Source organism: Phallusia mammillata, chromosome 1 (assembly GCF_965637545.1).
Source record: "Phallusia mammillata chromosome 1, kaPhaMamm4.hap1.1, whole genome shotgun sequence".
NCBI classification, from domain to species: Eukaryota; Metazoa; Chordata; class Ascidiacea; order Phlebobranchia; family Ascidiidae; genus Phallusia; species Phallusia mammillata.
In genome coordinates this window covers 4,965,599-5,037,687 of record NC_137252.1, presented here as the reverse complement: position 1 = coordinate 5,037,687, position 72,089 = coordinate 4,965,599, and the positions used below count along the sequence as shown (strand labels likewise).

The following is a 72,089-nucleotide window of genomic DNA, read 5'->3' as shown; positions in this document are numbered from 1 at the left end:
GCTCCTTTTGCAAACCCTGGTGTAAACAATTTAAAGTAAATGGTTGACAGGCTGAAAACTAAATAATCGCAATTTGCAGGATATTTGAAGGCCGCTACCAACATGTTTTTGAAAAACATTGTCCTGTCTCTGTTGCTTAAGAAACGCATTTGGTACAATTTAATTGGTATTTTTCACAAATTACAACTTATTTATCAGGATAAATTTTTAATGAGCATTTCCCAAAACTTACCCCAATTCTGGATTTTTCTCTTTTATTACTACGCAGGTAAAATTTCTCTGAATAAACATGCGTCTTGTATTGTATTGTAAACTTTAGCGATTGTCTTTTCCAAGTCGTTTCTTTTGCAGCATTTAAATTGTAAATCAAAGAGCGGGTCTGGATGTGGCAGTCAACATGGAACATCACCTCGGTAAACATTTTAAAGAATCTCTGGATGTGTGTATTGATTAATGTTAAGCTAAATGCTTTTTAATTAAACAAGTGAGAGAATTGCACATAATACTTTTTGAATTTACACTTGACTAAGATGTTATTGCACTGAGATATATTTGACTAAAATATATTTTAAAGCAAGTAAAAGAATTACACGTAACACGTATTGAAATCGAACTTGACTAAGGTTTTATTGTTTGTTGTAGTAACGACCTTAATCTAAGGCAGTGGTTCCCAACCAGGGCATTCGATGCTTTGCGAAGTGCTGCTTTGTATCAGGCCGCATTGGAAAGGTCTAAAGAATGGCCTAATGTATATGATGCAATCCAACAAAAACTTATTTCATTGTATGATTCAGTATTTTGTGCAATCGACAAACGGGACAATTCAAAGTTGCTAGCATCTATAGTAGAAAAAAGTCGGAACAACTTACAAATCATGAGGAAAGAATTGCTTGAAGAATTTTATCAAATTGAATATCCGTTCAAAGACCAAATCGAAATCAACACGAAAAATGAAATCGGATTCCAAACTAAAATGGAAGCTTATCAAAATATAATAGCTGACCGTTTTACTCAAATATTGAGAAAGATTTTTAAAGACTCTTTAAACATTATTGGCAATCCTCCATGCTCATTTGCAGTGCTCGGATTAGGATCTCTTGCAAAACGAGAAGTAACTCCATACTCCGATTTTGAAAGTATTCTGGTGTTGCAAAATAACGTTCAAGTTGACGATACTGTGATGAACTACTTTCGAAATTACGCAATGCTGACTCAACTCGTGGTCATCGGTTTGGGTGAAACGATTCTACCAGCAATGAGTGTGAAATCTCTGAATGATTTTGAGACGGAGGGTGGTGACTGGTTTGTTGATGTTGTAACGAGACGCGGACTTTCTTTTGATGGCCTTTTACCTCATGCTTGTAAAAATCCATTGCGAAGATTGCCTTCTGAAAACAAACCTTGGCACGCAGAATTGATACAAACTGTGGATAATATGTTGAGGTTTGTTGATGAGGAAATAGAGCTGAAGGAAGGTTATCACCTGGCAGATATTATTTCACATTCAGTATTTGTTGCTGGAGGCAGCAAGGAAGGTCAACCATCTGGTGAAGAAGTGGCCGCAACTTTCCATAATTGCATACAATCGAAAATTGACAAAAAGATGAAAAGTCAGGCAAGCAAGAGAAAACTTGTTGCAACCATTCAGGAAGACATTTCAACGTACGGTTTTCATAAGTTGAAACATGGACAATCAGTTCATGTAAAGAAAGATCTGTACAGAGGAATCACAATATTAATGCCACAATTGGCAATGTTGCTGGGTATCAGAGGGGAATCTTCATACGAACTGATCCAGGGGTTATTTGAAAAACAAATCATCGACGATGATTTTTGTGTAGATCTTAAACTGGCGGTTGCCATTGCCAACTATGCTCGTGCAAAAACCTACTTTGATAAAGGGCTCAATGGGATGCACTAGCAGTTGGACAAACACATCCGGATCAGAAAGAATCGGGCGTTCTGGAAACCGTTTCAATGTCAGCCTTGCACCATTTGATTTGCATCGGAACTCAGCTTCAACAATCGTTAGTAACATGCTTTGACAGCAACTTCGAAGTCACAAAATTAAAAACAAAGAAACGATATTTTTCGTATGGCAGTGTTTTATTTCGTTTTGAGCAATATGATGCAGCGATTGACTGGTTCACGAAACGCTTGGAAAGCATTGTTTACGATGAGCACGACAGTACCCCCAACGAAATTTCTCGTATTTACTTGATGTTAGGGAGATGTTACTTCAGCAAGAATCAACACGATGTTGCCAGGCGATATTTTGTAGAAGCCGAAAAAAATTGTGGAGAAGAAAATCACCTGGCGCGAGGTCATGTGTTGCTTTTCCAGGCGCTTAGCGAACGAAACCTGAAAGGAATAGACACAACTCAAGGCTTGATGAAAAGGGCTCATTATTGCTTTTCCAAGTCGCAATCGTCAGATTTGGACGAATATACCATTGAGTCCTTTGTCAACATTCTGAAAGATTTGTGCAGAGAGAATTCCGATTTAGTTCCAGAACTTATTGAAGTCATGGTGATTTCAGGTGGCCGCTTGTTGAATGAAAGCAACGCACCGTTTCTGGCAATCTCGCATTATCAGAATGCTTTGTACGAAATGGAGAAAATTTTCAAGGATGAAAGACACATATTACTTAGGCTGTATGTAAAAGAAGCGATAGCGGTTTGTGAAGGAAAGTTGGGTCGTTATGATTCCGCAATTGATGGATGGATGGAGATAAGCGAGGATATAAAAAATATGCCGAAGCAAGATATTTTTAAAATCTCAGTTAAGCCAGGGTACAACCCAATAGATTCATTTTTGAAACGAAGAAACTACATTAAACATGCATTTCTCATTGAACCTCGTCCCTACGCTATTGCAGTCGGTAAAAAACTTGTCGAGAACGTCGACATTTGTTTGATACACGATTCTTCCAATAAACTCATTCGTTTCTACGCTATTATGAACGACATTCTTGGTGAACTTTATGTGCTGAACAAGTCGTACAAAGTTGCGATCCAACATTATAAGGTTGCAAAATCCGCTTTTAGGACTTTATACCCGAAATCAAGTTATAACAAGCACGTAGAATTGGCGTACTTGATATTAGTGCAAAATGCAGAAAACGAAAACTGCCGTCGATCATTAACAGAACTGCGACATTTAAATCCTGAAATAACCCGATGTCAGTTTTACTTAAATGTTCTGCACTGGTTCATCAAAAACAATGACATTTTTGAAGATGCTGATTTGTTTGCAACGATTCTTTTTGTTGTCGGCTTAGCTTTGGATTCAATCAAAACTGGGGACGAGTCCAGATCCTTCATTGTTTTCCTGAAACAAATGGTCTGTCCGAAATCTCTCACGTTTGCTTGTGAAAAAATGCTCGAAATACTTGAAAAGTCAGTTTCTCTTTTTTGCAAATACTCTATTAAGGATTTTGCGAAATTATTTGAAGAATTAATGACCGTATATTGCAAATTAAATTTGGACAAGCACAAATTCTCAAGGTTTTTTATTCTTTCAGTGGAAGCTATACTACAACAATTTCCGAAGTTTGCATTCAATGTAGAAGCGTCTGCAGAAATACGAAACATTTTAAATGACAATGAAATATTTAAAACCGAAAAACAGAAAAGTTTTCTTCAAGTTGCTGTATTTAACTGTTTTCCACAAGATTTAAATTTGACAGATGCTTTAAAAATTTTGAGACCGCTTTGCATTAATACAACAGCGACAGTATTTATGAAGATGTCAGCAGCAGATTTTTTGAGAGACAATGGAAAATATTCTGAAGCAATTATGGCATATAACCTAACCCTGGCAATGGTGGCAGATATATCAAGTATGTCAACCACTGAAAAGCAATTGACGCTTGCCCAAGTATTGCTCGGAATAGCATGGGTTTGGATCCTCCAAAATCAATTGGAACTTGCCGTTATATCGCTAGAGAATGCTCTCCATCATGTTGATAAGTGCATAAAATTTCGTGGCAAAAGTTTGTCAACAAATGATGTTATCACAAAGTTTTTTGAAATAGCTAAAAAATTTGAAAAATGCAGTTCTCCCGATCTTCTGCTGAGATGCAGAAACTTGCTGTTACACGTTTGTGAGGTTTTGGAACCAAACAGCATCGAGGAACTGAGTCTGCTTATTCAGTATACAAACACGCCACATGATGGAATCACTCAAGTTGACAGATTGCCTAAAATCCTGTACAAAGTCGCTTCGTCGCCAATCTTAGTTTCTTGTAAAGACAAATGTCGAAAAAGGAAAGTCGTTGATTTACTGGTTGAAAGAATATTTACCTTACCAACCGAAGTTCCCGTGAAATCTGATCGCCGACCCCTGTCCTACGCTTTGCGTGCAATTTGTAAACAACGACTCGATTGTTCCGTTGAACACCTGCAAGAAGTGAACTTTATGGTAAGTGGATCAGGTTTTCAACTTTTTCATACGCTTTCGTTGTATGCCTAATAATTACTTCCAAATCGGTAAATTTTATTGATTTATCTCTTACCAAACCTTGTGCAATGATTTTCTGCCATGTTTTTTTGTTCTAGAGGTTACTGTGCGTTTTGATAATTTAAAATTAGGCAAAAGTCGTTGGTTCTAGGTGCAAATCAGAACCCGTGTATATTTTTCAGGAATTTGTTTCTGTCGTCAAAGAAGATCTTCCTTTTCACGATTTCCTTGTGACCATCCTGAGTCTTTCAACAATCTACATGGTACACCACCTTCCGTCCAAATCCCAGAAATGCCTTTGTGAGGGTTTACTAAAGTTTGGAGGAAAATAAAATCCTGAAGACGACATGTCACTCAGCCGGAAAAAGTGCGATTAACTCAGGCAAAATTTACACAAAAACACAAACAAATCCTAAATTTTATCCACATAGTACAAATGTAAAAGCACCAAGCCAATAAATGATTATCGGCGGACAGTTTATACTGTTTCGACGTATAATATCGTATCAGTGCAACCATCGAACGGCACTCCAACATGCTTGGAAGCCAAGCCACAAATATTCTGTGCGATGCCTCAATTAAATGATCGTAGATCACAACACTGGGGAAACTGGTTCACAATGGCTGAGCAACTGCTTAGAACCACTTTGGCTATATCGGTCGAAACACTGTGCACTGTCTGCAGTGTATCCACACAACTATGCCTATCTTTTGTACCAACTAATTTTGCAGGATCACATTTGAGCAAATTATCATGCTAACATTATCATGCTTTTTGGTAGGTTCCGTGTGGCTTTTCTTACTGAACTCAGTTGGTGCTGCATGGAACGAAACGCACCGGTACAGGCTTGGAAACACCTTACTTCGGCGTTACGACTTTCTGCGTCATTTGCCAATCGCCCAGAAACTTGTCAAAAACTGTTGATGGCTTGCGAGTCGATTTCACGCAACATGGCAACATGGACAAAAGCTATGAAATATTTGTTGATTTATTTTGAACGCGATTTTTTCAACCCAATTGCAAAAAGTGATTTAGGCATTCACAATGCGAAAGTGATTTAGGCATTCACAATCTCAAAATAGAGTCATTGGAAGCCAATTTTTTGTCGAGTAAAATCGTTTCTAAGATATGATTTGAAACCACCACAATATGTTCAATGCAGTCTTATTTCTACGTTTTTTATTTGGTTTTTTAACCTGTAAAACTTAATATGGTAACTTACAAAATTATTGTGGAAAATAAAATAGTGTAACCACATGATAACCGAATTCCATTGTTGTCTACAAAATGACTTGCCTACACAGCAACATTAGAGGTGCACACGCATTAATTGTTATAATGCCTCTGTGGATCACATCTCTTTATACGTCATGAGTGCTTAACCGAATTAAGAACGCGGGCATACATCTTGCATACAATCCGGTTTCGTGTCACACTTTATACTTAGTTCGTGGTTCAAATTGACAAGTTCTAGTGTTTTTCCATGAATGATGGTATATAGTGCTCGACAGCCTTGCCACTGTTCGTTTACATACTATTCCATCAGTTTGTTTGTTTTTTTGCTTTGTAATTTACTCCGTATTTACATGTTTGTCATTGGTCTCCAACAATGTTTGTCACAAAACATTTGTGTATCGTTAAATTCAACCTTCTTCTTCCTCCAATAACACACTTCTAACCAAGATGTTGATGAGGCGCATGTAAGTCTCGTAATGTACGTAATGATTTGTTGTTGTGTGTATACCGGAGTTGCAAAGTCGCATTATCGTTTTACACATCCTGTAATTGTATGACTTCTTTTATCTGTTCTCTGTGACAATGTCATTTTGACGTCAGTGCAGGGCAACCTGGTATTTGTTCAATTGCTGGTTTCGCACTCTCTGTCGCTGTAAATAGAAAAGTACAAACTTTTTACAATTATTGAGATTGTTGTGTCGATGTCGATTTTGCAAAATACTAGACAAAATTTCGTATTACTAAAATAACTTTACATACTAGTCGCTGTAAAATCTGTCATATCTCCCTCAATGTTGCTTCGAGTAGTGTTAGATTACGTTTGTAAAACATATGTTTCGGATCTATTTAGCTGAATGGGTAAAATACCAATTATTCCAAACCAAGCTCATCCGGCCCTTGCACACCTCTCGTGTTATATAGTAGACTTTATACATGGGTACGGCAGACATAGGAAAAATGGCTGTGATCGAAAAAATCGTTTCGTAAACCGTTTCGCCGAAACAAATTTTGTTTCGAACGAACAAAATCGTTTCCAATTAAATGTTGAATTTTTTCTCTTAACAATTTTTATTAAAAATTTGTTACATTTTGAGAATTTTTATTACAAATTTGTTACAAAACGTTCGTAACGATTTGGTCAAGTATCGCAATATATTTAACGTCAAGTCATATTCAAACATCCGGTCGCCTTTCCTTAGAACGATGACTGCTGACAACCTATCATTCACATCACACGTGTCAGTTTAGAAAAGGGACATTACATGGTGCAATCTATACCCAGGGGGTTTCAATTGGAGTGATGTTGGTTGTAGAATGTTATATATTTACTTGTACTTTATTACCATTTCATGAATTTAGATAATGGCCGAATAAATTTTGTTATTTATATTTTGACTGCGTCTCATTTTTAGAAGATCCAAGAGGATTCTAATAATTGCTCTCGTATAAGATTACAGTCACTAACAGACGAAAACCATGAGAATTATCACGAATCTTCGACGCGATGTTCTGTAAGTGGTTGTTAAATGTTAAATAATGTAAAACAACAACATAGCAATCAATCCTTATTGCGTTGCGGAAACAAATCTATAAGCATCTCCAATAAGTATTTTTCTTCATACCCACAGTATTTGCAGTTACGCCGGCTTAATGTAATATCCGTCTTCTGTAAATAACTTGGAGTAAAGCTTATAGACCTGCGCTCTTTGTTTTTAAACTATCAGTTCAAAGTACTGTTGCGAAATAACCACCTTACAAATATGATTTTGTGTATTTAGTTTCTCGTTAGTGTTTACGATAGTCATCATTTTTTGCAAAATTTATTAAACGTTTTTACAACTGAGAAACAAAATTCCACAAAAATACGCGGAAATTATTTCCATTGGGAAACTAAAAATTGCAAGCAACTCTACACAACACAACTCTGCGCCACTTTACAGAAACGTATGGGGGCAAGAGGCGGCACATGCTTTTATTATATATCAAAATGTTCGCAGGTTGTTCTACAAACAATGTTCTAAATCTCTCAAATAAAATAAAATGTCAATTCTATAAAATCTTATTTTCAATTTCGATCTCGCTTATAACATCAGACAAATAAATATTCCAAGCAGGTAAAAACACAAGCATAAGTGACAAATGACAAGAAGCACGCAGCACAGTTTTTGTCACCTTTAATAAATATGATTAAAGCTTGCAAATTTCGTGTCAGAAAAGTTTTGTGCATTGTAAGATGGCAGATTGACTTTAGTTATCAAACAGCTAATCCAGAGTCATTGTGCGTCAGATTCACTACCTGCGCTTAATTCAGGGATGTATTTAGTAGACGTGATTTTAAAGGCCCATTGCAAGTCGGTACACCAGGTGACAATACGTTGGCAAACAAAGTTGCAATTTAAAACAAAGCGTATCCTGCTGCAAATGGTAAAGACAAGTGAACTAAATAGTGACCATATTTTGTTTAACCAAACACAACCAGAACAAAGGACGTGTCACAGTTGCATTAAAATGCTGTGAGAAACCGATACAAGAATATTTTCTCTTGTAAGTATGGAAACGTAAAGTTTAAACGGAGGTTAAATCTTCGTAAACGTAGCTTGAAATATTTGGATCAAAGATTTGGTCACAAGCTAAAGTCGGAAATGGTATTTTTGAAACAAGAACTTCGATGTTTGTGTTTTTCTTTCTTGTTATGCTACGACCTTGTCCACAGTACGCGCTTTTGCTTACAACCAAAGCTGACACAAAGTTGTCTAAAAGTTCAATTCACCAAGTAGCAATGCTCACTGCGCAAATATCAACCGACGCTTGGTTGAAAGGAAGCAAAATTCTTTTAAAAAAGGCATTTACTTCAACATTGAATAAATCAACATTTAACATTTAATGAATAAATTAACATTTACTTCATTTAGCAAAAAGAAGTTGCTTTAAGCTGCAGACAGTGCACAATTTTTTGACCAATAAGTTTTGTTTGTGCAGCTGCTGACAAGATTTAGGCCCTTTGGGCTAGTGTATCCAGCGACACTTGTGGGAGTAACAGAGTATATGCCCAAGCTTCACCTTTTGTCCAAAGTCTTGCCACTCGATCAGAATGGGAAAGCATGGTTATATAGCCTTGATGGTGTGACGGTGTTGTTTTAATTGTGTTACATACCGATATTACAGTTGTTAATGGGAAACCTCTTCCTGCAGTAAAGTGTGAAAATATTGGACTGATTTTAAATACAAAATCGAAAATAGTCTTCAGGCTATCGTCTCACACAAGCACAATAAAAAAACACAAGCAGGATAATCGTACAACATACACCACTAGGAAAGACAGAAGAAAAAGTACAGTTACATTTTCTTTTAACGAACATGGTCAAAGCAAAGCTTACTAATTTAGTGTTGAAAAAAAGTTAGGTGCAATTGGATTTCGTCAGGTTGACTTCAATCATCGAGTATTACATGCTTTCGGACTACAAATTTCCGCATAGCGTTTACGTGAACTCACAATAACGACACTCCAAGATAAATCACATTAATTATGTTAACCTCCTATTGTTACCTTAACCGCCTCTTGCATGCTCGGTGTGTTTTTAACGTTGGCTTCGGCAGGTTATAGGAATCAATACAAAAACAAATAAACGTTAAGATATACAGGCAGCGTTGTGTCATGCTTTCCCACGCAGCGCTTTTTCTTTCAGACAAAGTTGTTCATTTGTACAGCATACAGAAGTATATTGAAGCAAATCGACTGTGTGTTATGAGTCAGTACCTTGCCGATGTACATTGAGTATTCATTCTTGATGTAAGTTATACATCTTGAAGCATGGGAAACAGAAGTAGATTTGTGTAAATGTGTTTTATATTAAATGAAGGAAAGTAACGGACCGAATAAACGCAAAAGCGGCATGCTTTATAGTTAAAATGCTTCGGAAAATACTCATGTAATCATCAGTGATATGAAGGGCCACATCAGTTACACGCGTTTATATCAACTTGAGTCACGTAAAATAGGTGCGAAGTAATGTCGCGTAAAGACGGTGTGTTGTATATTGCTTAGCACAACACATTGTCTGGTACATTAGGGCAGGGTCCGCAAATAGTGGGTCGCGAGACCTTCCAGTCTGGGTCGCAAAATATTTCAAATTTTCCATGAATATATAAGCATCGCATCTATAGTATTAATGAACTTTCAGCTTTTTCAACCTAATTATTATTGCATTGTTACATATGACTACGTAACTGTTACATACAGTCTATGTAACAATGCAATAAGTTAAACGTACCTGCGCAAGCAGTCATCCTTTTCTGTTACCATTTTGCTGAATAAATACGTTCGTTTACATACTGTTTTATGTGCTGACTTGCGCTTTATTTTGTGCAAGAAAATAGCAACTGACAACAGCATAATAGCAGTCTTAGTGTTGATATCTAGTTGATTAATATTTTCCACAAACTTACATGCTAACAAAATGCTTGGGTCGCGATAATTTACAAAATGCTTGGGTCGCGATAATAAAGAGCAATTTTTTTAGGGTCGCTCAAAAAAGTATTTGCGGACCCCTGCATTAGGATGTTGTACATTTCAGCTAAAAATTTAACAAACTTACATTAGTTACAAAGTTTAAGCACAAATGACGTCTCCTTCACTTGTGATAATTAAACAAACTTACATTTTTATGTTCACTTGGTTCAGAAGCAAAGCAGTATCGCGAGAACTAGAAATTATACGTAACGTTTGCAAAATAGCTGCAGATCAATAAGGTTTCATCGGTTCGGCTAGTGACAATAGTGACCGTATTGACCATAGCCAGATTACAGCACAAGAGTTGTGGTTATTTCCATGATGGTTCATATTATAACTGCACAAACTAAACGTAAGTGTCACGTTTGCAAATAAAACTGTTGATATCCGGTCGTTGGGCTATTTAACTTTGCCAATTTTGCAATTTTTTTCGGCCAAATGCATTGCAATTGCCCGAACTTAAGCGTAGTAACGCGTTGAACAACTTTTTAGATATAAACAACTTTATAACGAGTTGTTTTCCAGGTTTCAACAAAACTTTTCAAGGAGTGAAGGACAGTGTATTGATGTTATCTGACGATCTTGTAAATGCAAACACTGCACAAGAGAAGTGTTCTTTGCTGGGTGGAAATCTTGCAATGACTAATAACCCGCTGATCAACACAACTCTCACTCAACTCATGACAGACAAATATACAAAAGGTTGGTACAAGCAGTGATATTTTTAAAATAACCCCTAAACAATAATAAAATCATGATAGAAAAAAAACACTAGTTTAAATCAACGGGATGGAACAAAACTTTGTTTTAGATTTGCAGCGGGTTTATATTTTTTACGACCCCGTCACATATGAACGATGCAAATACTCAAAGAATTCGGCTGAAGTGGATTTCTGGAAAAGTACAAAATCTCTGGGACATCTGTGGTATTTCGACTTGTACAAAAGGTGAAAATCAGATAATTGCAAAGTTATCACTATTAATTAGGTCGGATTATATCTAACAGGAATCCTGAAAACACGTTGGAATCTATTTATTTATGCAAGGCTTGGAAAGACAAAAATAGGGAAAAGTGGAATGTGACAATTGGAAGAAATTGTGAAGGCCTAGACCGTTATGGAAATTGGAACGGTTGGTGTTCTACTTACCTCACGTTTGTTGGATCACAATAATGTATTGGAGCCAAAAGCTTTTTTCTGCGTTTTATGGTTTAGGTTTTTCAGGTTTTTCGCTTCTAAACGATGACAACAGAAACTTGTTTATTTAAAGTCTCTAATCCAGGGGTTCTTAACCTGGGGTGCACGCACCCCCAAGGGGTGCAAAACTGTTCCTAGGGGGTGCGGGGATGCTGAATCATTAAGGTTGGTTAGGTCTATTCTATTTAAGCAATTACAGAAGGGGGAGCGAAAATTGGTTGGTGATTTGTAAGGGGGTGCGAAAATTGGTTGGTGATTTGAAAGGGGTGCAGCAAGGAAAAAAGGTTAAGAACCACTGCTCTAATCTGATTTACCAACATGTGCAGGATGGACACTACGATATTTCTTATTTTCCGACACCAAAACAAGGAAACGCCAAAAGGAAATATTTAGTTATCAAAGCAGCGGTAATATGCGTGGAAGCAAATTGCGAAGTGTCAATGAATCTTTTAAAAGCTTTACCACATATGATGGATCGTTCGTGGCACCAAGTGAGCGTTTGATCTTAAAAAGTAAAACATCTACCCCCATATAAAAAGCACTTACTGTATTTCTAGAAGTCAATGTGTTTGTTGGAGCTCGTTACAACACGTCGTTGAATGGTTGGTATTGGAGCGACGGATCTCCTGCAAACTTTCCTGTTTCCGACGTTACAACTTGTCAACAGGGAGCGTTGCATTATGGGATCGGATGGGAACAGGCAAGCCTGAAATGCACCGACGAACCGGCTCACTACGTTTGTCAAGTGAAACGTGAGTATTATTGTATGCATGTACCTTGAAAAACATCTTAACTACATTCTCATATGCAGTTTTCACAACCGCAGCAACATTTCCGTGCAACGCTTCAACTGTGGTGGTCAGTTGGACTGGACTTAAACAATTAATCAACAATAATGGACAACTTGCTGACGTAATATTGTCTGTTTAAATAAATATTTAATGCATTTGTAGCTCTTTACTTAACAATTATGTTTGTCCTTTGATTCAGGTTGAAATAAATATTTTGAAAAGAAACTGGAGAATTTATTCTATGTACAGCGATTTATCAAAAACTATCAGTAATCTTAACTACTCAACTCAATACAACATCAAGGTACAATATGCATTCCAATGTCATGATATTAAAAACTTTCAAATCACGATGTTTGTTAACCACATGAGTGAATTCTCACTAATAGTGCACAACCAACTTAAAGATGTTTACTGATCTGTCCGGTTTTATATATCTCGCGATGTTTTAGGTAACTGTGATGATTGGTGATGGTGTGCTGAGGGCCAACGTCACTTCCAATCTATCGGTAACCACTTTCGGAAATCCCCCAGTGAGTTGCTTTTCTCCAGGTGAGAAGAGCATGATATTTTTCACCATTTCCTATAAAACTAAAGTAAACATATTAACAATTTTCATTTAATCCAGGAAGTTTTTTTTGCAGCAGTTGGATATTAAACATATACATTGCCAGTTCTAGTCAGTAAACTACAAAATGCGATGAGTAGTTTGTAATTGATGCTCAGGAATGCCTCACATAAGACCAAGGACAAACGTTAGGTATTTTATTTTTTAGCATTAACCACATCCTCACAAACAAATCAACCAGTGGACAATGATGGTATTTATCTGGCAATCATTGGGATTTTGGCTGGTGGAGTGGTGTTTTTGGTGGTTGTGATTGTTGTGTTGGTGATTTTGCTATTAGGCCTACGTGAAAAAGTCACTAACCAAGCCACAAACGCAAAGTCACAAAATCAAACAACAAAAGGTAAGGGACGTAAAGTGCACAAAAACAAAAACTAGTTAATCAAGTACCATTTGACGTTTTTGCAGGATCCACTCTCGGACAAAATGCAAACGAGCGCGTGTACGAAAACATGTGACATAATCAACTGGCAACCCAGACTAAAGATTCCACTCGAATGTGGTTATGTGTTTGTGTTTCTGCTCCCGACTTTTTTTCAACAAATTCAGCTTTTCACAATCTTCCGTAGAAGTACAACTGGCTTTTTCTTTATTAAAACTACTTGCGGGTCATCAAAAATGCATTTTTGGAATGCTGATGTCTCCACCCTTTCTGACCGGAAAACGTCCGTCTATAGCAGGGGTGGCCAGACCTGCTTCACGCTCGAGCCAAATCACATAACTTAGTTTTAAAAGAGCCGCAACACAAAAAATCAAAAAACGAATTCATTTAATCACCACGAAGCGTAAGCTATCAAATATAATGATTATTGTTGTATGGTGATACTGTGAGATTCCACCTGGGCAAGGTGTTTGAAATTAGGTTGATATGGCGGGAAAGTTTTGTGTTTAGCTTCGTAATGACGTTTCAAGTTACTAGTTTTGTAATGATTGAACAAAGCTTGACAGATAAGACACACAGGTTTAAACTTTGCAGTTATTGCTAGTAGTAGCTGCAATAGAAATGTAAAGTGCTTTTAATGTCAGCCCTGACTTACAGCTTAAATCTAAAAATATATTTGACTATAATGCACAAGTTATAGCACGCTTCTGTACAAAAATGTTCTTTTCGGTTGGTTTCGGAATGTACATTGGTTATGACAAACAGTCAGTCTATTGTTAATACGTGATAAAATGCATTGTTTTATCATCTGGTCAAACAACTGCAAGATGGGAATGTATGTGCAGCATCAAAGAGCCGCAATCAAAGGCTCAATGAGCCGCATGCGGCTCGAGAGCCGCAGTTTGGCCACCCCTGGTCTATAGCATTGTTATGACATAATCGTTGCTCAATGAATATGTTTCATCGCAATTATAGTGAAAAAAATAAGAATTTTTTTTGTTATGAATGTGATGATGTGCGTTGCAAATCATTGCTAGATATTTACTAAATTATCAAATAAACATTACTAGCAACACTTTGTTATTACTAGAAACTGTTGTGCATTATCTCCCACGCAGTGATTCCGCAACGTAACTTAATGTTTCCAACACAGAGACATGTGTTTTGAATACAATTACTCAGAGGGATAACAACAAATTACTGCAGATGCAGATTGCCCATGTATAGTGAACAACATGAGTTACGCAAGACGTTTTTGATGTGGCGGAAAATTGTTTTGACCAACAAGACCTAACCACTGGACTTAAACCAACAAGAGTTTCAAATAGCACGACAGCTTCAAATGCCGGCAAATTTGTGCCTTTGTTTCAAACTTTGTAGAAAGACAAGTCGATTTTCTAAAATGTTACGACTTGAAAATCAATCTACATCAGCCGCCAGCAGTTGTGATTTGCTCTGTAGTTACAAGTAGTTTTTTTCAAACCGATTGCTTGTTTGATTTATAGTTTTACGTTATAAATACATGATTTGTTCACAAGTTTTATGACGACTATATCGATTTGTTTGGTTTCTTCTAATTCCAACCCCACCTCATTTTCTTAACACAATAGCCACCAAAGTTTTGCACAGTGGTGTTTACTCGCCCGTCACATATACTACGATGTAGTTTAAGCAAATTCTGAGGAGATCCACTAAAATGCATACAATCTTTTTGCGTCCATAACTTTTTAACGTTGTGCAACTACTTCAGGCTTGGTGATTATGCTGATGCAACGTTTTCTTTTACAACGCAAATTGAACTCAACTCGACTCATTTTCGGCGTACTTAGGATTATGCGAACTTGTTGTGTTTTATAATGTCCCTGAGTCACTGAGTTTTATAATGTCCCTACTTTCATAGGATTATGCGAACTTGTTGTGTTTTATAATGTCCCTGAGTCCCTGAGTTTTATGTCCCTGAGTCCCTGAGATTATGCGAACTTGTTGTGTTTTATAATGTCCCTGAGTCCCTGAGTTTTATAATGTCCCTACTTTCATAGGATTATACGAACTTGTTGTGTTTTAAAAAGGCCCTAGGTGTGACAAACACCCAAACGTTTCCACAACTCTGTATATTACAAACATTAAACTACTTACGCAACTGGCGTCAAGGAACGTAAAGTCGCCAACGTGACGTAAATGTTAGCAAATCCGGTTGCACTTACTAAATAGAAGTAAAAAAGGAAATTATTACAAGACTAAAACTGTACGTTTAAGAAGCACATATCAGTTATTGAAATAGGTATTGCATGATGTACACCACATATACTATGTTTGGTGAAGAAATAGTGCATTTATGGGCAGATTTGCACTTTCACCTAGACAAAGACTTGTTGAATAAGGTTGAAATAAAGTGATTTACTGACCAAGCTTGTAAAGTCCGATGAAACTTTTCAGTTACATCAGAGAAAGCTTAGTGAATAGTGGATACAAGCGACATGTTTTTTTTGCAAACGTTTAGCAATAGATTATGCTATTGTCAGATCTAACACATATAATAAAAGATTGTCGAATGTTACACACTGCTTAGTGTCAGCAAGTCCAGGTTATGGCTGTAAAAGCCTCAACAATTTTGTGTTGCGTGTTTATTGCTGTTATTGGTATTGTGATCGGGGTTGTCATTGGTTATCTCGTCCACCCTGCGATAAGATCGCCATCTGTCGGTTGTGAGCATCCGAAGGAAGATGCTTCGATCCAGAAGAAACTCATGAATGAGATGAAGAGCGAAAACATTAGAGAAAACTTGAGGTACTCTTTACTGCAAATCATATATAACATCATTTAACTGCCCGAAACGAACAGGTGTACTATATATTCCAATGCAATTATTCCCATATTTCTGGAACATCACACACTTCTTGTCCAGAATTCTGACGAAACGGCCCCACATCGCTGGTCGTGACGTAGATGAAGTGGATCTGGTGAATTTAATCAAATCCAGATGGCAAGAATATGGAATGGATTCGGTTCAAGTACCCGAATACGACGTCCTTCTTTCCTACCCGAAACAAAACGATTCCAACTATGTTGCCGTGGTGCTTAGCGACGGAACCGAAACCGATATTTCCCAACGCAAAGAACTTGTCCTGGATCCTGAGCAAAATGACCCGGATGTTGTTGATCCTTTTAACGCATACTCAGCAGCAGGAGAGCCAAAGGTTAGAAGTTAACGTCTAGTTTGTTTAAATCAAATACACTGAATGAGTTTGCTTGATAATAATCTTTCTGCAAGGCCAAATTAGAATATTTGTGTTTGCGATGCCTGATTTGTTCGTCACAGTTTTTGATTTTAATTTAGGATTTGATAAAAGAGCGCTTTCAAATTAAAATAAGCATACAATTTTAAACATAACGTAATGAGGCATATTTATGATTGATGCTTTAAATTACGTGACCCCACGCGGGCCAGCAGTAGCAGGCAACGGGATGGATGTGGCCCGCGGGCCGTTAAATTCCGGATCTGATGACCATGTTAATTCAAACCTCTGTTTTAGGGTGATTTAGTTTACGTCAACTACGGTCGGATTGACGACTTTATGTCATTGAACCGCAATCTAAATATCAGCACAAAGGGAAAGATTTGTATTGTAAGATATGGAAGAATATTCCGTGGTGACAAAGGTTTGAGGACCAGATATTTGTTAACTAAGTAAATACTTAACAAAACGCAAAATTGCTAAAAACATATATAAAAGACTTTTATTTCAAAACAAATGACCTCTGGTTTTACAATCAGTAGTAATAATCCGTAAGTTTTCTTACATTTACCAACTTTATAGCTGAACATGCTCAAGAATACGGCTGCATTGGTCTCATCTTATATTCTGATCTTGGCGATTACACAGTTCCATGGGCGGGCGTTTACCCGGATGCTTGGTACTTACCTGGAACTGGGGCAGAACGTGGGACCCTGTGGTCGGACATTGGGGACCCCCAGACACCCAGCTATCCCTCGATAGGTTTGTATGTATAAGAAAAAAATGAATTTCAATCGCTATGTTTAAATATGCATTAACGGAAATTGGTATTATAAACAACATTTAAAAAAGAATAGCTTTTCCTTGTGGCTTTCAGTTAAGAATATTTAACATTACAAAATGCACAAAATGATGTTGCATTTTATGTGTGTGTTTTGTGTTCAGCAAGTGCTTGGCGAAAACCGATTGATCAAATCCGTCTCCCGAGAATCCCGGTAACCCCGATCGGTTACGATGATGCGGTGAAGTATTTGTCGAAACTTGATGGAGATGAAGTGGAGGAATCGTGGAGGGGAGGACTCAACATCACTTACAGATATGGACCCGGATTTGCTGCTCCCCATGATTCGAGGTAGAGAAACAAAATCCGTAATCTCTGTATCACTGCCAATAAAACTTTTTGTTGTGACATAAGTTTTTTTTAAGCATTTATTGCAAAAAAAAACGGTTACGAACCATAGTACCCCAAACCTATTGAAGGCGTTACACCAAATCAACCGGTTACCCATCAGACTATGATCGCTTGTCTGCATGAACGCTGTAGGGCTGATCCCATTTATAAATAAACAATTTGTTACGCTTTGACTATGAGATCTGTTTAATACCAACTTTAGTCCAATGAAAATGTCGGTCAAGACGGAGAACGAAGTCAGGAAAACACACAACGTTATCGGATATATTCGTGGCAGTCATGAACCAGGTACGTCCAATCAAAGTTAAAGGCAATATGCTGATATTTTTATCTCCATTCTTTTCAGAATGTAACGTACTTAAACCATGTTTATAAAATTTGATGATTTGCAGACAGGTACATCATTTTCGGTAACCACAGAGACGCGTGGGTATTTGGGGCTCTGGATCCATCCAGCGCAACAGCATCCATGTTAGAGATGACCAGAGCTTTTGGAAAGATGTTAAAGGAAGGATGGAGGCCGAGAAGAACTCTGGTGTTTTGTAGTTGGGGTTCAGAAGAATTTGGCATCATTGGTTCAACTGAATGGGTCGAGGTGAGGGCACTGTACAACAAGAGTTTATAACTCTCATGAGTTTTAATGCATACTTGGACAAATTGTTCATGTTTTGGGACTGCAACTTATAACTTATATAGATTTGAGAACGTTTGACTTTAGCGATGTTCGTTAGACTTGCTGGCAAAAAATACGCAATGTTCCAGTAACGTAAAGGGGTGGTTGTAGTTTAGAAAGCTTTTAGGAGACTTGATATTTACTGAACCCAAACTGTACAAACGTTTTGAAGTTTTCACAAGCAAATCGAAAACTTGTGTGTGATGATGCAAAACATAACGTCCAAACAATTAGTAACTAACGATAACTAACTAACTAACTAACGAAGCGACGAAGCGCGTTTTGAATCCCAATCATGCGGAAATAGCCGCTGGAAGGAAAACCGTCTACGATACGTGGGCTTTGAGAATTCCAGACACCCAAACTGGAACACCCTAGTAAGATTTAAGTATCATACTAGATGAAAAATGAACACTAGTAACGGTCTTAAAAAATTCACACAGACAAAACCTCTATATTTTCTTTTAATCTTATGAAAATATAAGTTACATGTGTTAAAAGTCTTGTAAGCAGCATTGCATATTCTTCTTGATGTTTGACAATATCGGTAATAAGCAATCATGTGCTGAAACAACAACATTGATTATTATCGGTTAGTTAGTATAAGTAATAATATTTTAGTTACTCCGTTTCAAATAAACACAGGTTAATTCATGTGTGCAGAAAGCCTCAGCTGATGCGCGATATTTGTTGTATTTTTAGCTTCTACCCTCTTGGGTCTGGCAGCGATTATTCACCATTCCTACAGACGTTAGGAATTCCTTCAATGGATATGTTCTATGTTTATGACTGGGTAACTCAAAACACTTGTTTTTAGCACCGTTCTTAACCGTCGGCATTGCGTTTTTTTATTGGCATAGTGTTTAGTATTTAAAGTTTTGTTTATTATAAAGAGGCATATTAAACTCGGCATCTTTTAAAAATTCCTAGTTTTTACCTAGACTTTTGGTACTTCTGTTTTTCTTTCGTGTTTGAACTTCAAAAGTTTCGGCAAATGCTACATACAATCATCAGCGATATGTGCATTTGTCGAAACGTTTAAGCAATAAAGCGTGTCGTTTTTTGAAGAGGGCATAATATTTCTCATTAACTTTGATTTAAAAAAAATAGTAATAACCAATACAACAATATGTGTTTTTTTCAGCATAATTTTGAAATAAATAACCAATATAAGCATATGTGGCTTTTCAGCATACCGGGTTGCCAAATTATCCCGTTTACCACTCGGTTTACGAAACATTTCAACTCGTATCGAAGTACGTTGATCCCGACTTTACCTATCATTTGGCAGTGGCACGTGTGTGGGGGGAAGTAGGTCGAAGGCTGGCTGACGTCACCATCCTGCCATTCAACGCAACTTACACAGCAAGATACCTGAATGAGAGGTTCCAAGCACTCGAGTATTACTATGGAAAGGATATGACCGACCATGAAATTGATTTGAGTATGTACTAAGTTCCATGAACGACCAAAAGTTAAATGAGAAATTTCTTACTTTAGCTAAGTGTCTACAATATAATTCCTAGTGTCAAAAAACAGGATTTAATGGCCTTGCTCGAAAATTTGGTTTGGTTAAAGATGTTACCCCTCCCACATTCGTTAAAGGCCCTCCTTCCATTATTATTGAATAAAAAACACCAGATATTGGTGCAAATTAGTACATTATTAAAAATTAAACTTATCTGGCATATATGCGTTACCCGTTCCAAATGTGTTTCAGAAGTTTCGACGGCCAGTTTTCGTAATGATTAATCTAGGACAGTCGACCAAAACAAGGTTTTACACGTTGATCTATATTAAGTTGATTCAATGCAAAAGATTGTTAACATCCCAAATTGAAGTTGACTAAAGGCACAAGGAATTGTGTTAGACACATCTATAATATACAAATTTATGATGTGTATGACAGGTCAATTGAAAGATGCCATTGCTGAATTCAATTTGTCGGCGATTGAGCTACACCGCCGGATTGACATGCTGGATAAAATGGAGTAGGTTTTTGTGTCCAACCAACTTGTGATCTTCTAACATGTGCTCCGTTTATGTCATCTAGTAATCTAGCTGTGCGAGCAGCTAATGATCAACTGATGCAACTGGAAAGAGCATTTATTGGCCAACATCCTTTGCCTGGACGCACAATGTTTAGGTAAGAAGATGCATTACAAACTAGACTTCGATAAAAGCTATAAAAACATGTAATAACCATTCAGCAACTGCCTAATCAAAGAAATATATGTAATCTAAAATCAAAGAAACAATTAAATGTAATTTCAAGTCATCGTTGTCAACTTTCACTTAATCCCATTTTCCTATCTTGTTCCCTATTTCCCCCTCGTACCGAAATTTGGGTTTTATGCAGCTTATTTGACACTATGGATCGATGATGACCGCAGCAATTGGTAATTTATTTGCAATTAAATGTATGTACTACACTCAAGCCTTCTGGCAGATTTGTTTTAATGAAATAACTTAAGAAACTAATGAAAACAATGAGGACAATGACCTAGTAATTCATCATCATTAAAAGTTTAAAAAGTTGTAAACTAATCGCTGTCTTTCTAGGAATCAGGTATTAAGTCCACGTTTGGAAATATCCATTCTTCTTGAAGTAAACCTGTATGTTCTTCGATACAATGTTTGAAATTCCGCAGACACGTCATTACAGCTCCAAGTCAACACAACACTTACGGCAACACAGCTTTTCCTGGAATCGTAGACGCCATGTTTGATATTGAAGCTAATGATACAGAAGCATGGGATGAAGTGAAAAGACAATATTCGATCGTTGTGTTTTACGTCCTTTCTGCTGCCGGATCACTTAAACCAGTTGTACCAGACTGATTGCCAACAGTTATCACAGGCAGTAAGATTGGATAGGTTTGATTTTGCAAATGCTCAAAAAATGTTTTTCTGAGGTATTTACTTTTGCCGACGAATGGTGTTACTGAATACTTTTTAATGCAAGTCTTCTATCCCAGTGGTCGGCAACCACCGGTCCGCGACGAGTTGGTTACCGGGCCGTATAATTTTTCAGGTTAAATGCTATAAAACATTTTGCCCATGTATCCCGGGATGATAAACTAATTTAAGTGTTATTATTGTCAAATATTTGTAGTGTTTTGAAGACCGGTCCTCGATTAAATTTCACTTCATAAAGCGGTCCGCAGTGCAAAAAAGGTTGCCGACCCCTGTTCTATCCGACTAGCTAATATACCACTAGTACCTATGCGTATCCTAAACGGGTTTTATCAAATTTGTAAATGAACCGTCAAGTAATACGTTACGTTTGTAGTACTCTTTTCTCTTTAGAATCTTTATTACTTTCATATCTTAACACTACAACATTTTGCTCGTTACTTCTAAACTTTGGTAAAAGTGAAATCCCGTTGGATGACGCTGGTGTGCATTGTCTGGTTTCGCCTGTGAATTGACCAGAAAAAAAGAGTAAGGAAAGATTGCATAGCTGCGCAAATGCGGACAGAATATCCAATGAGGTCAAAAAGCAAAATTCTTAGTTACAACTTTAAAGTTTTCAAAATTAAAAATCTCGTCCAATTTTATCGCAAAACGGCATGCAATGATGTTTGCCACGTACGTCAGTTCCCAACCATCGACTGTTGAATGATAAATATGTTAACTAGGTGCAATAAACTCATGATGTAGAATTTAACAATATAACAAATATCTAATACTAAGCGGTTTGCTAAGGGTTTCTCAGAAAAATCTGCCAGTCACATGAGTGCTAGGGGAATCACCCAGGCGCACTTTAGCGTTTATTGTCACACTGTTTCAAGTCGACTAGACGATTTCTATCATCTGACACGTTTATGCTGCTCTCTTAACAAAACTCGACTCATTATTTAAAGGTAAAAAAAAAAACTTCAGCCAATGACCTGGCGGCCGAAGCGCGCCACAGAAGGTCATGTTTGTTGCCATGACAATCTGACGTCAGGTAGCGTTAAATCAAGCGCTTGCGGTGCTTCATTCATTAGTGACTCAGTTTTAGCTAGACAAGGCTTTCACAGTGCTAATATCTTCGCTACACGCCGTACCAGTGTATTGTGAAAAATGTTATTTAACTTTTCTTAAAGGCGCCTTTATTCTCCTAGTTTTTCACAATGCTGGTTTGTTTAGCGCTATCTAACTGGGAATGGGTTATGTTTTAGCGAAACACTGTTCGTTTATCAGACGACTCTTGTTAAGCAAGTGCTAAAAACAAATAAAAGACATCGTAAGCAGACACTAGACTTTCCACAAAATTCAGTTGCCATGTGCTATTTTGATGTTTTATGATAGAATAAACTCGACACTGTCACTATTATTTATCAGCGTAGTTACTCAAATTGACAAATATCAACAAACCAGAAACATTTTTCATGATTGTTTTAAGTGCTTTATGAATCAAGTAATTTTTTTTCACACAAAAATTAACCACATTTACTAAGTGTCTATAAGATTTGTTTTCAATGCCCTAGTAAAGGCACGTTTTTTTCGTTTTTCACTTTTATCTTTTCATTTTTAACTAAGAACAATTGACGAAGCAACAGCGCTTCCTAATCAAAATCAGTCAACAAAGTTGTTAAACGATATATATTTCACCCCAAAAGGGCATCTTTAGTCGTTCTGTGAAACAACGGGTGTAAAAGTAAAACAAACCAAGCAATGAACTAAATACATATTAAACACACCAAAGAGAAACGGCAACCTGCTACAAGCCCTTGCTAACTATGCAAGATCTGCAACAGAACTGCGTCTAAGCTACACGAAAGGCACACACTGCAACAAGCGCTAAGGGAACAGTGCAACCTGATAAAAAAGGAGGAAAAGCGGAGAGACGAGATAACCGTCTAGTCCAGGGGCAACGAAAAACTCTGGAGTGGACACAAACAAACAACCCAGTCCAAATGAAATATCAAATAAAATCGATAAAAACCAGTAAAAGAAATGAACAAATATAAAATAATAAAATAAAGTTATCGCACTCTGGGCAAAACCATTTTTTGAATATTAATGGTAGCTTGGGTAATTTTAAGCCACTTGGCTTCACAAGCGTCCAAGTCTTGAAAAGGCGGCTGTTCTAAAAACGTGACACAAAAACACTCTGCAATATCGGGATAGGTGGCGAAGAGTTCAGGGTGTTTAACTTCGTAATGGCGCAACAGCGCTGCATTATCGTTACCTTCTTTAATAACATGTTCTTTTCATACCGATCTATGGTGGTTCCATCGGGTGCTAAAACGGTTTTTTGTTTGACCGATGTATTGTTCTTTACACATGCGGCAAGTGGCCGCATACACACCATAGTTTTTGCAGTCCAGCACCTGTTTTAATCTAATATCTTTGCCGCGTGTGGCAAAAATACACTGCTCATACACCATCGCCTTATGTACGCCATGGTTTCCACACAACGCGCACTTTTTGCATGGACGCGATTGGCTGGTGGCAATTTGTTTCATACGTCCATTTGCCAAGCCTCTGTAGTTGGTAAGAACATTCCCGATGGTTAAAGCATTTTTGTAAACGATTTTAGCGAGCGGTTGTAGATCCCTTTCTTTCGTGGTTAACGTGAGAAGCCGTGGAAACGATGTAGCCCAAGCTATTCTATGTTGGTCTGTTTTTTCTTTAGGCGGTGCGAAACACTGTACCCATTCTCTTGCTACTTCCAAACATTGCTCCGTGATTAATGCAGGAAAACCGGAACGGTGGCACTTCTCGCGAAGTCTTTCCAGGCTTAGCATGTAGTCGTCCTGCATTTGATTTAATCTTCTTAGCCTACATGCTTCACCCAACACAATCCCACGAAAAATGTAACGAGGGTGATGCGACGTCCCATGCAAAAAACAGCGGTTCTTGGATGTTTCTTTGATATGGTCTTGGGTTATAAAATGCAGTTTGTCCGAACTCGAATAGCAGTGGGCTACATCCAAAAATTCCACGCGACCAGTCACATCCCTGTTCGAAAATTCCCTAAAGGTAAGTTGAAGTCCAACTTTTAGGAATGCTTCATATAGCGCTTTTTTGATGGCAGTTGTGGTACTTTGGCCAAATGAAATCCATAAGATGTCATCTATGTACCGCTTAAAAATCTCCGCTTTCTTTAAAGTTGCAGTGGCTGTTTCGACAACATAGTGCAAAGCTATGTTTGCGAGCGACACTGAATGATTTTCGCCAGTGGCAATACCTTTCTGCTGCTTGAATGCGTTTTCTCCATACCTTATTATGGCATTATTGATAGTGAACAACACCATATCCACCAGACATTTACGGGCCATGGAAGAAAACCCGGAGTTATTTTACATATAATTTAAAATATAATCAGTGATCGTCGACAAAAATGATGCCCACTACTTGCGGGATAGATCCTGTACCAAACACTAAATGTCACTTCATTTTTAACCGAGTTTCTTTTAACTTTTTTAAACAAACCAGCAAGGAAAAGCATACTTAACCAGCAAACTTCAATAAAACATGGTGATAAATTACAAATACAGAAAATTAGGATATAAATAAGTATTACACGTTCGCTAAATATGAGAAAAAAATTCAAACTTTACATGAGATAAACAAAGTTACAGACAACCCTAACTTATTTGTTTGGGGTTAACTGTTTGGCAAAGAAAAGAAGCTGAAGTAAAAACAATTCGCTCCGTAGCCAATAAACAGAAGCTCCTCAAGAAATTTTACCCAAAATTTGATGAATGTATCTGAGGCGAAAAATCAAAGATCACCCACGCAAAACGATTAAATCACCTCATTCATATATTTTACTTGTGAACAAAGTTTCCACAACATACGGCGGGGGTGCGATAAGGAAGCCCACCCAGAGTGTCTCATCTCGCCAAGGCAACCAACTGCATATGTGTATGTGTGGATTCACTTAATCCACATTGTGCAAAGGCATCCGGCGCACTGAAGATTGATGCACGGTTGCGAGCACTGCGTTGATTCGAATCGGATAAAGTTGAAAACCTTGGTGATCGATGGAATATCCCGGATGAACGATTGCAAGTTTAAATCGTTATTTGCTCAGTAAGGCGAATGCGCTTATTCCGACAGAGTTCCACCATTTAACGTAAAGTCGGAGTTTTGGCAACCGACATACAAGATGAAGGAAATGCACTAGCACATGAATGCTATTGTATTACAAAGTGTAAACACGGGAGCTACGCAGGTGGCAAACTAAAAGTGGTTAAGGAAAGACAATGAATCTATTATGATAGTAAACTTGGATTCAACGTATATGTTGCTTGATAAAAAAGTACACTCACATTCAAAATATTGTTTTAGACAATTTGTGCCAATTAATATGTATCATTTATCAATTTTTCAGATAGTACCTTTCCACAAGCAATATTTCACATTTATCGTGAAACTTATTGGATGGTCTGGGTATTGTTGTGTCAAAATGAAAAGAAAATTTATCAACAAATTAATGGTTAACTTAGTTAGTCTTGTGATACCAATAAGTGACCATTTCTACCATTATCGATTTCTACCAATTCCTAATTTTCTACAGTTGTCTAATAAACCAAAGCTATTTTTTTTTAATTAGAATCTATAAACTTGCTAACCGTGTATGTGGACCATGGATATTCTTTAATGCGGGACATTTGCATAACTACCAGCAATTATACCTTTATTCTTGTCTCCTCTGCAAAATTACTGTTGCCAAGGGAACCTTACTATCATGCCAACTTAAACAGTACAAAAATAAACCTTTCTGCGGAGTTCTGACAAATGCATAATAAACATTCCATCGTTCAATTATGAGACGAGGAACGACGAGTCAATGTGTGGCATAATCGAGGTGTGGATCTCGAAATCGCATGCTGGGATTAGGAAGTGTGCAATTATAACCCACAAACACCGTAATTGGAGTGACTGGCAGCGGCAGAAATGTGGTTTAACTTTTTTACTTTCCATCTGACTTGTGCTGTTCAGCCAGTTTGTTCCACTAGCTATAGCTACTATAGTAGCTTTGGTCTTACTTATAGGCTTAGTTTGAAACAGCAACGAAATAAAAAAGAAAGAAAATGTTTAATTGAAAAAAATTACTAGGTGAGTTTTACTTGGATGTACAAGTTTTAGGACAAAACAAACAGTCGATTCTTAGGAACGTGTTCTGGAGAGTTTCGTGTACATGATTATGCAGCACAGGAAAAAGTCAAGAAATTCTTCGCTCAGTTTCACAAAAAAATCATGGTTTAGTTTAAGACATGAGTATAAACACAAACTAAGAAGTACAACTTGCTAAGAGATTTTACCTGGATATACGATAGAAAACCTTATCACAAAGAAAACAGTCGATTCTTAGGAATGTGTTTTTCAGAAATTTTTGTGCACGCGATTATGCAGCGTAGAAAAAGTCAAAAAGGTTCAGATTCGTTTAAAGACGACACCAGAGGTTGTTTGTTCGCAGTATATTGTCAGAGTAAACTGTACATTGGCGACGCCACAAGCTGGCTGCAGCACACAAACATCACCACCGCATGCCGACCAATACACCACAAGCTAAACAAAGGACGGATGAGGGCTCGGTGAGATTACGGCGATAAAACGCAGCCATTCCTGTGTTGGCAACAAATCGAATAAATCCCACATTTGGCGAGAGACGCGAAATAAGCGGACTGGCCGAGTTAAGGTTGTGACAGGAAACCAGGCTTATTACTTTCCTGCGTTGTCGATGCCTGCTGTGTTAATGTGGCGCAAAGTTTAATCGCCGAAACAGTCGACCTTGGTCTTGATTTTACTTGAACTTTGTCGTTTCTGAAAACTGCAAGTGAGTCATATAAGGCGATCCCCGTTTTGACTTGGTTTGTTTAAAAGCAACTTATTTGTTAAAGCTTGGAAATCGAAAGGCAACGAGTTCCAATCCTGGTAATGCATTATTTCTCATGGTTAGCTTACTTTCAAGAAACAACAAATAGTCCAGTTAGAAAGCAAGTATACAGTAGTTTAAAGAAAATGTTTTGCAGTTCATTATCGAAAATGCTAGTGGATCAATGTATTTTCCCACATGACCAGGTAAATCTTATTCAAATAGAAAATTCGGCAAATTAATAAACTTATAAATCTTTTTCATTCTGAGCGATTTAAATTTCGTTCTAAGTTTCTGCAATTTTCAGCCTCTTGAGAAAAAACTAAAGAAATAATTTTAATTTTTTTATTAAATCAGTTGGCTGCAATAGAGAATGAGAAGTTTTTTTGTCCTTTACAATCGTCGATTTCAAGTAGCAACAACGCGGTAACAATTTGTTTCTGGTGTCTTTGTTTTATTTTTAACTTACAATAGCAATCTTATGCCCCGCTTAATTTGGTCAGTTATTTATCCTGACCAGATGACTAATATGGAAAGACAGAAAACGGTAGTTGTGTTTTTTACAGTTGATCCATAAACGTTAGCCTAAATCAGTTTTTGAACACGTCCAGCCTTACGGCGAGAAAAGATGTGTAAAAATAGCAAGTAATAATGTTGCACTTAAATCTGCAAAAAAGCTTGACGAGGAATTTTAAGTTTGCAGTTTGAGAACAGAGATGTAATGCTAAATATTTTAATTTCGTTTACTCAGACGAAGAAGTTAATTTTAGGTTTGAGAAAGTTATTTTAGTGCCTAGTAAAGTCAGCTTTGTTTTGTAGTGCTCTAAAAGTGACAGTAAAAACATATTTAGCGGATTTGGGATCGCAGATCTTTCCCGAAAGCAAATGCATTAGCTTGTAATTTATCGCATGAGTGCGCTGAAATACTACGTAAACATTACTAACGGATCTTATTTCTACGACAAGGCGAACTGCTCCGGCCATTTGCGGGGAAAAACGTAATGACATAAAAGCAAAAACCTATTTGTTCGTCATCAGAAATCGCTTTAGCGCCTCGTCGGATGAGAGGACCGCAATGGTACGCTGACAAACAATTACGTCATATCGTTTCTTTGCAGTACAAAGGCGCAGTGGATGAAGAGGTACGCGAGCCTTTAGTTAATGCCAATATCGTCTCATCAGGCGGAAAGCAAAATAAACATTCGACTGTAAGTTCGCCTGAAGCACTGGCGACTTCACGCTTCTCACTTCGCGCTGATCACTGCTCGGCATTAGAGCTTTGTGAGCGAGTTCATGAAGGAATGCTGTCGTCGTGGATATAATGGTGCGTAGATGGTCCGGATCGCTGTGATAAATTAGACGGTTTCTGTGTGTATTACCTTGTGTAGTCAAAATTTAGCTGGCAACTATTTGAAAGCAGTTTAAATTGAACATTTTTTTGAGAGGGGGGTATAAAACTTTAAATTGTGGTTTCTTTGGCTTATAAATAACGGTTCATAAAAATAAATCGACAGACAAACACAAATTTTAACAAATATAAAATTATAACTTCTAAGTTTAAAAGACAGCTAAGAATAAGAGTTTTGCCGAAAACTATGATGTAGAATCAAATTTTCGAAAAGATTGTGACAGAAAAAGGCAGTCATACGATTGTTTTGTCTTCAAAATCGGCTTACCACAAATTTTCTGTTTGGCGCTGAACTACAGGTGTTTAAAGCTGTATATACAAATTTAAATGACCCGTAACGTCGCCGGGAAGTTGTGTGGACGAATCTGCACTTGGTGTCATTGTTGGGTGCGCGGCCGTTGTGGCTTCGACCAAGCTCGTTTGTTCTTCCCCGGTGGTCCGCCCAAAAACACGCGGGAAGTCGACCTGCTGAAGCGGGCAGACGTAAAACAATGGGGTCGATAGCGGCGCGCGCCGACGAGTGATAAACGATTACTTCAGGCAGCGAGAAAAAAATTCATTATTAGCATCATTCGGAGCGTTTTCTGCGGCTCCCTGCTCTCGTCCCAGTCGTTGGTAAACGCATATATATAGAAAGGAACCGGTTTTGCTAGCCTTCAGTATGAAGTGTCGGCCACTCCGTGTTGACCGGTAAAACTGAACGCATCAAAGGCTTCTGCCTTATCAGCTGAAGCGCGGTAGAACGTAAGGGTTAGAAGTCTTGTCAACGAAGCGTGGTAAACTGCGTTTCAATTGCGAGCCATGGCAGGAAGTTTGTGCCTCGCTTGTTTGGATGTCGAGAATGTGATCAAAGCCAGCCCCCGGCAGAGTTGCATTGTTTCACCAGAAACTCTGGCGTAGTTTCTTTTCAGAGATTACGTTATCTTACCATTATAAAACAGACTGGAAGCGCACTTGTTACTATAAGTCAGTCTTCAAACAAGCAAAAAATAGTTTTGAAAAGAATCAAAGCAGGGTAGTTCGAAATAGATGCATTGTCGACAAATTTTACCCCTTTTCTCGTACACTTAAGTTACAAAGCGAAGGAGAAATGCATTTGTATCACAACGAAGTAAAATGTCTTTTGAAGAAATTAGCACAAATTAGTGTTAAAGAGGCAAGTTTGCAACAGATTCAAATGATATTTTCTTGATGCTTCATCTAATGTTATGTTTTGCTGTGGTATTGTGCGAAACCACCAAAATTATAATTACAATAACCACTACGCTTTAAAACACTCGGCAGTACTCACTTTTCTTCATTGTGTTCATCTGTATAGTGCATTGACTGCAAACTTGCATTCAAAACGCAGACACATTAATAAAGTTGGCAGGTATTCGTGACAAACTACGTTGTAGTAGGTGTCGCAAACTCTGGCACAGCGTTCAAATGTAAAACAAGCAACCAGATGAATCACATTACTTTGTATCGAGTGGAACTGAACGAGGGCAGTTGATTGACGAGTGGATCTCAACGAATATGCGTTTATTGACTCATTGGCGGTTTCAGCACAGCAATAGTGAAGGCTTGTGGCAAGCCGCCAAATATCTCCTCATTTGCAAGTTGCTATTGCTCGGCGCCGAGGCCTCTGTATCAAGTGAGTACAAAAGTATATGTTATTTTGATAATGTAATGATGTAGTTTTAGCAGATTGACGCAGTTGAAACACATTATAATTTTAAGTTTTGAAGTGTCTTATCTTTATTACTCAACTGTCATTCGCAACATTTTTTACAGTACAATTGTCCCACCAATATTATATGCAAATTTATTTTTCAAATAGGAAACAAATGACACTCCTTCGCTGGGATTCGAACCAACATTACCAAAATAATACTTTCTGAAAATATCACAATTTTGAATCACTGACACAACGAAAGCTTAAAACGCAAAATTAAATTCGCATTCAAGTTTGTTTCAGTGTTTGGAAACATAAGATCAACAGCATTTCCTTTGCATTTCAGATACAAGGCGAAGGCTGCAAACGGATTCAAACTTTGTTACTTATTTGCATCGACCTCGGGTTACAAGACCTGTAACGTTAGCACCAGTGACGTCAATCAGACACGCGGGTAGCAACCGAAGATGGAGTAGTAGAGCTCCTACGTACGACAAACTTCCAAGCCCGGGATTTAACTTTTTGTGGTTGATTTCTTCACGCATGGGAGAGGGATCAGGAGCACAAACCCGATCCCACGGGAATCCGACGTCAGATTCCTGGCTACGATCTCGCCTGAGAGACGATGTGAGCTTGCATTCAAGAATGCCTCGCAAGCTGCTCCGACATTTACGAGTTAACTACCCTCAAAGCGTTTCGAGCCGAAGGGAAGATTTGAGCGAAAATACCCGGAGAGCGAAAAACACTTCCCAAAACACTGTGGAGATTAACAGGATTATCGATGGAAGCCATATTGGATTTGAAATGGAGTTTAGAATAGATAATACATCAGGAAGCGGGTAAGAATCGGAGCTCAGTTAAAAAGTAAAACGGCTGTTTAATTAAAAGAACACTTGGTCGAAATAAGCATATTTGATTGGGCAATGCTCATTTGCTCTCTCAAAAAAATCTTTAAATGTGAAACAAATATCAGAGATAACAGAAAGGCAATTAATTAATCATTTTTAATCTATAGTTTTACACAACATCGCTGCAGTGTAATCTTTTAAATTTGCCATAAATAAACAAAGTCCGACTTTATGCAAATTACAGCGGTTTGCATGGTTGCTGCGCCTTGATTTTGTGGATTTTTTAGGCTTTTCCCAACATGTATGCAAAATAGGCAAAACGTTTCTATAATAAGCTGTAAAAAGCTGCGGAAAGTTTATCAAGGCATTGAGAGTAAGTAGCTACTTTGACGCAAGCAATATGTCAAACATTTAAGACTATGGTGCAAATCGTAAACGATAAATTTCCTGCTTAATTTAACAAATTTGTCGTTCAACTGGTGTAATGCCAAATAAATGTCCTGCTGTTGCGTGACACAGAAGACGATCGGTGCTTGCCCGAAATTCTTACCCCGGACGCCGAAACCCACAACTAACAATGTATTATCAAAAATCAATATTAAATCGCTAATATGCGTGTACATGTAGATTCGGCAAGTGCCACAGCAAACAGTAGTTAAGTGCGTCTCAAATACATTGGTCAGATTAGAGCAAAAAAATCCCGAACCGCTGAGTGTTTGGTTGTTGTAATGTTCCGGAACAATATGCGACACGTGTTTGAAAACCGCAGTGTTTGTCAGAAAAGGTTTCCCAGGTGCTATATTAAGACCACAGTGAAGATATATTAGTTCAAGTTTAACCTGGTCGTTATTTAGCTTGACAAATTATGACACAAAATGTTGACCTTATCAAATTACTTAACGATTGCTACTTGGTGTTACAAACTGGAAGAGATAAGCGATGGGCTCTTTCCTTCTAATTCACAATATTTTTGTGATAGATTTCTGCGATACATTTGTGTCTGTTGTGTTTTTGTAAAGTTTTGTAAAGTTTTGTTAAGCGTTTTACAGCCCTGAAAGTTTTGCATTGTCCAATTGAGCCATTGTTTGCTTGCGACAAACATGCCACTTTCATTGCAAGCTATCTGCTACGAAAATGTATTAAATATCTAAATCTTAACAAGACTTGTTCACCAAACTAATACATGGCAAGAAAAAACTTCCCAAAATTATAACCTAATTCTGATTTAAGCTGAATATATTCATACTGGGATCAGCCCTAAAGCGTCGATGCAGACCAGTGATCACGGCATACTTATCGATAAATCATAGTACGCCAGGCCTATTAAAGGCGTCATATCGAATCAGGTGGTCTCCCAAGCATTTCCATATGGCAAGTTACCTATACAAATTTAGCCTGCGGTGGGATTTGAAACCAAGACAGGAGTCTTTCCGGGACTCGCGCTCTACCAACTGAGCTACGCAGACCCAGTGGGGAATCCGCCTAAAGTCGAATCGCAAGCACCGTTGCCTGCCTCGTATGCTGCACATGTCATCTCCAGTTCGACTAATTCTGATTTAAAACTTTTCTTTTTTTCAGTTACATCATCAAAGGGCGTTCGGTAACAAGTGGACAGCGTAGACCAGTCCGTCGGGCGGTGGTTGTCAACCGGAACCAGACGCTTCCTCCTAATATCAACGTCACAGAGAGCAGCTCTTCCAGGTCGGAACAAGAGGAGGAAGACAATGAGCCCTCCTGGTTCGGACTTCACTGTGAGGTGCTGACGAGCGGATTTCGTCTTCAGCTTGAATACAGGAGCAGTGTGATGGGAGATAATAGGAGGTTCAGGTTCGATATTGGTGGGATTCTACACTTTGCTGAATGGTATAGGTGAGCAGCAATTAATTAAAACAACAGTAAAAATCAATACTTGTCGTTGTGTACAGATTAATTTACCAACGAATACATTTTACACCGTAATATAACTTACCATTAAGTCCATATTGCAAAAAATATTTTCAGAAAATCCAATTTGTAAATCATCCAAATTGTGTGTTTGCGTTAATTTAATTCAAAATCAGGTTACAATATTCAAACTTAACTTTAGTGAATGCCCTACTATTTCCGTTTGTGAACCAAATGTGTTCATTGTCTATTCAATTCGTGCTGTTTATCTTATTTTTGGAACACTTCGAACAAGATCTCTCGCAATTCCGTATTGTCGCCTTAATTGGAAAGCATCCAATTAAAACGTTTCGCGAGTCAAGTGAATAACTTTAACATTTTACAATCCAACGTAATTCTGGCATGTTTACGTTTCTACTAATTCCATTCGATTATGTTAAGTGGCGATAATAGTACCTCAATGAAGTATCATGTTACAATTTCAAGAAGCCTGGTAAAAATCTGTCATAACGGTTCGACTTGACTCTTGTGTATGATCGTAGCAAAACTGGCAATTTACCTCGTCTGAACTCAACCTTCATCCGGATGTCATGCTCAAGTACTTAAACGCAGGTTTGTGGTGAAACCGTGGCCACATTCGGACGTAGTACCTCGACCAGCTAGCTAGGCCTGCTTATCGGCAAAAACTTCCCGGAAAATTCACGGGGACGCATCTTTTGTCCTGGACCACCGGCTTTGTTGATTGATCGCGCGATTAAACGTTCGGCCTTGTTTGTAAACACACGTTGACTTAGATTAACCAATTTCAAGTAGCGGCTTGTGCTAGCGCATGTGAATAGCGCGATTCGTTCTACTGTGCAAGAGAAGTAACCTCAAAACTCATCACGAAACATCAAACAATTTGATTCCCTGGCTTGGCACATATATATAAGGTACACTTGTTTCGTTCAGGTTAAGTCACACAGGAAGAAGATTTTTGTTCGACAGAACACTTTCACGGATGTTATACCTTGATACTTTAATTACTTCAGATCGTAAGCAATATGTTGAAACTTGTTTTAACATATTGGTTACTTTGTAAAACTTTTAGTTACTTTGTAATTGTCCAACAAAATTTGAGCCTTTGTTCTGCCAGTTTTAATTTCTAAACACAACTGATAAAGTGTGTAAGTATGACAACAATAACTGTCGAATACAAATAAGGCATAATTTATTTAGAAATAGTAATAATTTTCTAAACGGGAGTTGGATCACATTAGCTACTAAGCTCGTTCATCTCTGGTTTAAACCATTTAGTTGTTCGCAAATTGAAGACTCGGAAGAAGCTTGACTTACTGAGGGCTTGTATGTGATGAATATGTTATGCCTTTAACCAACCAACAATCATACGCCTAAAATCAAAATAAAACAAATTAGTCAAATGACCTACGTATGCTAGTAAGGAGAAAGTAACAACACGTGGAACTACAGGGTGGTCGAACTTACCCTCGTCACAAATGTTCAAGAGATAAGTTAACTCCCGTTGAGTCCCGAGTACACAGGCCCGCCCAAGGCTTGAACTTTTCCTCTGCTGCGCATCAAAGGCGTCGTCCATAAAGTTTCGACAAAATCCTCCCGGTTTTATGGTTATTATGTCCTTCCGTTTTGTCCCGTTAACATTTTTATTGACTCCTCGTTTAAGTGTGCAACAGTGTGTGGTGATATTGCAGGCTAAAACTGAGTTACGTTAGTTGAAATAATGCTCCTTCTAAACATATACATGTAGCGTTATTTCATAATAGCAGTAAAAGTCAATGCCCTGACAAACAATAAACAATTGACCCAAATGTTTGCATGTATTGTGCTTTATTAAAGTTGTAAACCTTTCCTTTGTTGTCGTTTTGAAACATGTCTAACGGGATTGACTTTGATTGCAATAGTTAAACAGCTACCAAAACAGTTGGATGGTAAACCAAGTTTAAATCATAGTATAATCCTGAGATTTGTGTTCCGAGCGAATGCTTAAAAAATAAGGGAAATTGTAACGTGGCGTAATTATGGCAAAAAGTCAATTTGAACATAGGTAAAATTAAATTAGTTGTAACAGTGTGTCGTTTCCCACAGACTTTCAGCTCACATTGATTTCGCAACAAACGTAGTGGATTACTGGCTTAACTGCACTCACACTCAAGTAGTACCGGAACAGCTCAACAGAACCATTCGAAATTCCTACTTCAGCGTTTTCCGTCTCTTGCAGCACCGGAAAGACGCCACGCATCCGTTCCGGGTGAGTGACAGTGCCACGCGTGACGTAATTGTGGTGTCGTTGGTGGCAATGACGTCACGCGCTAATCCCTTGTAACGAAACTCGACGTCCGTGAACGAGGAAGGAAATAAATCATTTTACAAACTTGAGTAAATGAAAGCGATGCGAAATAATTATGCGGACATAATTTTGCACGACTCCGTGGCGTAACGGTAGCGCGTCTGACTCCAGATCAGAAGGTTGAGTGTTCAAATAACGTCGAAATCAATGTTCAAAACAAGTAATAATCAGGCGCCTGTGGCAAAGTTTGGAATAAATGTTTTCATTCAACCTACTACAGACAGCATTTTATTTACAATAATTCGGAATTTGATTTACGCTAAAAACAGCATGCAATATGTCTGCCGATATAAAATACTTATTCTTCTTCAGACAAACACAATATCCTTTTTAACCCAACCCGGCCATTTTGGTCATCAGGACCGTAAACATGATTTATTTACCTAGCAAGTTGTAGGAATATAAATAGAATACAGATAGCTTGTTTGAAAAGACTTTTTTTAACAGCTACACCAGAACATAGGAGGGCATTGATAATGATTGAAAATGGTTAAAAGACATTCCGAGAAATAAGTCAGTTGGAGCACTTAGATTTCAAGCTCTGTTGCTTGAGTTATGCTTAGTTATGAGCAACGGGGACTAATGAGCAGATCAAGTCTAAAGCAACAAGGCTTTATGATTTACGGAACATTTCCTTTACAACTCCACCCAAGTGAAATACCGGAGGGTCATTTTTTCCCCAAAAGTGCACGGCTTAAAAAAGATGAACAACGTTTAGCCAAAAGTGCTGAGGAAATGACTGACTCATAGAAAGGATTACAATGATCAGTTAAAGTTGGCCACATCGATCCATATTTCAACACTGACTGGCTTCGCAAATAATACCAGACTGCACAAATATAGAGGGGCTGAATTAAGGCTTATCAACGGCGGGAAGAAATTTAAACGTTTTTCCATCAGTTAGTCATCAGGCATGATTGATCTCAGGCGTACATGCTTGGCAACCCCGTCGGTCGTTCACACTTGCACGGCAGAAGATTAAATGCCTTGAGTAAGTCCAAGCATTTGGCGCTTGCCTGAAAACTCCCGTTTTCTGTTGAGTGAGAGCTTGGCTGAGCATCCACCTGCCCACCTTGTATTGCGGATTGACCTACCGCAAGAGCGACTTGCTAATCCCGCAGACCAAGATCAAAGAATTGTTTAGCAAGCAAGTCAAAGGTTGTCGAAAAATGTGATTGGTTTTACGTTTAGTGAGCTGGGCGTAAGGTTTGATTGATAGTTGCTCATTAAAAGCTGAAATGTTTGATCAAACAACGCTTTTACTTTTTATGTTGTTGAGGAAAATACAATTTCGATGCTAATGCTAAAGTGTGTGAACTTAAAATAAACTTTAAATTCAATTTTATAGCATGCGTCTGTTGATAATTTTGGTTTGCTGAACAGGAAAACGGTCAGATATTTTTAATGCGACAAAATTGCAGTTAATTTAAAACCAATACAAACATTTCGGCGCTTTATGCAAGCGATACGTGCAAAAAGTGAGTAACGCAGGGCACTAATCCGCTCACCAAACTCGGACGAAACTTTCGGCTATCTTCATTTAAATATCAACAACCAGATGTCACTCACGCGGCCACTGATGCGTGTAGTCCGGCGAGACGTCTTTACGACTTCGCCGTGCAATAAAACTAGGTTTAATGGCCGGGTCTGACACATGTGTGTGCAGATTAACAAAAGGAATTTTCGCGCGCAATTAGGCAGTGGCGCATTTTCGGTAAAATATCCAATTACACTTTTTAGCCGAAACGATTGTAGCAACCAAGACGGATTGCATAGCATGCGTAGAAGCTCTACCGCGTCTGCGTACATACAACGCACTATCGTGCAATGAATGATGATGGCATTAGCTCCGTGCATACATACTATACAACTGCTTTAATGTTTACAGGTCAAATTCCGTTCAGTTGTGGTCACTGATGGAAAATCGGCAGCGTCTCCCAAGCAGTGTTACAGCACCCGACAGGAGCATTTAGGTAAGCGAGTGCTTCGACATGTTCGTTTTGTCAACAGTAATCTAGCACGCCTCAAAACGGTGGTCCTTGAGCTCCGATGCACGCTCGTGTTTTTGCTGCGCCTAAAGTAGCACCACTAAAGCAATAAAAACACTTTGAAACCAAATGTACTTGCCTACTGTACATAAATTAACGAACTGTTTTTCTTAATTTTTTTTAGCTTGGTGCTAATTAAATTTTAGTTTAGCTTAAATCTGCTCTGTACGTAATAGACCATACCATAAAAATACCCTTTTCACCTTTCAAAAACTCATTTCTTTTCTGTTGTTTAATCTTTTACATATTTTTATTTTTGATTTACTTATGCATTTGTACGAGGTATTTAGATGAACTGAAATCTTCTGCTGTGTTGTTGCTTTTTGTTTGGTTTGTACAATTTTTCCCAAAATTCATGTGTTTACACGGGTTAATTTTAATTGCCACAGGGTTTTTGCATTGTATTTCAGATTCGTTTATTCCTGTTCCGCTCACCATATTTCCAACATTTTGCTTAATTACATTATTTTAGAGTGTAATGGGGGTCGTGTATTCATGGAGTGCGGACCCAGTTGTGAGCAGACTTGCACAAACCGGTATCCGACATTGCACGCTTGTACTGCAACCTGCGTCCGTGGATGTCACTGTCCCGTCGGTGAAGTTATCGACCGTGGATCGTGCGTACCTGTGCGGAATTGCTCCTGTCGCATTGGGAAGATCACGTACCGAGCAGGATCGCAGGTACCAATCAACAACGAAATCTGGTAAGTGATTTAAGCGTATGAAGCTTTTTAGAAATATGTTTAGTTGCTTTGTACACTGTAACAGATCGTATTCGTTTTGACATGCGTTTAGAAATTCGTATGTTTTGCGCTTTTGCACGTGTGGGGATCCATGTGTTTCTGATTGTAGTAAAAAGTGTACCATAAAGTCTAATTTATCAATTACACTCCGGGTTTACCGTCTTGGCCCGTCTTATTTAGTGATTACTGATAAAACTTTACCATATAATTTCTCCCGAATTTATATTAAGAGTCTATTTGAACTGTTACACCTAATATACATTTGAAAAGTACCTTTAGAATATGGTTATTCGTACAGTTTGCGCTGACTGACATAGCAAACACCGCACCCTAACATTAAGGATGATGCTCATCAATCAAGATTGAACAGACATTTGATCAATAGGCGTGTACCTTATTTTTCCAGTTTCATCACTTGAAATAACCACCGGGAAATGTTACATGCACCCAAAACTTTACTTTTTCATCAATCAGACTTTCTCAAACAGGGTTTGATTCAGTGTGTTGGCACAACAGCAAAATCATCCCTCTTATTTTTGCATTTAACCAAAAACTAGCACAAACGATAATCTGGGCGCAAAAGGAGCCAACCTTAGCATTCGTCCCGCTTTGTTTTGACTGCACGCCTCTAACTGGGGTTTCCCCTTGTTGGAAAACCGTTTGTCGATTCAGTAATTGTGAACGGGTTTGACTTGACCGCTTGCTGAGGATAAGAACTGGCGCCAGAAGACACATTACCCCAAGACTATAATCCAAAAACAAACATAAAAATACATAGAAAATCGTATTTCGAACAAGTCAAAATGTCTATAGTAACATAAGTCATAGAGAAGCATTGATTTATCCTCAAAAAGAATGTGGGTTTTAAGCCCTATTTTTAAACTGGAGACTCAATGTGACTTTCGACAAGCAAAATTTGGCGTGACATCTTTTCCCTGAGCCGGTTATAATCTACAAAAGCCCGCGAAAGAAATTGATTACCACAGCTCGTCAAATCTCGAGCCAGGGCAGTCTCGCTTGTGACCTATAGGCCTGACATTATCGGGATTTTTGCTGCAAACAACTGTAGTTGGTTGATCGTTAGGGCCAAGGGCTGAAGGACGATAATGAATTGTTGCTGAGTTCATGTAAAAGTGATTCGTTTTGCTTAACTATGTGACTCCAGTTATAAATGTCAGAAAGTTCTTGGCTGCGTTTTGTTTTCACTTGGGTAAATGATGCTCAGCATGTCACCTTCTTTTGTTTATATAAGCTGCAACATTTTAGTGAATATGTGTATTGTCCACATATGCGTGGACTCTGCTGCCAAAACGAATTCATTGTACGACAAGATAACAATGTTGTTTATGCTTTTGTTTGTTTAGTAGTGTATGCTTTTGCCAAAAATAGGTTAGCTCTGGAGTCCGAACAAGGGTATAAAGTTTATAGTTCTCAAACTTTTTTATTGTAGGGGCCAAATGGTATTTTTTGTTTAAGTGTGTAGAGAGCCGCACAAAAAACGAAACCTTGAGAAAATCACCAAAGATTATGATTTTGAAAGCTAAAATAGCAATGTTTGGTGGTTTTCTGAGGTCTGGTGCGAGCCGCAAAGTAAGTATAGTTGGGAGCCGCATGCGGCCCCGAAAACCGAGTTTGAGAACCACTGGTATAAACAGTGATATGCTACTTGTATCGTTTGTATAGCTACTTGGTTTTCCCAGGCCAATTTCCCCCTAAAGGCGATGTGACAGTGTTAAACTTTTGTACATAAACGGGTCAGACTGGTGACACATCTGTATTCATGGCTCTCAAATATACTTGCATGACAAGTTGTGTGGTGCCTTGACGACAGACTTTAATCCGTTTCTGTCACGAAAGCAAATTTTATCAAACCACATTGTCTTACAACACGATCCTTTTCGCTTCATTAACTTGGAGGCAGAAACGAGATAGTTGAACTCAATATGAATCATTCTTCTCTGGTAACATTTGTACAAACTGTAATCAGTATCGTTAGTACGTTGTTTGCTGTGGCATCTCGTCAAACGAAAAAACGGACTCATTGCGAATCATTCGTTTACTCATGTGTAGAATGAAGACTAGTTTAATGCAATATCACAACTTGCTTTGACCAACAGCTAACCCCAAAACATAAATGTTAAAACTGTATGATTTTTTTCTATTTAATTATCTCATATATGAATCTTATTTATGTGTACATATTGCGATATTGTGTCACGCATTTAAGTTCACCGGATCTTAAAATGATCTTTTTTCATTACAGCACTTGTGTAGATGGCATGTTGAAGTGTTTTGCCATCGCCCGACTGACACAAACCCCACAGAATCGAAGCCTTCGTGCTGGCATGTCCACCAATCTGACATGTACCGTCGGTGGCAATCCAGTGCCAACTGTCACCTGGCAGGTGCCGAATGGATCAAGACACAGAATAGGTGAGTGCCGTAATCTTCTTGCAAATTTTGTGGCTTAAACTAATGTTCGGAATTTTTGAAACGCTCTTCTGGCAAATGTATTGTTCTTATCTACGTTTCAATATCAACCTTGCGTTTAGTGCATTACGTTACTGGTAGCTTAGGGACACACTGTTAGTTGTGTTGAATACATTTTCGGGATGGTGTCAAAAACAAAAGTAAGGTTTTTAAAGCACTCAAAGCACAAATTTATGGTTTTACCTATTGTGGACGTATAACTAAAATTATGTAATAACGTAGTTCTGTCCTTTTGACGTCACCTAATACATGGTATGGAACTGGAAAGGTTGTGGATTTTGTGTGGTGTGAAAATTGGCAGGTTTTACGTCACCTTGCCTTTTATGTCTGCCCGCAAGCAAAGCTAGTCGGAAATGGAAAGTTATTTTGGGAACACAACACAAGTTGTAGCTACAGCAGATTACATGGTTTTCGTTTTCCATTTAAATTGAGTGAGTCAACGTTAGGAAATTGAGTAAGCTTTTGGAACTCCTTTCTAGAAGCGACATCCTCAAGTTTTAATTTTTAAAATTATTTGCTGTTAGCACATGACTTGCTTTAACAAAAACTATGATTAATAGCAAGTCTACATTACGATGTATACAAGTAGTTTATTTTTTAAAAGACACCCAGAAAACAACGCTTTGTTTGATACTTGATAAGTTTCTAAACGATAGATCCTCAAAAACTAGTTGGTTGTCTTCATTTGTAGTCACGTGTTTTATTCATAGGTGATAAATAAGCAGTTTTAAAATATGTGTCTTTATGCAGAAGCCTATGCGTGGCGTGAGCTCTATCAACTACGTTACACAGACTCGGCTCTATAAGCACCCCCCAAAAGTCGCCAAACGTCGACTCACAAAATAACAACATGATTTTTACAGAATACAGAAATGGGAACAGAATGTCTCGTCTTTTCCTGGACCGGGTAGCAGAGACAGAAGCTGGGGATTACACTTGTATTGCACGTAGAGCTTCAGACGGTTGGTCAGAGCAGGCAACTGCACGTGTCAGCGTCATGGTTCCCCCGGTAATTTCTTTGCCAAAAAAGGTTGTCGTGAAAGTTGGGTGAGTAAATCATTATTTTAAATTGAAGTTTGGCAAAACACAAATACAGTGATTAGATTAGCATAGCCTTTGGTAAACCAAACATGCAATTGCAAAAGCATCGTTTTATTCAGTTGATTTACGTTAAGAAAACAATAAATCCCTGTCCTTTTTGGAAATACCGCTTTAACAAACAAACGACCATATATCATACAACGCAGGGACCGGTACGCCACTGTTGACTGTAAGGTAACCGGATCACCTCCTCCCAGAGTGGCTTGGAATAAACTAAAAACCGGAAAATTGCGTGATGGAATTCAAAGGCATGCAATCGGACCACAGACATATCGATTAAGAATATTCAACGTAAGTTTAATTTCATAGAAGTCACATATACTAAATAGGCCGAATGAGAAGGAGCCAAATTGAATAAGTATAAGATACCAACAAGATTTGTATAGACACTATTTATAAAATATACATCAAACAACAAGTTGGGTTGCTTATTCACATAGCTCAAATGGTTTGATAGTTTTGCAATTCCCTGATAAATGCTAATGTTTTGTACTTTACTCTTCGACTGGCGAATGATTTTCTTAATCAAACATAATCAAGGATTTTCTATTGTTTTTATTTCCATGGCATTACTGATATTTTACACTTTATTCAGGTTCAAGCATCAGATGCTGGCGAATATCGTTGCATGGCTTACAACGGTGTTGTCTTTAAACGAGAGAAGGTGATCCTCATTGTTAAAGTTCCTCCTCCGAAAACGATGTCGTTCCGCAAAGAACCGAGAGATCGCTACGTCAAGAAGGGCAGGACAGCTGATTTTCGATGTCAGGTGAAATAAGAGTCAGATTTTAAAGTGAAATTTTAGCGGAAACAACCTTGCGATCGTATCTCATGCCAGCGAAACCCTTTGTCAGCAATCTTTGACCGTGGTTTAACTACCGTGTAATGTACGTGAGGTCTCTATACGAGTTCCGTTAAGCAAGGATGTTGAGGTATTTTATCACCCCTGAGGTGTATTATCGAGAATTCATGCTGAAACATAGACTGGGCTTTGTTATACACCTCATCCTGTCGGAATTTGACTTTCGACCGTGGCCAACAGGATTTACAAATTACTACACGAAGTTGGGGTTCATAAAAGTAGGCCAAAAACCTTGACATTTTAAAAAGGGAATGTACTTTGTTTGTATCTCGTTAACTTTATTTGTACGCAATTTCACAGGCAATTTCCTTCTAACCGCAAAATCAAGATGTTACTGGTGTTTGAGGTTTTAACCAGTACCTTAAATTAGGAACTAAATATAACGCTGTAAGTTTAGCTCTCTATCCAAGTACATATTCGATGGCAAAATAATTATACAACCATACACTTAAAGTTCATGACTTATATTATACGATGAGATAAACCAGCGTTTTGAACAATTATGCATACTTTAAGTTTATACTCATTTATTTACATTTAGTGGCTTTACGTATTTTTCATACGCCTTGTACGGAATCTAATCGTTGCTTTGTATGACTATGCAACAATGTAACATACTCCTAAAAATTGAAACACGTAAAGTGATTTTAGTCATCGTTTTGAACCTTAAACTGTTGCCGGTAGTTTTTATCAGTATGCGCAGTCTACAACGTTTTTCGTCTTGGCCAAATTCTTAAATGCAGAAAATTCAGAGTCATTACATTGTACCTCTGATATGGTCTTTATATGCATCTTGAGTGAGTGGAACAAACGTCAAGAACCAATGCATTAAACTTATACTGCAACGTTTGTTTGCTAGATCATTAATCATGCACGAGACACGAATGTCACGTGGTTTAAGGACAACGAGCGTCTCGTCATTGATGGGAGAAGAATCAGGCAGAAGAAGTTCAAACTCGTCATCAAATCAGTAACTGCAAGAGACGTGGGAACGTATAAGTGTTCCGTGGCTCAGGAATCTGGAAAAGCGATTGAAGGAGAAGCCAAACTTGGAATTAAAGGTATTTGTGAAAACAAGATGTAGTTTTTTTCTGAAACATTTCAATGAGGTTTTCGTTTCATAAAGTCGGTTTAAGTTTTTCTATCATTGCTATAAATTTTAATGATGATTATTTACAATCCACTGTTTTAGACTTAATTTCAAATTTAACATTACAGTCACTTTAAGCACAATTGCTTAGAATTTATATTTTTTTTTACATTTGCATTACTTTTTGTTTAACCCTTAACAGTGTTTCTATCAATTTAAATCCGAATTGTGACTGAGTTGTTTGAAACACCAATAACTACGAAACACAGGGTAAATTCAGCAAGAAAGAAAGATAATGTCAAACAATATTATTTTATCTTAAAGTTTTCAAAAAGTTGTGTTGAGAAAGGAGTTGTTTGTTTATTTTGAACCAAAAACAATGTTTTCCATTTGTGATCTGGACATTTGTAACAAATCTTTCATATTTTACTAAAACGAAGTCAGTTGCTTACACCTTGTGGTGACTTTACCGATTAGAGTGCTTAACTATCTCATTTGCGTTTTGACAAACATTTTTGTTTGCAATGTACACACTTCTTGAGAGTTTAGTCATTCGCTGTGTGTCCCGAAGTGTTGCCGCACTTGTAGACTTACCAGGGAAAAGTGATTTATTTTGACACGCTCAGTCAGCAAGTCGTTCTATCACGTCGCCACCAACGTACCATCTGCTGGCTTCTCGTCTTTTTGACCTTTGCACACATAATCCCCCGCGAAAGGTTGTGAAGGATATGCACCAGTGAGCACCAATCGTAAACATCATACACCTTTGCACGTGACTTTCAATTCCAGACCACTTGAAAAGAACCAGTAGATGCACACGGCTCGGCGTTTACTAGTGTTTATGTTTTGGAATTTCTAAACAACACAACGTACCAGTTACGGCTGTGTTCCGCTGTTGGGTTAAAGGAAAGTTTCAGAATCTCGTTAAAACGTAAATACAATGTGTACAATACTATCAATACACTGCTACAAAACGCATGTGCACTTAATTATTGAGCACAATATGTCCCATGTGTTTTTGGTTGTTGATAACACTTTTGTGTCAAGAGGAGAATCTTTTCATTAGTGTTAAGGCGAAGTTGGCCCTATTTTATATCATGGAGTATTAAAACTAAATCCGTTTAGGTCAAGAATATAATTTAACCAGGTCATCGACATATGGATTCATAAACGTTTTATGACGCATTTCCCACCACATGGGGTCTAACTATATTTAGCGTTTCGCCGTAAAGCCAACACACATAAAAATCCACGAATCTGAGTCAAGGTTGTCTTTACACGACGCGTCCGGAATTCCAGAATAACATATACGCGCGTCATAGCTTTCGAAAACCGCCGAAAAATCAACGTCGGTGTAGAAATAAACAGTGACGAAGGATCTCCATGTATGCAGGAGTGACACCAAGTAAGAGCTTCAGCGAATCGACAAATATGTTATGACATCTCCACGCGCCACCAACGACGCGACGAACAATGCCCGCCATTATGACGTCACACTCGAAAGCGCGTTCCCGACGATCCGGTGTTGCTGGCTAAGGCGAACCGAAAAGTCTGATTTAACGTCGTTGACGGAAACACCTGCGCGCGCGGTTGGGTCTATTGCGGCATTGTGCGAAGTTCTGTAACCCGCAACTTCCCTTGCAATTAGCCAGACACCGCATGGACTCGTTGTTGAGGGGAGCAACATCGTTTCCGACGTCGCATCCACTCGCCTGTGAATATAATGACAGGGCATTAAGAGCGAAAACAAACAGTGGCATCGATGTCGGTCTGGGTCCCTGAATAGGAGAGGAAATGGGGGCCATGACGTCAACCCACCGGGGGCGAAAGGGTGAGAAAAAACTGTTGGGTAACACAGATACAACGATGCACTATATTACTGGTTCTCACGGGGCGCGCCTATATGTAGTGGTGGACATATTTATCACTAGTGTTTCCACATTAATACTAATGGTACGCAGAAAAGTTTACGTTACTTGATAGGTGCACCCCGGGTTAATAAACCTGTGAAACAGTGCAATACATCATCACAACACGATACTAGTTATCGAACGTGAGATCACTAATTTTCGATTTTCTCAATACTCCCGATAAGTTGGAGGTGTAACTTGTAACAAATCGCATCAACTTGTATTTTCTGGGAAGAGTTTTTGTTGTATAAAGTGGCCTCACCTATAATATACTTTACAATAGGCGTCTCTGTGACGCATATTGTTGTATTGTTTTTGTTATACAAACTCACGTCTTATTTGTTTAAACAACCCAAATACAAAACGTCGATACCGAACACAAACGTTTTGTGATACACTATACCTCACAATTAAAATACTAACGTGTGCTGCAAGCAACGATTAAATATAAAGTTTTAATGAAGACAAAAGAAATGTTCCATTTACAGAATTTAAATGCAACCCAAACGATCCTGCTCAAATGCATTTCTTAACATAAGGTTTTAGGTTTATCTTTTTGCGTTCCAATCATTTGAGAAAGTCACGTCACATATTCGTGTGTGCAATCGGATGCAAAACAAATATTCTTCTCGAAATGTGTTTAAAATTACAGTTTTCGGTGTTAAATAGTTGAACCTCAGCGATACTAATTGACTTTGACCTATCGACTTAACGTATTGGGTTGAAAGTAGATTTTTGTAACTTATGTCCGCTAATGTGCTTTTTCGTGTGTTTAAGTTGTTTTGCTTTTTCAAAACTATGGGTGGAATTAAAACTTAGTTAACGAACATTTTTGGTCTGAGTTAGTTGTTATTTTGTCAATCATAGACTTCAAAAAGCAATTCAAATATAATCCTAAAATAATTTGCAGTTCAGCTCAAGAACACGTTTTTAATATTCGAAAAAAAGATAAGTAAAATAAGTAACAAAAAATGTTTAAACTTTTCCAATGTGAACTATTGATATGTATCCGCATCTCATGTACAGTTAAACCGACACGTGTTATCGTGTGTTTACGCATGAGTGACTAGCAACTGCTCTTGAACTTGACCTTGAGCAAGCGATCGCGGATTGATTCAGTTTTAGTCAATATTTGGTTTTACGCTGGACCAAGTGCAAATACTGATTAACGTTTGTTACATCCGCCAGTGAACACAGCTTGTTGCTACATTTACGTAAATTATTGTCGTTTTTTGATTGATTCCAAACGTATTTTCAAGTGTTAATATTCGATATGCACGCGACGTATTGTCTAAAAATAATATAATGACGCTATGAGTCTGTGTAAACAATCATATTGTGTTGGATTGACTACAGCAATTTCTATTTGCTAACTTGTAACCTTTAACTCTTTTGACCCAAGGTCATTTGCAAGGGACGTAATTGCTTACATCCTAAAAAGAAATGTAAGTTTCCATTTACTTTGATGTCGAATTGGTTTAATTGCGACTTGTTTCCATTTTTCTTGCAAAACGCAATTGTATATGATCATGTTGTCTGTTGGAAATGTTGGCATTACTTGTTATGTAGGCTACACTCAGATTTCGTAACTTTTTTGCACATTAATGCTCTCAACACTATTATTTACTTTAATCCAACTTAGTCAATATAAGCTGTTGACTTACATTTCACTCCAGAATAAACCTAAATCTTAGCCAGACCATGAACACCAATTTCTCCTCGATTTTTCTATCTATGCGAAGGGTTAGCACTCCTTGATATTATTTTTTATTGGCTGTATAGTTTAACCATTGTACGTTGTAGGCAAGCTTCTGTCTTGGGGTCAATGGACAAAGTGCAGCGCCACCTGTGGCCGAGGAACGCGAACGAGAAGACGGATATGCACGGGGAATCCCCCTAACGGGAAAACGTGCAAGGGAAAGCAGCAGGCGACCAAAAAGTGCCGACTCGATGTGTGTCCAGGTAAGCCTGAGTACGGAACTGGATGCAAGGGGAGAACCTTGATTAAGATTTACGACCCGAGATGTGTACATGCCTTATAACCCAACCGTGTTATATTTTGGGCCTTAAATACCACAAACCGTGACCTCAAATTGGTCGTATGTTTGTTTTCTGTTAACAATATCTTCAGTGACAGAACACGTTTCAGTCGTATGGTTCAGTTGGGTTTAAATCTCAATCTGATTTGTTTTTGACAGGGACAAAGTTAATGCTCATTGTTTGTTGAACACACTATATCTGGTTTGTGGTTTTATTTCGAAAGACATAATTTTTGCAAAAAAAGTTGGCTTACAACTTCAATACCAGAGACTATCAACCACATGACTATATACATACATGTCTATTGTAGTGGGTTGAACACACGCATTCACGTATATCTATAAATAACAACAATATGATGGTGATCAAACCAACCTATAATGAGCTCTAAAGCACCACCAGACTTTATTGGTGACCATAACAGCACGATGGGTCTTCACACCTTTATATGCTTTGGAGACGCCTAATGAGAAAGTGCTTCAAATACTGTGTTGAACCTTACTTGGTAATTTACTTGTTTTCTTTTTGTTTCCATCAGGCGTTTGTTCAAGTTACGGAGATCCTAACTACACAACATTCGACGGTTACCCGTTTAACTTTCAAGGAGATTGTGGATATATTCTCTCCAAAGACGTCGAAGGCAAAGAGTTTGAGGTAAGTTTATTCCCACACAAGCAACATTAAAATTCCGTATGAAAGTTTCTATTTTAACGTGTGTTTGTAAAAACACAAGTTGCAAGCAAGTGCTAAAAATATTACTGTTTTTACTAAAAATTGTTAAAGGCTATGTTACTGTGTTACTTAAAATTTTGAAATTGTTAAAACGATTTTTTCAAAAGGCTATGTTACTTTGCGACAGCGGTGTAAGTTAGGAATTGCATTCCAATACATGAATTACCAAACTAGTGTGTTTTAACTAGAATGTACGCAAATCCAAGTGTTGTGTCATGCGAGAGTAGCTGGATTAAAGTTTGTGTGCGCGTTGGAAACTTTTTCCGATTTCAGCGTACTTTTGAAATATGGGCAAAAATGATCTTTTGGTAGTTTCACGTTACTTAAAACAAAGGCACACAAGACAAGACAAACGACATGCTGAACCGGACACAAAGAACGTGAAACGTGGTCATATTCCAACACAAACCCATCGTCATTAGTGAAATGCAATTTTGCTCTTTGTATATAACACAAACTGAAGTCCACAAGGCACAGCTTGATTTCCATCGTGCTGTATTTAACATAAATGTGTTATAGTCATCAACAGTAAATTACCATTTTGTTTGCAAATTCTCAGCGCAAACTGCTATGGTCTACTTTGTCATTTTCAAGCAAATGCGAGCAAATGCCTTTGATTTTCATTGTCATTTTCACCGTGACGAATCGTGCCTACGTCACGCCATCACGCACTCGGAACTAAAAATATTTGATGGTGGTTTAAGTAACGTCCGATAGGTTTGTGTGGATGGGATTAACTGTTGGGCTTGGGGCTATTCAGCGCCGGAATGTGCCACTTGGTTCGTCAATGTCAGATTGAACTAGATCGAAATGCAGTTAACTTGTAAACTCAAGACAGGTCCCTACACATTAGGATTTTACTTGTTGTGAATGAAAATTTGTTTAAACCATAAGCGAACCGCCAATTCGCAGAACACTCCTTTGAATAGATTGTTACCAATGACTAAAGTTTTTATTTTCGAAACAAGTGCTTATGTATATTTTTTTCATAACATACATTGACTTTTTTATTTTTAGTGTTTACATTTTTGTAGAAGAATCGAAGTTATGTTGTTTGACGTTTAATATGCACCTTTATCACAAACAGATCTTTGACTACAAACATAGTGACTGATCTTTGACTTGAAAAAAAAATACATGGTTTATTGTTCTTTCATGATCAGATCACTTAACTTGTTCTCTGTTTTGAAGATAGTCCAGTACAATGCCGGCTGTGGTTCTCATCTCAGTTGCACACATAAAGTTACAGCCATCCTTGCTTACCCGAGCATCTCTGCATTCGTCGAAATCAGCCGACACCGTACTGTGCTGGTCAATGGAGCTCCAGTCAATCTTCCGTATGTGTCATCAGGCGGAATTATGACCATTGCCCAGGTTAGTTTTAACCTCCACAACAAATTACACTCTACTCTGTATTAGAGTTGCTTTTTAAAGCCTTAAATCGAGAAATACACCGAACAAATTTCTCGTTGTGTTGTTAACTTTACCACACTAACAACTGCACATCGATGAAACCACATTTTTTCTCAAACATATGTACAATTTCTTTTGTCTAATTTTTTTTAATACAAATTACCTCCAAATACAATCACTTACCCGTTTCTGGTTGCTGAAACATTTGTAGAAACAGAATGTGTAACTTATTTTTGACACTAACGTAGGTAGCGCCCTATCAGAATAACTGTCTAGATGTGTACATGTGTTTTCAAGCAAGGCCCCCCACAAACTCGTCGCTTGACTTTGAACCTAAATGCTGTGCTAAGCTACAGATGCTCAAACATAAAGAACTAATCCAATATTTACTTGGATGCTTTTCAGATCGGTTTATTCTTGGTGTTAAGAATTGGTGACGAACTTGAGGTGCAATGGGCTATCCCTCATCGGATCTATGTCATCGCGTCAGGAAAATACACGCAAAGAACTGTGGGATTATGTGGAAACTTTAACGGTGATAGAACTGATGATAGATTGACGAGAGGCGGCAAACCAGCTGCTACTCATGTTGAGTTTGGTCAGAGTTGGTCTGAACCAGATGGAAGTCTCAATTCAAGGTAGGTGTAAGAACATAAGTCTCTGTTGGACAAAAGCTGTTTTACTATTAATTGCCTTAGAGTTCCTTCTGAACAGACCTGCCTTATTTTTTCAATGGTTTAACTCTTACAATCTTTTAACATATCTGTGTCGGGTGCTATCACTATGTTTAAGATTTTTTAGATTTTGTTGGTTTCGGTTCCTTCATCCAACTTTGTTAGTCTGGTTTGTTTATCAACGTAAAATTGAGCACTCTTGCATAAATAGTTAAACATAAGGAAACAACAAAATTTCCAGCAATGTTTGCGTCGTTAGTACAATATTAACAAAACATTGTTTCGGCAGCTGCTCCGCTGTGCTTTCAAGCAGCAATAGATGTCCTAGAGCGAGAAACGGAAGCCACCACATAGCTGGACCTTGCACGATTCTCAATGAACGAAGATTCCGAGCTTGTCATTCCGTCGTGAGACCGAATGAATTTATAAATGCCTGCAGGTCGGACATTTGTGGATCTCCGGTGCAAGTAAGATACCCAAAACAACTCAAAGTGTTTATCTACTGAGATTTGTTACGAGTTAAATTCTAGCAAACAAATGTACTTGTATAGGCTATAGTCATTACTCTGCCCCCTCCAAAAAAAGAAGATCGATTCTACAATTTATGTAAATGACAATAATTTGTGTTTGCCTATGTTTAACTTACGCCAGTGGTTCAAAAGCTAGGTTCGCTAACAGACAATGAAAAAGTTTATGTAATCCTTAAAGGTAATGACATTACCAAAGGTGCACCCTCAAACTTTTGGTTATTTTATAGCTGCGGCCGGGGAGTAAAAATGTTCAAAAATCTATCTTACATCATACCCCCCTAAAACATAACTGTTCAATGAAAATCATTATAAGATGGACATAAACTTTTAATTTTAGGCGTATATTACATTTTACATTGCCTTTCAATCGGCTGCTTTAAACAATGGTTACGTTATAGTACATTAACAATTTTGCAAACCGACACACGATTCGCTGTTTAAATATTCGGTTCAAGTCGGATGCAAACTAAAGCGAAGATCTTGTTCCTGGCTCGTCAAATGCAGACTTATCTGGTCCGGTCATCTTGGGTCTCTGTAAAGCATTTTGGGTCTTAGACCAGATGTCACCCAAAATAAACGTTTGCCTGCAAATTGGCATCATGACCTTTAGAGTTTGGTTTTCCGGGAGTTGCTGCGAAAAGAGCATCTCTGTCGTCTATCTTCGTAAACCATAAAGTTTTTGCCTCAAATCAAATCGAATAATCATGACCCCAAACCACCACCTTGTGCACTTCGTTTTTGGTGCACAAAATACTTTATCAATTCCCAAAGCAGATCTAAAAGCCGCAGTGCATAACAAAGCACTTTGATTCAAGCATAATTGCTAACCTGTGTTTCCTGCCATCAAGTTTCTTGATATCGTGCAATACAATGATTATGTTTCTTTGTTCATTACAGGAGCAGAACACCTACTTGTGCACGGCCCTTGCAGCTTATACTGAAGCATGTTTGCGACGCGGAGTTAAGCTTGATTGGAGGGCAAGAGATTTATGTCGTAAGTAAATCCATTTTTCATAATGTCCAGAAATGGAAATGGAAGAAAACGAGTTAATTACGATCATGTTTTGGAGCTTGTTAACGTTTTGTACATCTGTTATAATAATACAACCCATAATTTATTGTCTTTTCGGTTCTCTGTTTTTTTGTGTTCACATTCGCAACCAACGTTGTCATGCAGCTATTTCTGCAGAAGAACCCAGTATACGTTTCGTACCGTGGCTTGTTTTATTTTTACCATACTTAGTTATTATCTGTTTGCCGTCAAAATCTTTCGTATTTTTATTTCTTAACACCTGGACTTGATGGTCCTTCGCAACGTTTTGTAGTTTTAAAGACACACAACATTTTTGCTACTAATTGTAATGCTACAATTGTTGTTAGCTTATCTACATCCTTATTTAAATAGAATAAACAAACAAGTGATTGAAAAATAGAGACATATAACATACATAAAATAATTAGAATGGACTCAACTAAAGCTATCTCAAATCAGCCCTCTTCTAACAGTAACAAAAGACAAAGTTTAAAATTAAATATATTTTTGCATGTACAAAATCACAGAACGTTAAATTTAATCATGCATTAATACAAGGTAAACGAATTAAACCGATATAAAAACAATTTCTACAATAGGATACATTTGCACATGCATCCAAGTTTGAGATTTCCCGGCTGTTTCGTGGCCAAGCCTTTATAAACCGCGAATTATTTTGACGGAAGAGATTAGCCGAAGTCCGCTGTCTTTCAGCTTTCACAGCCTACTCAGTGATTTCCTGTCTGTTCAGGCCATAGCTTCAGGCAAAATATTGGTTTATGATCAAAAACTTGGACTTGGAAATGTTTAAATCTGTTTACTGCCTGTTTTGATCAATTGTATCTGCACAAGATACCGCGTGTTAGTGTTAATTGGTAAAATGAAGTAATACATAATGTAAATGTATTATACATTTATTGTAAGTTAGTAGGTTTTCAAACAAAAGGTAAAACCATTGCAGTTACAATTAACCATAATGTTGCACGCGAAGGTACAACAACTAAATGACGTTTTAGAAGTTATATGATTCGAGATTCTGAGCGTCGTTTAAACTAGGGAAAACCATTGATTGATTGTTTATTGTTTTGAGTAATAAATACAAATTAAATTTCCATGTCCTAATGATTACCACTTTAAAAACGCAATACACAACTTCTGTCAAAATCAGTTCCAAATTTCCTCCATATTTTATTCGCGGTTTAGTTTAAATGCAATCCTGCGGTGCTTCGAAGAAATTAGGCGATACAACAGTCTTACACGGTATTAGAGGTTTGGCAAAAAGTAGGTCATTAACTGGTTCAAAACCTTTCAACGAGATAGCGGTTTAGAATGGGTTCTTTCATTGCACAGTTAAATTCCTGACATGTGATTTATTGACTTGTTTTGGTTTGTTTAAGCAACAACACCATTGCTTTGCGAGTACTTAATTCTTAAACGATTTATATTTTTCAGGCCTCCAAGATTAAAATTGATTTTAAAAGCAGTTCTGTAAAACGATCATTCTTCTTTTCGAAACTTGAGTTAATGCTAGTTCCAACAGTTTAAATTTTTATCTCTTTGGAGTCAGATTAGAAACGTGATTAACTTAACTATGTCATAACATAGAATTGTTCCGTTTATTATCCGATACCAACCCGTAATTCAGATGTAAATTTTTTTGCGTTTAATTTATGTTTGGGACACACAAATCATGTTGCACATAGCGTTTACGTTTACATTTAATCACATGTGCAAAGTCTTTTTTCAAATTTGTGAACAACGATGCAAGTAGAAACAATTTAAAATCTAACATATCACCAAAAAAATAAATAAATGAAGAACCATTGATTCTGGTCGGGCAATGCACATAGTTTACAAAATAGATCAAAAGTGACTATGTGTCGTTTCATAAGATAGTAGCCATACTATTTAAAAAATGAAAAGTATTTTACTAACATTTGTTTATCTTTTATACTTTGGTTGTCAGACTGATTTAACTGCTCCAAATTCAGACGATTACTCTTTAATGTTGTATTTTATTAAATTGCATTACAAAGGGTTAAGAATGCCTTACTTTATTTTTTAAGCTGTAACCTGCGCTCACCGTCAGCAATACAGGGAATGTGGACCCACGTGTCTTCGCTACTGTCCAACATTTGTGCAGAACAACAAAGTTTGTGTCTCGCGCGGTAGTTGCCTTCCAGGATGCTATTGTCGTGGCAACGCCGTGCTCCATAACAACAGTTGCATCCCGCTTTCTGAGTGTCCGTGTCTATTCAAAGGCATTGTGTTTCGACCTGGAACAAGGCATGATAGGAATTGTCAAAGATGGTAGATTTATTTTTACTTTATTTTTTGTTACATTCTGACTTGTCAGCCTTATTGTATATTTATTCTGATAGACATAGTCTCTGAAGTAAAATTGAAAAATTAGGTAGTTATTCAAAATTTGCTGCAACAAACACAAAAATCTGTTTTTCTAACATTTCGGTGATAACATATGGTAAAAGGGTTTTATGTCACTCAAGTTTAATACATTATAAAGAACGACAAATAGCTTTTGATAATCTAATGAAACAAAACGTCGATTTTTTTCGCGCTTTAAATAACTTTTTTTTTTCATAACAGCTAAAACAAGTGTGTATTGTTGGCGCACCCCTTTGACTTTAGCAATTTAGTGGAAAAGTAGCTTTTCTTAGATTTAAAAATCAGATCATCACACTGTGGGTTTTTGTTGAAACTTCTTACCAACTAAACAATTGAAAACCGAGAAACTCGCGTCTAATTTTGTTGCGGTTTAAAATTAATTCCAAATACTGACAATGCCCAGGGATGACGGAAGGCCGGTCGGTAAACGAAGGCTCAAGATTATAATCTTCATCTGTGCATGATGGGAGAAAGAACCGCTGTTGATTAAGATACACGCCATGATAAAACCGTTATGGTAAATTGCGATGCTAAGCCCCATTCCTGCAATCCGAAGAGAGCCTTTGTTCTGCCAAATTTCGACAATTTGTGATTGATCACGTCTTAAGGTAGCTAGGTACAAACAACGACATCCCTTGTAAAAACATATCACAGGCCTTTGAACCCATTAACGACACCTTGTGGAGTCGGCTGATACCATATTGCAACCCCTTGTGGCGCGATTACGATCAATCACTTGATACGAAGATCATCTAATAGACGAAGACCTGTATAAACAACTATAGGCTACTTCAGGCGCAAAAACACTTTCGGCATTTTAGTTGCAGTGCTTCAAATTATTTTGTGTTTAATACTTTTATACGTTTCTGTTTTTCCGAAAAAATATGACTTGTTTTTCTAAAAGAAATAAAGCGAGAAAGCAATTATCTTAGCCCATCTTCTGTTTCTGGTTCTATTTGTTATTTTCAAGAATGAAATAAAATGAAATAATTTTTTTGATGTTTTTGAACCGTAAATTTGTTCTGATTAACTTCCGATTTATTAGTATTGCCTCCGATTTATTACTATTAATCATTGATTTTGTTTCAGCACTTGTACCGCTGGTTTATGGAAATGCGCTTTCAACAGCAATCTTTGCGATTACCCGGCCACTGTTGTCAGAGGTCCAAGCTCGCAGGTAATTGGTTGATTCGTGTCACGTGTCCGATAGCTTCAGAAAAGTTGAATCTCAGTTGTTTACGTAGAAACGTTACAATTGCTAGTCCCAGTATTTCTAACTAAGCCCTCAGTCTACAAACATGACGTTTTTTCGAGACTAAACGTTTGATGTTAAACTCAGAAGGTTATCTTGAGCCAACAGAAACGTTTTTAAGCTTTGTTATTTTAGTGTGTGGTCGTTTCCTGAATTTGCCCTTTACGTTGCGCCAAGTGATACATACCTAGCATTTTAAAAACGTGGCAAGTAGCAAAACGGAATTTTTAACCAACGTTTTTTGGAACCTCTTTCAAAGGCAAATCACTTTAGTCACAGTGACTTTTTTTGTTTTTTGACACTTGCAGACTACGTTTGTACCTGCAAGTTTTTCGCATAACATAATCTTAGCGACATTTTCCTTATTCAAATACAATCAATTAGGTTTTCATGTTAGATTGTTCCTTTCGGAGATTCGGTAACTCTTTGTTGTGGAGTTGTTGGAATTCCAGCTCCAGTCGTGCATTGGTACCGGGAAGGAATCAGAATCGAGTCTGGAGAAGACGACTCGCATCAGACGAGTAGCAACTCGAGTTATGACGACATGAACTCGACCCTTCATCTTCGCAATGTGTCTATGAAGGACGCTGGGGCATACTCGTGCAAAGCGATTAATAAACGCGGATCACATAACTCTGAAGTTGCCTTTGTTACTGTTGTTGGTAAGTTTACTAATCTTTTTCGGGCGCATTTAAACACCAGAGCGCGGGACTTACGTTGGACTGAGTTCTTTGTTTATTAAATTTGTTTGAAACTAGACTTTACTATTACACTACACAATAATTATAATCACTTAATCAATATAACTTTAGGAAGTAATTTACCGTATTTCTGAAGTACTTAGCTTTATATCTGACTTGTTTATTTGTGAACTAAAATATTTTCATAAAACATTTTTTTTTCGTAATTAGCCATTTGTGACAATATCGCTCATAACTTGACCCGTTGTGGGTGGTCTTTGAGTAAAGTCAAACTATCGAGCAATCAGTTTTGGCAATAACGCATCGGAAGTTCTTACTGCCAAAGTAACGACGCATCGACTAATTCTGTATACAACCTGTGCTTTGCAGATCCAGCAATGTCGTCCTGCGACCCGAGACCGAAAACAAATTACGTCAATCTGCCGGAGGGCTGTTACGTCACTACGAGATACGCTCACTCAATGAGTGGAGGTATGATGGGAAGGTTTGGGTGAAAGTGCGTTTCCTAATGGCATTGTGGTTTACCCCGGAAGCCGAGATTGGCATCGTTTTCAAAGCAGCTATTTAAATTTCAAAAGAAAACTCGAACTACTTAACATGTCAATACAATATAAAGATGTACCTGGATTATTATTGCAACGAATTCACGAGACAATTGCCTACTGTTACATACTGTTTGGTGGACAAGTTTATGGCTACTTCAGTCTGTTCGTCGTCCACTTAGTGCTAATGTGAATGTACATCAGGAAAAATGTTGAATCCAAACTTTATAGAAGTAAAGAATTGACAATTTTTATTATTTTATATCCAGTTGACAACATCGTGGATCTGGGAAGTTGCGATAAGAAAACTTGTTACTCTCCGATGACCTCGCAACGCTTTAGCGCCCACACGTGTTCGTACACGAGTCACTGTTGTCAGGCTTCTGTGACGAAACCCGTAAAAGTGCGATGTCGTCATCAACTCTACAATACGTCATTTGACATCACAGTGATCGAACGATGCTCGTGCGGACTCTGCAGCAGCAAGATGACGTACCTCGAGGGTGTCGTCAAGGCAACAGGAACTGGTGAGCTTTGTGACGTCACCTGTCACAAAAAATACTTCATCCAATATATTTAAGAATTTTTGTTGCTTAATAAATTTGCAAGCAAAACACAATTAACAGCTATTTGGTAACTACACCCTTTGCTAGAATCCGAATACATAGAATACATTCAGGCTTATCAGATAAAATTGTGGTTCTAGTTATTTTCCATTTTCGATACATTTTAAAGTAATAAATCAGCCTATCTACCTCTTTCTGTTCTTTTTGCAAAGTAAGTACTTTACCCTTACTACTATGGTTCAACAATCTCCTGACCCTAGAAAGCGCCCAGTTCTCGTACTTCTGCTAAAATACAAAAGCCCTAACATTAATAACTGGACGTTTTTGTTGGCAGGGACACCACTGAAACACGTTATGATCAGTCATCAGGGTCGCATTCTCGTCTATACGACCCGATCTGGTTCTTTTCGAATCCCGTTTCCTCACATCTCGCCCGAAACCCGTCACGTGACCCTGACGTTTGTTGACGCACTCTTTCACAGACACGTGACCGCGATTCGAAACGTGCTAGTGTTGCCAGGGGAAACGGCGATTCACGAAATCACGATGAACCCGTACGGCAAGGAGGTCAAGTTCAATACGATGAAGGGTCTTGACCTGACACTTAGGTAGGTCAAACTAAAATCAAGTTGTTAAGAAATGGACTTACCAAAGGTTCCTTAATTGTGCAGCAAGTCGTGTGATTTTCATTTCTGTATTATACTGTATAAAGACACGACCTACTAATTTAGCATATTCCATTTTCTCAATAAGGTTATTTGGTTGAAACGCAAACAAACTGATTTAAGTCCCACTGTTTCCAATCAGTTCTGTGGAGCCCTTGGTCGCAACGAAACCTTAAGTCTTTTTCACTGATCTTCGAAAAATTATTTGTAAGGTGCTCACCAGTTTATCACGGTTGAAACAGGACTAACAAGCTCTCAGGCATTTTGTGTTGACGTAAAGTCCTTGTCTCGCATTCTTTACTTCTTAAATAACATTTTCCTTCCAAGTAGTATGAAGTTACGCCTAAAACATTGATACAAACTTTTCTTATCTTAAACTGATTTTTAAATTAATTTGATTAAATCCGTCTTTACACAGACTGTCATCGGGTCCCGCTAATGCGATGCGACTTCGTATTCCTCCGCACTCAGTGATTCAGAACGGACGCATAGAACCGTATCGCGGTCTCGTGGTTGCCAGGGTGACCATCTTCGATCAGAATAACCTCCATCAATTTTCGGATTCGACGGGGACTATTGGGAGCAACATTGCCATCAACATCACAGGAGATGAGCAGATCTTTCAGCCATATGGTAAATATTTTTCAACTTACAGCTTTTGAAGTCTCTGGTTATCTATGTTCTTTCCTGTGGGTTGAATTAAGTTTAGTTTATAGTGAAAGAACAAACAGCAAAACAATTGCACGAAAATAATCACCAAACAGGAAATGGCTGCGCAACGTTAAAACGTCATGAAGCGCAAAATAGTGAAGGCACAATTGGAAGATCATGAATCATGACTAAACGCGCTGTAGCAACATGTTTTTGTATTGATTTTTAAGTATTTTTTCCTATTTTCCTTGCCATGTTTTGCCTCACTTTTGTTAGTCTGATATTCTATTAACTATGCTTGATTGTGCAAGAATCATAATGAAATGAATAATACTCATGAACAGTTATGTGTATAATGTTCAGATGTTGGTGTGTGTTTTTATTTTTTTTGTTACTTCTTAGCTTGTTATGCTTTCCAACAAAATGCAGCACTATAAATTTATCTCTTGTTTCTTAGTGATCATCAGCGTATCATTACGGCTCCGCAACAAACAACCGGTTAACCTGATTCCGGGCAAATCGGCTTCAGTGAGCTTCCGGTTTTTGTCAATTCGCACAAAGTTGCTTCCGTGGGTATTGGACGGATTGACCGGTTACTGGCGGGAACACAGCGAAAGACTGGCTGTCAAACCCTACTTTACAAAACACAGACAACGTGTAAGAACCTTTGGCAGAATATTAACCTTTATTACAAATAAATGTGGTCGGAGTTTACACAAACTTAGATTTTTATTCCTTGATCTTGATAGTTTTTATTGATTTTAAAATAAGTTTTCAAACATTTACAATATTTAGTTTCTTGTGTTTACATTAATACAGTTTGAGCTGAACTATACAAGCCAGTGTTCCAGCTTAAAAAAAACGTTTTGATATTTAGGACTTCTCTTGATCATATTCAATTCATGTTGGCACTGGTAAATGTCGTAACGCCGAAATATAGGCTTTTATATTGCTGTTAAGAAAATGTAAACCGTAAATTATGAAACTAAGGTATTGCAATTTCAAAAAAGGCCAAAACCGTTAATTAAAATTTAACTGTTTTTGCTTCAGATATTGCTTGTCACTGCCAAAATGAAGCGCTTTAACACTCCATGGGCGCTTGGCTCAAGCAAAATGCCCTGTTACCTGCGAACACAAGCTCTCAGTGAACGAAACGAAAGTCTGTCAGGTGTCAAAATTACTTTCACAACCGACTACAACAAGTTAAGTGGAGCAGGTGGAAGAAGAAGGTCTACTAATATGATGACTGGTCGTCGGCAAACCAATAAGTTCCAAGTGGCAGGGCTGACACGTGGCAAGCGCCAACCGCATGGCACATGTCTGCCAGTCGGGTGTCATGACACTGGGATACTGTACGCGTCGAAACTGGGCAATGATCTTGTGTTGCTGGAACCGGAGGCGCCACCCAGTGGCATGGGACGCATTCGTGAGTACCAATTCATGCGAAACGGGGCCACGCAGCGTCAGACTTTCACCAACCGAGTGTTGGACACGAACGTGCGATACAATGGTACAGGCCTGCCAAGTCATTACGGATACTTTCAGACCAAGGAGGAATGCAAAAACACTAGGCCAAACTACCAGACTTACGTGTTCAGGGACCACAGTAACCAACATGATAACAGGGTGATAGAACTACTGGGTATGAGTTTCCGTGAAGCGAACCCGAACGGCAAACGCCACAGCGACACGACTGTGTTCTGTCACATTAAAGTGCGGGTGCGCTTCCATTCCACGTTCGACTACCGCGAACATCAAACCAACGTCATCCACTCCGTGACCTTCAAAAACAACACCGATGGCGCGCAAGAAGAGCCAACCTTGCTGGGATGGAGTCACGCTCAACTCCGAGCGCCCTTGTCCCTTCAGACGAGCGATGACACGCAGTACGTATGTGTGGAGTATGTTTGCGGGGAGCGCATTGCGGACGACGAGGAGTTGGTCGTTTACATGTCGGTCCGGCGAGCCTCGCCCAACCGGGACATGAGCGACGTCGTCAACAACCTGGAGGAGCGCCCCAACTGCAATTTCACGACAAACCAACCGGTGTTTGACGTCACGCCAATGACGTCACCGGATATTTTGCTGAGGCGCTCGGTACCGCCCAATCGAGGCGGATACGTCACCATCGATAGGGGGACTAGCGATGACGTCATCACGCCCAGGGGTCAGTTTCGCTTTACGCAGCACGGAACGTTTCGTCACGTGTTCCAACACAGAAGGCACGAGGCCTCGAAGCGGAAATGCACGGATTCGAGGAGGCCTGCGGAGACCTCGGCCTATTTCGAGTGTTGGTGAAGGCTGTGCTCGATATTTTGAGATTTTGGGCAACAGAGTCGCTAAGTGAAGCTAGAGATGCTTGGAAGATTTCCTTCCTGAATGCGCTGCTTTTCGATGCCCGATGTTGCCGCTGTTGCTGCGTTGTTTCGTCCGTGCAATTACCATTGTGATAAACACGTGAGAATGATATGGAGGAAGAGGGGTCTAGCTGGGACTTATGGATCCGGACCAACGCAAGCTCGCTTAAACACTTGCCAAACACGCTATACACACAAACTACTGCCGCAATTGCTCACTAAATTCTTGCCTTTTGTCTATTTAGCTTTTGGACTTATCCGTCAAAATATATTTTGTTTCCATGCCGCAACTTAAAAGCCCAATGACTTACAACTATCGACGGTTAATTGACAAGAAAACAATATCTCGAACATTCTTGCCAAAGCGAAATATGACCACCGTGTCTTTGCACCGCGATAAGTCAAACAAAACCGCAAAAATTTCAGCTTTCGGCCAGTGGGTGGTAAACAGTTATGTGCCTGAATTAACCTTTGCCATTTTTGTTGTGTTCTTTTTCGCTTTTATATTTTACCCTTTCTTGCATTTATTTAAGGCAGCATTCTTGCAAAGACGAGTTTCCAAAGTTCTTAAGTTTCTTTTACTTTCTTCCGAGAAATAAATCAATAAACCGCACTTACAAACGGTTGGTAAATGCAAGTTAAATACTGGAGCATTGCTATTTTTGTTTGCAAATTTACAGCACAGTAAAACGACCTTACCACCATAACAATAACTGCTACAGGTATTATTGGCACAAGCGATATAAGAGGCATAAAAAAGTTTTATTAAAAAAAGTCTGTATTACTTTTTTGCAATGAGTGTATTGTGATGCTTAGAAATGACCTAGCATCTTTGAACATTTCAGACATAGAAAGGTAATTCAAAGTTTGCTTCTATCTTTAGGTATTGCACCAAAGTTGCGAAAACAAACAGTTTGCAATTTCCCAAATGGTAATAACGTACACGTTTGGAGTGCATATGATGCTAAGTTGCTGTGAATGCAAAACCACAGTCTTGTTCAAAAATTTTGAGTCTCGGTCAAGCTTAAGCAGAGTGCTAAGGAAACTTGATCGTTTGTTGTCATACGGAAAGACGCAGAGGCTTCCATTCTGACGCGAAACGCTCATTATCACTAAAGCGTGGCGTCTGCGGGCTAGTAGGCGTAACAGAGAAATATTGAGTCATCTGTCGTCGCTTCTTTCACCCACTGAGTTTGTTTAGACGGCCTCTTTGGAAAACCTTAAACACACTGTGGCCACCAGCAATATTAAAAGGATCATGACTGTGAGCTTGGAAATCCACACGTAACGCCTTTGATAAGACACTTTGCTACGTTTGTGTTTTAGCACTACCATCGCCAAAGCGGTACCAGGATTGCCACCGTACAAGCTGCTAATGTGCAGAAATACTTCAGGACACCGGTACGACACAAATTTCCATTTCGCGACGGACTTGTCCAGTGCGTTTTGTAGGAACGCAAAAAAGTTGATGACACAAAAATAAGAGGTTACTCCTTCGAAGAAAGGATGAGGTGAGACACAACAAATCGCGAGTTCCATTACTGCAGTTGTTGTCCCGATGAATAAGCACCACCGAAGTTTGGATTCATGAAGTCTTTCCCCTTGCTCATCCATATTTTCTCATCAACGATCAAATTCAGAAATCTATATTAACACAGTAAGACTTTTACCTGGAAAATATATCTCTTTGGCAACCTCTTAATGTTAAACTGTTGTAAAAGACTGCAGCCAAGTCGTATATATGCTGATCGCCAGCTTGACCTATTCAATGATGACAAAACGAAACTGGTCTATTTATGTCTCCGTATTTTGCCGGCAAACAAAACCTGCCCCACACCTGTTTGTCACCTTCGCATTAACTTTTCAACTCTCTGTTTAAACGCGCCGAAGCAAAACGATACGGTTGCTTGCATCTCGAAACAGCACTGATCGCAAAGGTGACATAGAAATCATATATTTGCCCAAATCCAATTTTTAATTTATTTGTCACGCCTGGTAGCGCGGATCACTGCTAAAATTTATGGACAATAACTGCACTGTCCCAAATCCAATTTAAAGTCTATAATTTAACAAACTAAATTCCTTATTGCGCATGTATGTATGAACAAACCTAACCTCAAGCTGAATGCCTTTTTCTTGTTTGTGGTTTGTATAAGCTGTGTGCGTTTGCTGTAATAGGCTCGTAAGCTTATCCGACAAAGATCTAATCTACATAGAGACCCTTTCTCATTACCTACTTATGTTAATGCTTTAATACTCCCACAGGTTAACCAATGTGTGATTTGGCATCATTAAACAATGTTCAGGACGCAATGCCTACGAGTTGTTGTGTGATTTGCTACCCTGTGTTCTACTCGTTTTTATAAGTATTGGTGGATTATATTGCACGTGTACTCTGAAATACTATACACAACTATATTTATAAGTTTAATTACCTCTTTATCAATATTTTATGTGAATGAAGTGGTTGCAAACAGGTGTAACTGATGTATCGTCTTATATCACTGATGGTGGCATGAGCGTTTACCGAAACGTTTGAATAATAAAGCAGATCCCTTTTTTTGTCTATTCGGACCAGTATATTCATCATTAGACGGAATAGTTTCGACAAAAAATGCAAATTTTTGTTTAAATTTAGGAACCGAATGTTACGCGACATATAACCTTTTACTTTTTTTTCTCTTTTCTCTCTTCATATCTATCCTACTTTCTCCTCGCCGTTCTTCTATTTCCGTTTTGACGTAAAATAATAAACAGTATAACATTGACAAAAACACACAACTGTTTTGTTTGTTTTTATCTTTTTATTCATCACTTTGCCTTTGTTCCAAAATTGACAAAACAAAATATGTTTGTTTCACCAAAGTTTCAGTTGTGGATCTAAAAAGAAACCCTGTTACAAGCTAAATCAAATCTGTACAGTATGCACAAAATATAACAATTCTAAAAACTTAATTTATCTTCTGACTTAAAATTTGCATAACTTTTAAATCCAAAATGAACAAGCTCTTCTTTTACTTACTTTACCAATCCTCCCTTATTTCATCCATCATAGCTTTAACCATGGCATCAGCAATAAGGTCATCCATTAAATCTCCTTTTACAAGTATATGTTTGCCAGAAACTACATTCAAATTCAAATCAGCACAAAAAAATAATATTTTTTAAATATAATTTATAATTTACGTCCATGATTTTAATAAGTTGTTTAGCCAGTTTATTTTCATTAAAGGTTCAAAGAGAAAACTATATAAGTGACAAACAGCTTTTCTTACCCTCCGGTGTAATTTTCAGGCTCTTTTCAGAACTACAAAAATATAAGTGAATTGTAGATAGTTGTTTATAACTATACAGTAAAGCAAAATAAATGTTTTTTGACAGATTACTACGAAAACAGAGAACAACGTACCCCCTGTATTTCGATTCTAATTTTTCCAAACAAGGCTTAATGACTTGGTGAAACGCTGTCATGACAAATTTTTTATATTTTTTTTCCTTTAGTTTGTCTCCATGCGCCTCGGCCATAAGCACTGCGCTAACCACAAGAATACCGATCACAAGTTTGTTCATGCTGCTTTTTCTAGAAATTTCCCAGCCGTGCTCGATATCGTACCAGTTTGAGGTGCGAGTATTTATAGGACAAAAACGTGCATAAGTGATAGGAAATTGTCAGGTGCTATTTTCAGCTTGTCGATTTTTCTGCGAAGTAATCGTTTTGGAATTTACCCTATGTTTCCTCACACGAATTGAGCGAAAATTTTATGAAAAAAGCAATCGGTTCCCGATATTTTTCTTGAAACACTTTGCACTGGGAATCATAATACTAAATCAAAATAGGATTCTGATAACGATTTCGTCCCCTTTTTCAAAGACTTGGCACGTTTTCATTGTTTAGAAATGAAACGGGGTTGCATTGAAACATATTTTTTCGGAATTTTTGTCAGTAAACCGAAATAATACGTGGTATAAGTTTTGGTGCCATAAGCGTTTTGATTCACCTGACAACGATTGTGCTATTTTGTGACAAATGTCCCGTATGTTTGTCGCGAAGACGGATTTGGACGAACTTTTTAAAAAAAATGTTTTTAATCTCACAGTTTTAATAAAATGTAGTTATTGTAGTGAACAAGAGCATAAATAATGACAACATTGACATAATTTATTTTACTGCGTATATAACGGGTTTCGAAATGTATTATGTCAAACAATATAGTTTTGACAGTGTTAAAACAAAATTCTCACATATTGGGCAACTTTATGACCAGACAACTTATTGTGTGGCAAATCAGCTATTTTTTTCTCTTTTTCTTATATCTATCTCCTATTCCCATTTATCCAGAACAAGAAAGCAAGATATTCTGAATGTAACATATACCACTGACAACACATTCAATCTTTTTTTCATTTACCTATTTTTTTCGATATTTCGACGTATTCGTTACACCCACTGCTGTATCTTTCCATTGATGATCTGAAAAAGAACAAACCTTTCGGACTAACCAACCCATAGATGAGATTTTAAATGCGTTAGAAATTTTACAACCATGTTAATCTCCAAATCCTACAGAAAGTCCCAGAATTGCACAATGTTACATGGAACAATGTTTACATTTATATTTTTTAACTTATATTTGAAGTTCATTCTTCATGTCTGCTATCATAGCTTCTATTATGCCATCAGCAAGTAGATACTCCATGGCATCTTTAAAAATACATAATATGTCAGAAACGTGTTTAAGTCAAGCCATCTTTAATCATGTTCGTCTTTTTTTACATTATAAGGTGTACTTTTGGCCTATTCATACTAGTTTTAAAACACATTTTGTATTCCAATTTAGTAAAACACTGGTTCTTATATAAACCTTTGCAAAAAGATTTGTACCCCTATCGGCAATGACTAATAGAAATAAATGAAATTGTAGTAGCCTATATTAGCATAAAGTCCAGAAGCAAGATTGGTAGTAGTTTTTGCATTTGTTGGTATTGTTGTGAAAATGTTGTTCGATAGATCATCCAATCCACACTTAAACTTTATATTTAAATATTTCCAAATCACCTATATTTTTTTACTCTTCGTACCCCTAAGAGGTACACTTCCGACTGGTTAAGAAACGGAAAAGAAGCAGGGAAAAATCTTTAAAACCTTGTTTTGCTTACTATGTTTTGTGTCTCTGCAAAAAACATAACTTAAATGTATCTCCAAAATGATGTGAAAACACCAAGAACATTATTGTACATTTTTTAAGGTAGTATTTACAATCTAGAAAAACGAACCTATTGATATTCCATGATTCCCAATAACTTGTTTTCAGTTTTACTTTTAAAAACTAAAACAACATACTCGAAATGGTGATTTACTAATCCTTTAGCACATTGCTTACAAATGCTTCTGTTTCCACCAGTAGCACTGCACTAACCACAAGAGCACCAATTACGAATTTGTTCATGTTGTCAACTAGACGGTTCTCAGCTTTACCAAACGCATTTGATATTGGATGGCAGTTCGTGTTGCAAGTTTATATGAGATATAAGAGTCAATGTGTGATCAAAAATTACCGTGGTATTTTTGTCATGCCGATTTAACCATGAGTATCAGTTGCGGGGATTCTACCAGTGTTCCATTGCACGATTTCTACTTAAGTTTTATGGATCTCAAACACGTTTCTGATATTTTTCCCTGAAACATTTTGCCGTGGAAATTTTGGTAATCATCCGAAAACAAATTTATACAGGGTTTGGTACTTTTTATTAGAAACATGGAGCAAATTTGTATTGTTTTTAAAGACACGAGGTCTCAAGACCGACCCTGTTTAGACTTTATTAACGTCGGTCGTACTCTAAGTATAAAGAACTTGGGCATATTGGCTACCAGATTTATGAGTTTCAGTGGCGGCTCGTGCCTAAAATTTGTGGGGGTGCTGCCCATTGTGACGCAATTTTATTGTGACGCAATAATGTACACGAGTGTAAACAGCAGACGGCATCATTTGTGTATTTTGTTTACTTGCACAGCGACGGGCTAAACACAATAACTTGCACAGCGACGGGCTAAACACAATAACCCATTGTGACGCAATTTTATTGTGACGCAATAATGTACACGAGTGTAAACAGCAGACGGCATCATTTGTGTATTTTGTTTACTTGCACAGCGACGGGCTAAACACAATAACGTTCAGTCATAATGTGAAAAACAAAAACATACGTGGCACAGCTTCGAAACGAAGCGGTTGTAAATACGGTAAAACACAACAGGAATTTCAGTTCGACAACAAAAATTTTCATGTTTCATTTGAGTAAATTTAGTCACAGTCAGCGTTTTCAACATATTCTATGACACTTCACAGATTATTGTCACACAAAAAAAACTAGCCATACAGCTTTTTATTGGTATCATAACTAACAAATTTAACAACCACATTACATTGGTTTCAGAACTTGTTCATTTAAACATCTTTCTTGAATTTTTGCGTACAGAATATTAATTGTATTTTAGTTTCTTAACTGCAATAATTGCTGCTTGCTGACAAATAGCTTGTAATTCCTCCTTCAAGTTCAAACCGCCTTCAAGCTTTAAAATTTACAACACTCCCACTTAAATTTAAACCATACTATTAAATCTTGTGCTTCCTTTTTCCAACCAAAATGAATCATGAGGTTATAGTTAGGGCATGATAATTGATAGCTTCTTCCTTAATCCCAAATGATAACTAAGAAAATGTTTTTCTATTTAGTACTAGCACTGCAAGTCTTTTGGATATATTGGTGTTCCTCAGCAAAACTGGCATCTTTGTCAGTGTTAAAAAGAACTGTTTTGCCTTTGAAGGAATCATGGAAACAGCAAAAAAGGATTTTTCATCCTAGTAGTTTAACTTGTCAAAACATCATCTCTAGATTAATTATTTTCAAAGTAATCATGAACATCAGATCTACAGAAACATTTTGAGTAGCTAGCTGTTCTTTGTCAACAATAGGATGTGCTTGGTGTCACTACTATCTTGTCTGTAGAATAATCATTCTTAAGCAACACTTCCTGTGAAGCAATTTAGCAGCTACTGTTTAGACAAACAGTACATGTCCATTATATCAATACACATGATTGCACTTGGTTGCAAATAGTATTTGTATTTGCCAAATACTGTCCATATGGTGTGTTAAGAAATCCACACTTTAAATTGTCTTCACTCTTTTTTGTCTTCATTTCAAAATTCCTGTTGCTTGCAGTTGGTAGTTCTGCATTTGATATTGCCTGAATTTCAGTAAGGCATTTAACTTCACAGTCACAAATTTAATTATTGTTTGGTAGCATTAGGAACTAAAACTAAGTATTTCTTGTTGTTGCTTATTCCTGCATGACATTGGAGTAGCAGATGTTTTGTCCCATACTTTCATAACTCTTTTAAATTCAGTTATTTATTATAAAGGTTAATTGTGACTTTTGAAGGTGTTAGATGACCTTTTTTTTCTTTTTCAAGGTGTTAGATTAGATACACTTATTTAATTCAATGATAACTGTAAAACCTGAAACCCACTTACAGTCATCTTAAAAAGTCACGACTAACAGTCAAACAACAAATTTAATGATAGCAAAGTAATTCTTTAACTGCACTTACTGTCGAACTTAAAAACACAGTACACGGGTTTGGCTTTGGAGCTCACTGATGCGAAGCAGACAACACAACTAGCGCTACGTCACGCGAGGGGCTGCGCGAGCCACAGCCCCCTCTCGCCTATTTCGCCCGGCATGTAGCTTTTCCAAGTGCGCATGCGCACAACTGAAAACGTCATGAAACGTCACGAAACTGGAGCTGCAGCTCCGCCATAGATAACATATTATTATTTTTTCAAACTTTTTTTTTTAAATAATACAAAATTTTTATTAATTTTATTTTAATAAAATGCCGATTAATGCCATAAAAGTTATTCTTAGTATACACTGATCAAACATAAAAACTATATGTAAAGATTGTTTTGTATAACAACTTGGAATAGGAATGTCAAGTAAAAATACTGGGGGTGCTGCAGCTCCGCAGCCCCCTCGCACGAGCCGCCCCTGATGAGTTTGCTATAGCGAAAAGTGATGGCCCAATATCGTAGGAAGCAGTTATATGCAGAAGTACTTTGTTTATAGTAAAAAAATCGTTTTACTTAATCCATTTCCATAGTTGACTAAATTTGCCGACCATTGTATCCTGATTGGAGTTATACTGGGCAAACGTGTTTCCGGTTTTGTATTGTTTCTATTTGATACAGATAACCACGATGTTAACAAAGAAATAATTACGTCGTAAATTTTCTCATAAAAAAGAGGTCCGTACGGAATTTCCCAATCCAAAGTTTTCCAAAACCTCCATTGTAAACCTAGCTTATCATAAAATCGTGGCAAATTTAATATGATAATATTGTGGAACATATCGTGCATTCCGAAGAGGGACACCATAACTGTTTTAGTTATACGTAGCGACATTATATCAGGTCAAAGCTATTGCAGACTTTTACTTGAAAAACACACCATTATGAAGATCAAAATTTTCTGTTCGTGGTTTCGTTACTTTCTTCAGTTAAGCTGAACCAATGCGTCTTATATTTATCGTACAATATGAATTTAGACGAACTATTTAAATTTGTTTAGTAATTTTCCTTTATTGAGTTTTGTAGTTACCTCAACAATAGCGTGAAAATAATGATAAGATCAACAGTAATTTATTGCACTGCGTACATAGTGTGTTATAAACATAGTATTGGATCAAAGAATGTGTTTTTGAAAGTGGTAAAAGAAAATATCGTATGTTTAGCAACAGTGAGGCGTAAAACTATTTTGTGTCTCAAACACTCTTTATTCTTTATATGTTTTCCTTATTTCTATTTCTTCCCAAATTAACTTGATCAAGAAAGCATCATATTCTGAATGTAACATATACCACTGGCAAAACATTCAACCTTTTTTCTTTTTATTTAGTTTACTTTTCGGTATACAAACGTATTTTATACATCCAATGTTAGTTCTTTCCGTTTTTCATCTGAAATTTAAAGTTTTGAAGAATTTGAAAGTCCAAATTGCGCACCGTTTGAAAATTGATATTTTCAACTTACTTTACCACTTCTCATTCTTTATTTCATCCATCATAGCTTTAATCATGGCATCAGCCAGTAGATACACCTACTCTAGGCTTTTACATGTTAGTGTAAAATGTTAAAAACAAATAAGTTTTTTTTTGTGGGGGGGGGGGGGGGTAGGTAATACAGTGAGTTTTAACTTTGGGCTTTAAATCTCATAAACTTTTGCTAAAGGTTGTTGCCCTTCTATTGACAATATTGCATGCCGTAGCGCTTAACCCTGCTATGACGCTTTTTACCCCTAGGAAAGCACACCTAAAGATTCCCGGCATTATAAAAGGATGTTCGGAGCGGAAAACACGTTCAAACACATGTTGCTTACCATTTTCGGTGTGTCTGCAAAAAAAAATTGCAATATGTATCTTAAAAGATAAAAGTATGAACTTTATATTTTTTTGTTTCTTTCAGGATACCAACCTATGACGCAGATTTGGTGCAATGTTAGTAATTGCTTCACCAGCTGCTGAACTGATTCCTTCTGCACAAGGTTTCAGTAAGTGAATAACCAAATCTGTTGAGTTTAGCCCCTCAGTTCCGTTTACAAGTATTGCAGCAAGCAAAACAACGCACATGAAGAACTTCGTCATATTGGCAATAATTTTACGGGTACAAGTCTTTGAATTCCATAATTATTTTTAATTTCAAGAGGTTTTTGGTTTCATGCAAGAATATTGATAGTTATGTCTTAAGTTAGAATTAAAAAAAAAACAACTTACAGTTTACAACTTGTTATGCATTTTTGTTGAGTAAATTGGTATGTGTTTCAGTAGGTACAAAAGCGCCCAACTCAACACAAACAGTATTATTTTTTGCTAAAAAAGATAACTGATTTGCAATCGACCACTAGCGGTACACCAGGGCATTTCATGCCGTACATAAGTAGATTTCTGTTCTACTCAATCAATTTAGATAAAGAATTGCTGCTTAACTGTCTCAACTGATCAGTCCAGTTTTTTGCAGAACCCGTGTCTTGCACTTTATTTGCTGGTTTGAGTTTCAAAGATTTGCTAATGTAGTCACGAATAACACGCAAGAATAACACGCGACCAGCATAAGGTTGAGAGCCACTGGTTTAAAGGGACTTTTCAATATGTGATAAACTGGTAGAAAGGATCTTTTTCTGGTATTGACTACAAATTTTACACACAGAGAGGTTCCAAAGTTGTATTGGCTATCAACGAAAATATTTATTTCGTAACAGTAAGTTTGCAGATTAAAAATTATGTCGCAACGTATTTTTTATTGTTGTATCCTTTCCATTTGTAGTGTTGGGTTCCTACAAAGACAAGAAAACTTAGTAGAATCTCTTCCGCATGATGCAAAAATCAACACCTACACAATTTCCTTTTTTACATTTTCTGATTTTGAATGTCCATCAATGCTTGCGTTATTTCTTTAGCAAGGAAGTCCTCCATTTCAGCTGCGGTGTAAGAAGTTTAGTCAAAACAAAATTTACACCAAACTATAAATATTTAAAGCAACTTGGAACAAAAAATTTGTTGGCCGTAACGTGTAACAGGTTTTAAGAGCAATTAGTTTTAAGAATTAAAAAATAAATAACAAACCTTGGGTTTCGAAGTCTCTGCAACAGAAAAAAAAACAGTTTAACTTTTTTAAACTAACGTCTGGAATAACATAGATTAATTTTTTATCACACTCATTTTCTTCGGGAAAAGAATATTATAAACTACAAAGCTCATGGCTAAAGAGCAATGACTATTTTCATTGACAATCGATTTCTGACGTCGGTTTTATCTGATTTAGTGTGTTTGTCATTTAGATATTTGTCAAAACATCGTTAGGTTCAGGTTTACTACTCACCCCAATCTATTCCAAAGACTTGTTGCAATGTTAGCAATTGCTTGATAAGCTGCTGAGCT

General features: G+C 37.7%; 1 protein-coding gene and 2 pseudogenes across 1 annotated transcript; 2 read left to right on the top strand and 1 right to left on the bottom strand.

The window, feature by feature from the left end:
* The first annotated feature begins 15,792 nt into the window (after window positions 1–15,792).
* Window positions 15,793–21,281, top strand: LOC145218058 (glutamate carboxypeptidase 2-like; annotated as a pseudogene).
* Window positions 21,282–23,279: 1,998 nt separating this feature from the next.
* LOC145217965 (uncharacterized) lies at window positions 23,280–24,578 on the bottom strand (annotated as a pseudogene).
* Window positions 24,579–29,204: 4,626 nt separating this feature from the next.
* On the top strand, window positions 29,205–61,876 carry LOC145229127 (uncharacterized). The gene is made up of 26 exons (XM_080094411.1): window positions 29,205–30,168; window positions 30,536–31,028; window positions 32,616–32,906; window positions 35,025–35,187; window positions 37,175–37,259; window positions 37,807–38,038; window positions 40,341–40,510; window positions 41,431–41,614; window positions 41,815–41,959; window positions 42,264–42,437; window positions 43,390–43,591; window positions 47,334–47,492; window positions 48,109–48,224; window positions 49,494–49,676; window positions 50,121–50,353; window positions 50,679–50,856; window positions 51,817–51,913; window positions 54,019–54,262; window positions 55,448–55,535; window positions 56,008–56,272; window positions 56,681–56,782; window positions 57,123–57,380; window positions 57,754–58,027; window positions 58,503–58,717; window positions 59,193–59,392; window positions 59,786–61,876. The coding sequence occupies exons 1-26, from the start codon at window positions 30,051–30,053 to the stop codon at window positions 61,031–61,033; spliced, it is 6,117 nt and encodes a 2,038-aa protein (XP_079950537.1). The 5' UTR covers window positions 29,205–30,050; the 3' UTR covers window positions 61,034–61,876.
* The last annotated feature ends 10,213 nt before the right edge of the window (window positions 61,877–72,089 follow it).

Coding starts and splice junctions, on each gene's coding strand:
- LOC145229127 (XM_080094411.1), top strand. CDS start 30,051: ATGCGTTTATTGACTCATTGGCGGTTTCAGCACAGCAATAGTGAAGGC. Junction 38,039..40,340: donor CCAATCAACAACGAAATCTG/GTAAGTGATTTA, acceptor TTTTCATTACAG/CACTTGTGTAGATGGCATGT. Junction 59,393..59,785: donor TTACAAAACACAGACAACGT/GTAAGAACCTTT, acceptor TTTTTGCTTCAG/ATATTGCTTGTCACTGCCAA.